This window comes from Podarcis pityusensis (assembly GCF_964106645.2).
Source record: "Podarcis pityusensis genome assembly, chromosome: 6".
Taxonomy (NCBI): domain Eukaryota; kingdom Metazoa; phylum Chordata; class Lepidosauria; order Squamata; family Lacertidae; genus Podarcis; species Podarcis pityusensis.
In genome coordinates this window covers 96,246,797-96,318,885 of record NC_138030.1, presented here as the reverse complement: position 1 = coordinate 96,318,885, position 72,089 = coordinate 96,246,797, and the positions used below count along the sequence as shown (strand labels likewise).

Here is a 72,089-nt window from a genome sequence, read left to right as displayed (position 1 = left end):
TCTTCTCTTTCCCTTTTTTTTGGGGGGGGGGGATGAGTTTGTGAAGTTGTTGTGTAAGTTCAATTCCGCCCACTTTGAAGATTTCAGCAGGTATCCCATCAGATCCACTGGATTTGTTGTTTTTCATTTGGTTAATAGCTGTACACAACTCTCCCAGATTTGGAGATACTGCAAGCTCATCTCTAATTTGTTCTTGCAGAATTTGTGAGAGGACCTCAGCAGCTATGGGGGAGTTGCGGTTAATTCCCAGCTACTGGTATTCAGAGACTCCCCAACAGTGGAGACCAAACTGAATAAATGCGGACTGCTATGTCTTAAGTACTGTCAACTATTGACTGCTACTGCATGCCAGCTACCACATATTTTCTGCTATGCAAAATCTCTGAATGTCAGGTGCTGGCTTTGATTACAAAACATTTGCACAATATTCACATCAAGGATAGACTTTAAGTAATCATCAAATTTTGCAGAAGAGAATTTTTGTGGGTATGGTAAATTTGTCCTGGCTTCTGCAGGCAGGAAGTTGAGAGGCTAAAATACAATCTTTCTGGAGACAAACTCTAGAATTGAATGCCCTCGTCTCCCTTCCCAAATCGCTAATCTTAGCTCTTATATAATCAGACTGATGGGCCCTGGAGGTCAATAGGGTGTCAGCTGCTGCTCCTACTAATTATATAGCTTCACGTAACAAACAGACTGCAAGGATTGGGGAGGGAGATCTAAATGAGAAATAGGACGTTGCCGTCTGGAACAATCTTTTGTTTTTCTTGGCTCTCTTGGGTATTCCCTGCATCTTCAGCCCCAATGGAGGTTTGCGCTGCTGATATGGGACATACCCACAAAAGCCACATGATGCACAACTTCAGTTCAAGCATGTTACTCTGTTGCCCCAAAAGCAGCAACGAGTCCTGTGGAATCAAAAAGCAGACAAAATTATTATGGCATAAATTTGTAGAACATCATATTTAATAATCCAACTTGGAGCAACCCGCGGAACAGAGGCAATCACACCCCAGCTGTTCTCTGCTAGGGAAGAATACTACATGTCAGTTGTCACAGATTTCTAGAGCTGCACAAGACTTTCCTGCAATAGCAAGAGTGGGGGGCGGGGAAGCTTGACAGCCCATGCTTTTGATGGGTAGCATCCTGGCTTTATTGCTGAATGATTGACAGCTGGGTTAACTATAGAGCCAACCTGGGTGTACGCCATATCCGTCACTTGTACATTGCAGGATGTGAACTAGTACTAGTTGCCCTTTGGAGCTAGTAAAGATTTCCTATTTTCTGGGCTACTGGAACTCCTGGAGAGAGGAGGAGACTGTAATTAGTTCCAGCAACTAATGTCACAGAGCAGGTTCCTCTGGTCCTGGGAATGAGATGGTCTCAGAGAAGAAATCCACGCTTCTGCCTGCTATAAAGCTCCAAGATCTGCTCTTGCACTCTCCGACTGGACAAATCCGACTGGATTGCTGCGCCCAGTGGGATCACCACCCAGCGGTCGTAAAAGACAATTGAACTGTTTCGTTTTTCTTTTCCGAGGCACTGCTGCTTTCAAGGACACCAGCTGCCCTCAGATTACCTTTCCCCCCATATATCTGTCCTGACTCTGCATTATTCCCCTTCACCTTTGCCATTTTTCTTGCAAACAGCTCTGGGCCAGAGTCCAGGAGCAGGTGAAATTTTATCTAACAAGACGAAAGCTCAACAGAATACTGATGTGCCAGCAGGGCAGGGAAGCATGAAAAAAGCAGGGACAGGACAGAGCCCTGGGCTATAGCCCCCTGCCCCCAAACAACATGGGGGGGGGGACCAGGATTGTGAAGTACCTTGTGAGGAAGGAATGTTGAAGTATGGCATGGCCTATAAGCTGCAAGAGCGTACCTGTAGGTACGCAGAGACCAGAGCCTCAGCTGCATTCTTCTAAAATGCTTTGCTTCAATTCAGCCTGAGCCGCAGCACAATGCAGATCCTTTGGCCGCACTCTGCATGGGTATTATCATGGGCCAGTTAGACACAGAGGAATGGTGGGAGGAACCAGCTGGCAACCAACAGGGGAAGAAGGCTCAGAGCCAGGGGAGTGGTGGTAGGACAACGATGAGTGGTCACAGGGAGCAGAGAGAGAAGACTGGGAAGAGGAGGTATTGGAAGCTGAAAGGGTAACAGGGCTTAGAGCTAGGAGAGTCTACGGCAGAGAGACGTCCAGAATCAGGACTCAGCTAGACTGGTAAAGAAAAAGCACTTTATATGTGTTGCATATATAACACTGTGACACCAGATGGTGCTGTGGAGTCCAGTCTTTCCCTATGGGATTTCCCTATATGAGTTTACAACATGCTTAACTGAATCGCTTCTTTGACATGTCTAGATGCAGCCTCAGAAGCAGAAGCTGAAGCAGGAGAGTGGGATGAAGAAGGCCAAGAGGCAGAGGTGAGTCAGCCTGGTGAAGTCATGGGTGTCTCCTGCTCCTCCTGCTGTGGCAAGCACCCCTCCACCCTGGTCTCCCAGAACTAGAAGAGGCATGAAAAGGACGGAGGTTAGATGCCTGCAGCTGCAGTTTCCGATTGCTTGGGAAAGCCCTGGAGAGAATGTAGGGACTTTCAGTCTCAGCAACTGATCCATGGGGGATGAGCACCACGAAAATATCCGCTTCACAAGCTGTGCAACAGAGCAGGGACCTCGAAGAAAAGGGGACAGCTTCTGCAGTGCAACCGAGAGTGCACCTGTTTGGCTCCATATATGCTCTTGTGAAATGCCCGGCAGCTTGGAACCATGGTGTTTTATGTCATGTATAATAAAGGCAAAAGAGTATACTTTACTGAAATAGTTCCCAAACATGTTAGCTTGGGGGAACCTTAGGGGGAATGTCATGTGTTTGTGTATTGCAGGCAGCAGGATTACAGTGGTACCTCAGGTTACATATGCTTCAGGTTACACACTCCGCTAACCCAGAAATAGTGCTTCAGGTTAAGAACTTTGCTTCAGGATAAGAACAGAAATCGGACTCTGGCGGCGCGGCAGCAGCAGGAGGCCCCATTAGCTAAAGTGGTACCTCAGGTTAAGAACAGTGTCAGGTTAAGCGTGGTACCTCAGGAACGAATTAAGTATTTAACCTGAGGTACCACTGTGCAGCCCTTTGCAGGTTTCTCAGAATCTGGCAGCAGGGTGACCAGGTAGGAAAAGAGCTCATGCCTCCTGCACCTGAATAGTTGTGAAGGCCAGAGCCGTGGGGTCACAGAGGCTTCCCATCCTTGCCCTGTCTAGTTCAGGATTCTTTCCCACAGTGACCAGCCAGATGCAGAACAAGAAGCCAACGAGCAAGACATCAGCACATCAGTACTTTTAAAATCTTCTTGGTCCGCAAGAGTGAAGAAGATCATATGAACACCATGCATTTAAAGCACAAGGCTCCCCCAAAGAATCCTGGGAACTGTAGTTTGTAAGAACACTCTGAGAATGATAGCTCTCTGGTGGGTAAATGACAGTTCCAAAGAGGGACTCTCACTGGGGTCAGAATTGGCATCTGTGGCTCCTTATAGAGCCTCTATGAAAATGAGCCTCCCCTCTTAGGAGTTTCAAGAATATTGGGGAAGTTTCTGTGGAACTCTGCAATGGTGCAGCTCATATATAACGATTAAATCATTTGAATTTAAATGTTTTCTTTTAGTGTCCAAAGAGCTTCAAATGCAGATGCAGCTCTAACAGAAGCATCTAGAAAGGGCAGCCAGGCCACATGAAGCTGGAACGGAGCAGCAAGACTCCAGAGCTGATCCAGCATTTGATTTGCACATTCATTCATTCATTCATTCATTTCATAATATCACCCCCTGCCATGTGGGAATCCCCTGCAGACAACCACAGTGTGTGAAGACAGACAATCATGTTGTGTATCCATAGCAGTGAGCAGAGGAGGAATGACCACTGGGAGGAGCGCAGAGAGAGGAAAAACACCACGGTGCATCGGCAGCAGCACAATCGAACACCTTCATCTGCCCCGGCTGCAACAAAACAAGTCTTTCCCCTATCAGTCTCTGCAGCCATAGCAGGCGCTTCCAACAGTTCAACTTCATCCCCAAAGGCACACTCCTCCATTGTCTCCCCAGACAGATGGATGCCAACAAAATATGAATGTGCAGGAAATAAGATGCAAAATTTGGCTGACCCTGTAGGTGGAGGTCCTCTCGTGAATAAGTTCATATATGTCTTCACCCCAACACCTTGTGCAGGTGTGGCCTGGGGGTTGCAGAAGCTGGAGAGAACCATCACTGGCGGAGGAAGAGGGAGGCAAGGGAGCACACCTCCCCTGGTACCACGATCCCGGTGGAGTGCCATTGTAGCTGCCCCCCCCCCCACTCTGGGCACCACGCCCCCACAGATGACGCGCCACACCCCTGGGACGCACGCCAGCCCCGCCCCTGCCTGCTCTCCACCACTGAGAACCATCTGTTAGGAAGTTCTAGGTCTGGGTTTTCTGTATCAAGCCAGAGGGTGGACCATATGGCCCCTTCCAACTCTATGGCTCTGTGACTTGAATGTAGACCATTCAGGCGGCGGCAGCAGCAGCATCAAGCAATTGACTGCAGATTCTCTGGGCTTTCTGTCTTGTTTCCAAATTCCTGCAGAGGAATTTGGAAACAAGGCGGGTCTTTTCCAAAGATGAGGGAACAGTGGAAAATTCCCACTTTTTTCACAGCTGAAGGTTCCTGCCAGAGGAAACAACTTAATATTTCTTTATTGGTATGCTGGTAAGTAAAAAGAAAAACAAAAAGGACAGCCCAGGCGTGGTGATGGTAAGTAAATAAATTGGACAGATCACACAAAGGCCTCATTTCTCTTTCTTGTTTCCCATTGTGATGGAGTTCAAAAGGATTGCCCCTCCCTGTGTCCAAAGCAGCAGGACATCAAACTGACCTTTGCAAAAATCAGTTTCCTTTGGAAGAAAGAGAACTGAAATTGTCTGGGCAGTGGGGAGCAATGTGAAACATGATTGGCAAAAAGCCGAGAAAGATTTACAGGAATACATCCAAAAATGTAATTTGGTCCAATACAGAGAAATGAAGGTGGTGGCTTCTGGGACATCTCGCACTTTTGCCTGACTTAAATGTGGGAAGCACGCAGGAGCCAAACCCTGGACTTGTGGGGTGAAATTCAACATCACACTCTCGCAATCGTTCCACCTGCACCAGCATTTCAGATGGAGCAACCCCCGCTCTCCCCATCACCTGCTGATCCCAGAGCCATTATGGGAGGTGCGCAGGGGAAGAAGGTAGAGAGCCGAATGGCACAAGTGGAAGTCCTTGTACAAGGCTTCTGCTGGCAAGGCTGGTTAGGTGAATCTCACCCATTGTTCTTGAAGGGTCTTAGGGAGTTTAAACCCACCAATCAGAGATGAGGTGTTGCGAAAGAAGCTTCTATCCCAAATAAAATGGAAGAGAATCTTTGTAAATAAATCATATATTCTGAAGACACCCCATTTCTGCTGTGCCTCATTTCCAAATGAAACATGAACCCTGAGTAAGTGCCTGGGACTCCCGGAATCTTAGACTGCTTGGAAATTGGGGCGGCTTGCAACAATATTTACAAGAACTTTCTGGATTCTTTTAGTCACCTTTGTGGGAGAAACAGTCTTAAGAGCCAAAGTGCACTGGGGTGCACTGAGAGAGAGAGAGAGATGTTTTTCAAAGCTCAAATGAATGGTGTGGACTAACACTAAAGAACATATGTTTTTATCTGGGTGGATAGCAAGGTCTTTTCTTTGAGCAAACCACAGCTCCCCTCTCCTGGTGCCGACATCATTTTATAAACGTCCTATTTTAAGGTGGCAAAAGATTATTTGATGTCTCTCCCCCTCTGCAGCCTCAGTGCTGGAATGCTCACTCTGCATGAAAAACAACAGCAACACAACCTGGCACCAGGGAATTCCCACTGTTTAACTATTTTGTGAATGTTTCATGTTGTTGCTATTTAAAGTACCTGAAGGCTGTGTTTCTCCTCTCCTACAACGCTGCACAGGAATACACAGGGGCGTCTTTACCGGGGGGGCGGGGTGAGGCCTCCGGGTGTTGAATTCTGGGGGGTGCCCAGCCCCCACCACTGAAGCCACCTAAGCTCTTAACTATCTACCTGTTATGAAATAATAAATAATTTTGATCAAGCTAGAAAAACAAAATACATATATACCTAGGTATTACCGAAACATACACCTATTGTTTCACTAAAGGACTTTCAACTTTGTGCGCTCATTTACCAAAGACTTGTCATTTTCAAGGCGGCATTTGTCAGACTTGGGGGGCGCTGGGCGGATCTTTGCACCCCGGTGGCACATATGCGAAAGACTCCCCTGGGAATACAATAACTTAAGAACTACCTAACTTGGTCAGACCACAGTTCATCCTCTCCAGCGTTCTGATTGTGGCAACAGACAAATGACTCTGGGCGTGACAACAGTGAAAGCCATCTGCCATTGTTGATCCTCAAGCACCTGGCTTTCAGAGGCCTACTGCCTCTGTACATGGAAGTTCTGTTTAGCTGTCACGGCTGATAGCTGTCAATGAATATAACATCTGTGAATTTGTCTAAGTCTTTTAAAAGGACATTGGCCATCGCCCAACTCCTGAGGCAGTGAATTCCATAAGTTAATTATCAGGGAGGGTGTGGAGTGCAAGGAAGAGACACAATGAATGAGTACATCTGATTTTCCCTGTAAAAAACCAATCAAACAAAAATTTATCCAGGGGCACCCTTAAGGGATTGTGTGATGAAGGGTGGAGCAGAAATTAGATTGATCCACATTTTAAAGCAAACCAACCTAAGCCACAGGCCCTGGATTTATATTTGGATGATTCAGATTATGCAGTTTTCCAAATATTGTGATGCAGCTGAGACTTTAAAAATGTGCACAGAATGCGTATTTTACAAGAATGCTTTGGGGGGGGGAATGCATAGGAAAGCAAACAAAAATGTGTATTTCATAGGAAGAATGCACACAAAATGCATACAATTTAAATGCAAATGTTTAGTGCATTAAAAAAATATCTGGGGGGAACCTAGGATGAAATGGACCTGTGTGACTGATCTATATGACAAAACTGACACAGGATGGAAAGAGGCTTCTCTGCCCATTCCTATTAGATGCCAGGCCCTCAAATACAGCTGACCCACCACCCAGCCCTGCTTTGCATTCATGGGCACAGAACAGGCAGCCTGAAAAGCCCCTGGCTTTTCATAAACAACCTATTTGCTGAAACATGTTGCAGCAGAGCTGACAAAAGCCAGCAAGACTTGGATGCATGAGGTGTACTTCATGTACCGCCAAGAAGTCTGTTTACAAATCAAATGCCTCACAAGATGCTTCTAATATACTATTTAAAAATGAAAGGGGGGGAGGACATACCGTACTTAAGGGCAGCATTGTGTAGCAACACCTATGGCCAGCTCAAAAGAGATCCATGCTGGGCTCTTCCTAACGCCCCAGGAAGAAAAGGTGTGCATTCCAGACTCCACCACAGTAGATGCATTCAGGAAAGTGAGCAGTTGCAAATTCTCTAGTTTGTGTTTTCAATGACTTTCGTCCACAACTGAGAATTTTATTCAACTTGCAATGCTTAAGGGCAGCCCAGATCACATTTCAAGCGGTATTGGCTTTTTCACTCTACCCAGGCTGAAGCGGAATGTATTGAACCAGATTTTGAGTGCTAAGATACTATTTTAAAGTCTACATACTTAGGCAGGGGTAATATCAAAATAGTATCAGTTTGGTTAACATATTACCATTGGCAAATAGGTCAGATTAACTGGCAAGCAATGGATTTGGCATTTACGAGAAACGAGCTGCAAGTGGCAAGCTTCACATTTATTTTCATTAATGAATTCATACAATTTTATTTTGCCTGGAATTTCAGCAGAGTATGTTTCCTTGCCATGGAAACTCCATGACTCAAGAATCCGCTGGAGAGGGAAAGAGGTTAGGTAATTTCAAGGGGAAACTAGTTTTGAAAAACTGATTTCAGAACTATTTTTAATTTGAGAGGGAGGGAGGGAGGGAGGGAGGGAGGGAGGGAGGGGGAGAAAAAGTAGTGACGATTTGGAATTTTAAAAAACATAATACAAATTGGACTAATTCCTGCATAGCACATTTTTGAGCCTAAAAGCCTTTCCCCCCCCCCCCCCTTCAAGCTGGTAGGATGTTGAAAGGCTTGTTTTAAGTTGTTTTTTTAATAAAAAGTTGAATAAACTCTTACACATTCAGGTTGACTGCTAGTGTGATCTCAGGCGTTCCAGGAAAAAGAGTCCAAACCATTTATTCAATTATGGTTTCCTTGGTTGTGCTCAAAGTAGATGGTGTCAGAAGTGTCATCACCGGAATGGCAAACAAAGCATTTGAGTCCGTCTCCAGAGCCGTTTGGTTTGGATCTCAGGGTATCCTTGAAAAGAAGAGAACAGAAGTCATGGAATTAGTGTGTACCAGATTTTATTTGTGTGGCACATACTGAGTGCCTAGTCTACTTCAGTCTCATCACATCTGGAGAACTGCAGTGCTGAGTCATCATAACATTTTCTCTTTCACAGGATGGAGTTCTTGTGGCTGACTAGCATCTCCTTTCCCTTCCTTTTGATGCAAAATTCCCAGGTGAAAGCAGCTCTTTATTGAACCAGCTTTTATTGAACCAGATGTAGAAGTATCACAACTTTCTCTTCTTCCAAGGATAGTTTTTCTGTTATTTTTTTCTGTTTTTTGTTCAGCGCAAAAAGAGTTATTTTATGGCCTATTTGTTATTCCTCCCAATATATTCCAGACATTTCAGAGCAGAGTTATTCTGAAATCTTGGATCTAGACGAATTAGCAGTGGAGGTTGCGACTGATGGAGAAGAAAGTCCCTTCAAAGCTTTGGTAGATTCCTCTCCTGCCTTTTAGCTTGTCACTCCATACACTCGCATCCTCTCGCTGGCTGGGTCTGACTGATGAACTGGCTCCCTTTGCTTAAATTCTTTAGCTTGACATAACTCCAAGATACTTGACCGACGCATACATAGAACTGGCTCTGGAAAGAAGGATGAGACCCAAGTAGATACTACATAACTTCTTTGCTGGCACACAACAAAAATGGAACGATCCAGAGGCTTGGGATGAATTTCAAATTGACTTCACAGCTGAGGACTGCGGTGTGGGGAGAGGAATGAAAGGGAATGAAGATGCAAAATGAGTGCGCTTAGATGCAGGAAGAGCCAAACCAACCCATTGCTTGCAGTTCCAGAGGCACAGCAGAGTTTCCCTCTAAGACCACATGAATCTGTAGATCTTGTTGTTGTTGGCATCCGTCTATCAAGAGACAATGGAGTGCACCTCCAGGGGTGAATCAAAGTGCTGCATTAGCAGCACTGAAATCCCTGGGATGCAGTGTGTATGGAGGTCCTGGGCTGGCCAGATGACAAGACTCCCTTCTTCATCTCGCTGATGTGGTCCAAAGGAAAGCAGAGCAATACGCTTGGCACCAGCTTGTCCACAGGAGTTGCCGGAAGAAGACATACAAAGCACCATCCAACTACCTTAGGGACTCCACTCTAGATTTGTGTAGGGTTTACTCCTAAGCCTTTTCTTCTCCCAGAGATATCCCACAAGGCAACAGAGGTTTAGGATCAGAGTTTTCCTAGATGGGCTATTTTCCCAGGTTGACGAGCCCCATCTGCCCCATACTTCTCTCTGCAGCACATGCAGAAACTGCCTTCTTGACCATTGGGCCCACTCTTGGTCTCATCTGTTCAATCTGCTGGAGCCTGTCTTTTCATGCAGGGGAAGCCCTGAACTTACTAAGAGTTTGAGACTCATCAGCTGCCCTCACCTGGTTTAGCCAGCCAGTCAAAGCCATTTCCGGTGTGTGGCCGCTGTCACATGCTGACATCTTCTAGCGGTAGGAGTCCCAGGTGAGAATTGACTGTGGAGTGGGGACCAAAGGTGGAAAAACTACCCCAAAAGGAGCACAATGTGTCCCCCACAAGAGGTACTATCCCACCCCATCCGCATACAGTGGTACCTTGGGTTACAGACGCTTCAGGTTATAGACTCCGCTAACCCAGAAATATTACCTTGGGTTAAGAACTTTGCTTCAGGATGAGAACAGAAATCATGCTCCGGCGGTGTGACGGCAGCAGGAGGCCCCATTAGCTAAAGTGGTGCTTCAGGTTAAGAACAGACCTCCAAAATGAATTAAGTTCTTAACCCGAGTTACCACTATATTATTTTATGACCAACAGTGTAATGTAATGAATGTCAAAAGGTGCCTATATTATTGTTTCCCACCCCCTGCAAATCACATGTCCCCAACTGCAATCTAATTTACCCCTTGAAAGAGCCAACCTCTGTTTCGACAGCTCCTGCTCCATTCTGGGTGGTGGACACACTAACATGCTGGGTATGTTTTGAAATTTCCATTGAAATGATTTGCTGTACATCCATCATTTGATGCCACTTAGAGTGGGAAGATGTGGTGCATCACTAATTGCCTCACCTGCCCTTCTATATATAGGCAGTGCCATCATCCCAAGGGAGGGGGGAGGGAGGGAGGGGGGGTGCACTGGGATTCCCCAGCATTGTCTATGCTGGGGGAGGTAGGAGAATATAGGAGGTGTGGCATAATCTGGGACCCACCTAATAATTGTCTGGCAAGTGCTGGCCTATACCTGATCCATGAAAAACAGGACCAAGAGGAAGGCAGAACACCAGGCAACAATGCTCTTGATAAATGCTCTTTTTGTAGCGCGGAATTTCATAGAACCATAGAACCATAGAGTTGGAAGAGACCACAAGGGCCATCGAGTCCAACCCCCTGCCAAGCAGGAAACACCATCAGAGCACTCCTGACATATGGTTGTCAAGCCTCTGCTTAAAGACCTCCAAAGAAGGAGACTCCACCACACTCCTTGGCAGCAAATTCCACTGTCGAACAGCTCTTACTGTCAGGAAGTTCTTCCTAATGTTTAGGTGGAATCTTCTTTCTTGTAGTTTGGATCCATTGCTCCGTGTCCGCTTCTCTGGAGCAGCAGAAAACAACCTTTCTCCCTCCTCTATGTGACATCCTTTTATATATTTGAACATGGCTATCATATCACCCCTTAACCTCCTCTTCTCCAGGCTAAACATGCCCAGCTCCCTTAGCCGTTCCTCATAAGGCATCGTTTCCAGGCCTTTGACCATTTTGGTTGCCCTCCTCTGGACACGTTCCAGTTTGTCAGTGTCCTTCTTGAACTGTGGTGCCCAGAACTGGACACAGTACTCCAGGTGAGGTCTGACCAGAGCAGAATACAGTGGCACTATTACTTCCCTTGATCTAGATGCTATACTCCTATTGATGAGGCCCAGAATTGCATTGGCTTTTTTAGCTGCCGCGTCACACTGTTGGCTCATGTCAAGTTTGTGGTCAACCAAGACTCCTAGATCCTTTTCACATGTACTGCTCTCAAGCCAGGTGTCACCCATCTTGTATTTGTGCCTCTCATTTTTTTTGCCCAAGTGTTAAAATTCATCTTGTTTGTTTTGGCCCAGTTCTCTAATCTGTCAAGGTCGTTTTGAAGTGTGATCCTGTCCTCTGGGGTGTTAGCCACCCCTCCCAGTTTGGTGTCATCTGCAAATTTGATCAGGATGCCCTTGAGTCCATCATCCAAGTCGTTGATAAAGATGTTGAATAAGACCGGGCCCAAGACAGAACCCTGTGGCACCCCACTAGTCACTCTTCTCCAGGATGAAGAGGAACCATTGATGAGCACCCTTTGGGTTCGGTCAGTCAGCCAGTTACAAATCCACTGAGTGGTAGCATAGTCAAGACCGCATTTTACCAGCTTCTTTACAAGAATATCATGGGGCACCTTGTCAAATGCCTTGCTGAAATCAAGGTAGGCTACATCCACTGCATTCCCTTCATCTACCAGGCTTGTAATTCTGTCAAAAAACGAGATCAGGTTAGTCTGACATGACTTCTTTTTCAGAAATCCATGCTGACTATTGGTGATCACAGCATTCCTTTCTAGGTGCTCACAGACTGTTTGCTTAATGATCTGCTCCAGAATCTTCCCTGGTATTGATGTCAGACTGACTGGGCGGTAATTATTTGGGTCCTCTCTTTTCCCCTTTTTGAAAATAGGGACAACATTTGCCCTCCTCCAGTCTGCCGGGACTTCGCCTGTTCTCCAGGAATTCTCAAAGATGACTGCCAGTGGTTCTGAGATCACATCTGCCAGTTCTTTTAATACTCTTGGATGCAGTTCATCTGGCCCTGGAGACTTGAATACATCTAAACTAGCCAAGTATTCTTGTACTATCTCCTTAGTTATTCTGGGCTGTGTTTCCTTTGCTGAATCATTTGCTCCAAATTCTTCAGGTCGGGCATTGTTTTCTTTATCGGAGAAGACTGAGGCAAAGAAGGCATTGAGGAGTTCAGCCCTTTCTGTGTCCCCTGTTTGAATTTCACCATCTTCTCCTCTGAGTGACCCCACTGTTTCTTTGTTCTTCCTTTTGCTACGAACATACCCATAAAAGCCTTTTTTGTTGCTTTTAACCTCTCTAGCAAGCCTGAGTTCATTCTGTGCTTTAGCTTTTCTGACTTTGTGTCTACACGTGCTGGCTATTTGTTTGAATTCCTCTTTGGTGGTTTCCCCCCTTTTCCATTTTTTGTACACATCCTTTTTTAATCTTAACTCAGTTAAAAGTTCTTTAGATAGTCACCCTGGCTTCTTTAGGCACCTTCCATGTTTCCGTCTCATTGGTATTGCCTGAAGTTGTGCTTTTACTATCTCCCTCTTAACAAACTCCCAGCCATCATGAACTCCCTTTCCTTTTAGTATTACTGTCCATGGGATCTCACCCAGCACTTCCCTAAGTTTTATGAAGTCGGCTTTCTTAAAGTCAAGAAATTGAGTCCTAGTATGCTTGGCTGCTCCTTTCCGCTGTATAGTAAACTTCAGGAGAGCATGATCACTCGCGCCTAATGATCCTTCCACTTCTACCCCACTAACCAGGTCATCAACATTGGTTAGGACCAGATCTAAAATGGCTGTTCCTCTTGTTGCTTCTCCCACTTTCTGGACAATGAAGTTGTCTGCAAGGCCAGTGAGGAATCTGTTTGACCTTATGCTCTTGGCTGAGTTTGACATCCAACAAATATCCGGGTAATTGAAGTCCGCCATTACTACTATCTCCCTTCCTTTTGCATGCTTGGCCATCTGTTCCAGGAAGGCATCATCTATGTCCTCCGTTTGGCTTGGGGATCTATAGTAAACTCCCACAGTGAGGTCACTGTTATTCTTCTCTCCCTTAATTTTGACCCAAATGCTCTCACTTTGGCTTTGAGGTTCTAAATCTTGGATCTCTTCACAGGTATACACATCCCTGACATATAACGCCACTCCTCCTCCTTTCTTGTCTGGTCTGTTTCTCTGAAATAGATTGTATCCCCCCATTATTACATTCCAATCGTGGGACTTCTCTCACCAGGTTTCAGTGATGCCTATTATGTCATATTTAGTTTGCTGTACCAAGAGCTCAAGCTCATCTTGTTTATTTCCCATGCTTTGCGCATGGATGGAATTTCTCCCATCCCTACACACTTTTTGCTTTAAAATAAAGCCGTGCCACATTTGAACTTCATAACAACCCCACGAGGTACAGTTACCACCTTCACACGCCCTATAGAACACATAAGAAAAGCCTTACGCTGATTATTTTACATCCTTGTGGGGTTTCTTTCTTTCAATATTGACATTTCAGTAAGCATATTTTTGTGCAAGCAGGTATATAATGCATGGCTTATATTATGCCAGGTTCCTTAGCAAAAGGGCAGGAAAGGCTCTTATAGGAAGGATCAGTAAGAAGGACTGCCTAACAGTCCTGGTGGATCACCTGTGGAAAATCTGTCCTGCTGAGCTGGAGAAAGACGTCCTGTGATTCAGAGCTGGGAGCGAAGCTGATGATTAAGAGACAAGCCAGAGGTTGCTGACTCAGGGTCAGAAGCAGCCTTGGAAGGAAGCTGATTCCAGGAACAGGGATGGATGGGTGGGTGTGATGCGTATGTGTACGCAAAAGAAACCACCTCCTCCCAAGGCTGCTTTTCAGTAAAAAATGAACAACACAATAAAACAATTGGGAGAAACTTATACAGATAAGCACTTAACATCTACTTTAACCCTTGACAGCCACCATTGCACTCCCAGTTCTGTAACAGTCTGGAGAAAGTTATATTTATCTGCATCAGATGTCAGGTTTAGCCCAGGCTTGAGCTGTAAACTATAGAAAACAAGTCTGTAATCTCTAACTCCATCCTCTGTTTCCATGAATGGTGAGCCGAGGATTGCCTGGTCTCCAGAATCTCCAGCCCTGAGATGCGGGGGGGGGGGGGGGGGGGAAGAGCCGAGGAGACAGAGATGAGGCCTGACAGGAGTTGAGAGGAGCCTTAGTGGAATGAGGCTGGAGCAGACCCTCCAAGTGTCCCTATTTTCTAGGGACGTCCCTAATTTTCTGATTTGATCCCGGAATGTCCTGCTTTTCCTTAGGATGTCCTTATTTTCACTGGAGGGTATGGAGTTATCCAACCCTTGAGCCATCTGAAGGCAATCCTCTATAGGGAAATTTTTAAAATACCGGCATGTTTACTGTTTTCTTATGTTTTAATATATGTTGGTAGCTGCCCTTAGTGGCTGGGCAACCCAGTAAGATGTGTGGGGTATAAATAGTAAAATTATCATTATGGAATGGGCTGCCCATTTCACTGGATAAATGTTGGAGGGTATGTTGGAGCTGAATGGTACCTGGTAGAGGCCAGGGGTAGTGCCTGGCGGATACTAACCTGCAGCCTTAGTGTGTCCCACAATTGACATGAGGGGATAGTGAATAGTAAAACCTCTCAGGTCAAGCAGAAAACAGCCTGCCCCCCAAGAACCCATCACTTGCTCCAGGGATTTTACTTCTTCCTCAGACCCTGACAAGCGGGCGGCATCCATTCCTGCCAAACTCTGAGACCGGCAACCCTGGATGTGCACAAACCCAAGGACAAACACCTGCAGTTATCTTTCCTGAGAAGCGATTGCAAATGTGAATGTTGACCCAGAGATACCTTATCTTCTTGGCAAGATTCCTTTATGACAGCTAAGGCATTATGGCAATTGCAAGTGTTGCAAAGATCAAGTCGCTTTCTCCCCTGCCTTGCCATATTATAGCAGCTCACAGGTGGCGTCTCCTAGAGCAGAAGAGAATTATTCACAAACAAGTTGAAATCTTTTGAATTTTCAAGTGTAAGCATTCCAGTGTTGAAGGCAAAGTGTGGCACATCTTTGTAAAATTTTGCTCCAAAATTTTGTGATTTGAATGCTCAATAACTTGATTTGGGCATGTGCCAGTTATTAGATTTTATAAACAGTCAAATACTAATATGCCATCTATAACAAAATAACAAATTATGAAATAAAATAGAATCAGATGTGTCATATACAGGTATCAAATTATCCACAAATATTTTAATAGTCTGAGAATATATGATGGCATCAAAATGTGCAGCAGTCGAGTCAAGGCAGTGTAGCTGCTAATCTGGAAGTGAGTCCTGAAGGACAATGAAGATTTGTATAAGAAACCCAGAACACTGATGCATCGGGAAAACATTACTTAGCCAAATTGCTCAAGGCCCAACATAATTTTGAACCCGTAGTGAAGCTTTTATTAGGTTTTATTAGGAAATCTGGGTCCACACAGAACCGGGCTCTGATTTCTGGAGGTTATCAGGATGAGTTTGGGGAAAAGGCCAGGAAGTAACAGGGTGAAAGAAAAAGCCCAAGAGAGTGAGACTGAAGACATGAGTTGAGTTTAATTGCAAAAGAGGGCAGACCTCCTGCACCTTTAGCAGTTGTGCAGGTGAGTGAATTTCAACAGGTATCATAGAAGACAGGTATCAATGTGGTGCCCGTGGTTCCTTTTGCATACATTTAAACCCCTTTGCCAGCGTGGTGTAGTGGTTAAGAGCGGTAGTCTCGTAATCTGGTGAACCGGGTTCGCGTCTCCGCTCCTCCACATGCAGCTGCTGGGTGACCTTGGGCCAGTCACACTTCTCTGAAGTCTCTCAGCCCCACTCACCTCACAGAGTGTTTGTTGTAGGGGAGGAAGGGAAAGGAGAATGTTAGACGCTTTGAGACTCCTCTGGGTAGTGATAAAGCGGGATATCAAATCCAAACTCTTCTTCTTCTTTTTCTTCTTTTAAATTTACTTTATCTGCTGCTGGCAACCCAGGTCTTCAGCAGCCGTTTACCCACTTCACTCACTTTCCTTTCCCCACATGGGACCCAGAGGCGTTCGAAGGAAGAGGAGAGGATGGAGCTGCCAGAGATCTCACCTGCTTTGCTCCTCCTGCCGTCGTACTGCTGCTACATCATGCAACTGAGCAAAGCCATGGCTGGGGTTAGCGTGTCATCCAAAGCCAGGTTTTGGGATAAACCATGGTTGCAGCTCATGACGTGTGTGGAGAGAACTAAGCCATGAACCTGGGTTCAGATGGCACACTGAGCCAAACCACAGCTTCATTCAGAAGTGCATCACAGCAGCAGAATGACTGGAGGAAGCGTTAGTGGACATGATGGCCTCTCTGGCAGCCCCCACATGTGAACAAGGACAGTGGGCCATCGTGCTGACATTTACCAGGTGCATCTTTTTCCCAGCTTCACATTAGGCAGGGATTAAAAGGCCTTGCTGTGCAGGAAAATAAAATAAAAAATGGTGGTAACCCATAAGAGCAGGAAATGGCAGCCTTGTTGCCTCTGTGTTGCTGTGCAGGGAGCTTTTCCCTTCTGAAGTGCAGCTACTGGAAATCACAGGCTGGCCGACAGGAGATGCTGGTGGTGCTCATCTGGAATTCCAAACACAATGCAGGCAGCAAAGGTGGGGGGTCTGAAATGAGGAGGGTGCTGCCATGGCAATGCTTCCTGCTCACATGAAAAGAAATGGCCTGTTTGCCAAAACCTAATTCTCTCCAGGGTTGCTGGCACTGGAAATGGGCAGGATCTCAGGGGTGGGGGTCCATCCCAAGGGCTGCCTGAACCAAAGGATGCCAGCCCATTCCAAGCTTCCCATCAGCTGAGAATCAAATCCTTTCCGCTCATTTATATACTGCATGATTCAGTCTTTTCCTGTGAATGAAACTGTGAAGCTTCCTCCGTTTAAGACTGTGTTGTTAACCCATCAACGTTGTTGATGTTGTTGTTGAATAGTCACCCTTTCAGGTCACATCCAAATTTGACCATTGTTGTTTTTCTGTAGCAAAGTTTCCATTGGACTAGGGCTTCTGCCACTGTGATGCTGGCAGAACGAAGTAGCAGGCAAGAGTCTTGCTACTGAAGCCCTGGGGCTGCCAAAAAAACAGTTGGAAAAATCACATGTGAGACTGAAAACAAGAGTAAAAAATACCAGGACTTAGGGCTGCCAGACTTCAAAAAGTATAAACCAGGACACCTGGGGAAATCTGGACGTATGGCAACCCTACAGGACTGGACAGACACTAGGGAGCAAGCCCATTCAAATCATGGGGCAGACATTGATCACAGCATTCAGAAATCTGCTGAACCAGGTATGAACCCAAGTGAAACTAGATGTCTCACTGACATTGGCCCATTGCCCCAAAAGTTAATTGCATTGCAACTGAGAAGGGGATATAAGGTGGACCTCTCATCTATGACCTTTTGCAGGAGCTCCTGCACTCTCTGTTTGGCAGAAGAATCGCCTGGGGTGAAGTCTGTGGTGCAGGACTTTGCACAAACGGGAAAACCGAGAATGCTGACACAAAACTTACTGAACCAATTCATCCCCCTGGGCCATCTCATTTCCTGGTGTGAAACAAACAGCTTACATAACCGTAACTTGCTTGGCCCCACCAGAGGCCAAGGAGGGAGGGGCCGGGGTTGACTTGCATTGTGGCATGGCTGAGGTTTGAGTAACAGATGGCACCCAAACCAGGGTCAGAGTGTGTGTGTGCGCGCACATGGCATATTGGCACAAGGCGGAACTTGCCTCATATTAGTCACTGTGGAAAAGGGATGAAAGGGAAAGCAAAGCAAAAAAAAAATCTTATAATTCTCCTGGTGAAACAAGGAATGTTGTGCACATGTGCAAACCATGCCCAAGCAGTGAGGCACATACAAACATACTGTCACAGATCTGGGGTGCAGAAATTAATAAACATTTAGTATTTAGATAATATTGAATATATGAGCTGCAGAGCTGTGCCAGGCAGGAAATTCCTGGATTAGTTTATGCAAACTATCCTGGCCAGGCTGGCTAAGTGCAGAGCCATTGAGAAACAATGGGGAGCCAAGTGCTGGCCATTTAGGACAACTGGCAATGCAAAAATGGCAATGCCATCCCAACCCCCCACCCCTATGAAGAACTGATAGAGACAGGAGATTTGAGAGGTTGCCAAGGAGAAGGGGGTGGGGGGTCACACAGGAAAAAAATGTCCCTTTTAAAACATAGAGGTTTGGAGAAGGTGGGGGAACTGCTTAGTAAACATTCTTGGGAAGGAGAAAGTGGAGGTGTAGAAGTCCAGGCAGCAGCCCCACCCAGCACCCAGAAATCACATCAAAGTTACAGACTGGTGACCCCCTCCCTTTTCCTTCTGCTCCCATGCCATTAATATTGCCAGCACCACCACTATCCTCCCCTGCCTCACCCCTCCATAGAGATCCCCCACTCCCATCCCCACCCCAATACCAACCCAGGCAACACCAACTCACACTCCCCACCCACCCCAACAACCCACACTCTCAGCTTCCTGCTTCAAGGACTCTACCCATAACACAAAAAGAACCACACCACACACAAAAACAGACTCCCCCAACCTCTCCATCTCCTCCTTCACCACACATAGGCAACAAACAAAATAAGCAGGTAAAAGAAATACTCAGTAGAGACCTGAACTTCAAGGTCACGACAGTCCTAAAGGACAAAAGAGGCAGATACATTTTCGCTAAAGGGACACTAGATGGCAAAACTAAACTGACCATTGGCTCCATATATGCCCCAAACTCAAAACAACTAGAGTTCATCCAGAAACCACTAAACAAGTTCCTCTCCTTCTCTGGAGGGGAAGCAATCCTGAGAGGTGACCTCAACCTAAGTATGAGAGGCATCTCCCTGAAAGACATCCACCATGGGCAACCTTCCTCCGATGACGGACTCTTACAAACTGCTAAAAATTCTAAAAAACAGAGGTCTCTCTGACATATGGGGTGAAGAAAACCTGGGAGACACTAGCCACATATTCCAGTCCAGGCTCCACAGCAGAGTGTCCGGACTAGATAGCATTCTGCTCACACAAGGTCTGATCCCCGTGGTTGAATCAACGAACATAGGTAGCAATTATTTGGGCAGGTTTGAATAATTTGGGGCAATTAAAATATTAAAAGTTAAATAAACCTTTTGGAGGGAGGAGTGTTAAGGTATATAGAATTGTACATATGGTTGATTGGAATATGTTATTATTGATTATGTATACCCAATGTATCAGCCGCCTGGGGGGTTTCACTGTTTGTTTCCACTGTTTGTTTTCTGGTTGTTGGTAAAATAAATAAATAAATAAATAAAACAACGAACATAGGTAGCATTAAAATCACAGACCACGCCCAAGTAGAAGCTACCCTTAAAATAGGAGAAGAAACACAAACCACCCCCTCATGGTCCTTCAGTCCCATCCTAAGCACAAATAAACTAATTAGAGAAAGTCTCACGAAAACTTCAAAGAAAACAATGTAGACAGTACAACAACCCCCCTCCTTTGGGGCGCAATGAAAGCAGTCACCAGAGGAGCTTGCAAAATGAGAAAGTATCCCTTGAAAAACAAACCTCCTCAAAAATTAGCAAAATAGAACAGGACATCACAGCACTCTCATCACACTACAAACGAACAGGAGCTGAAAAACTGCTTAAACCTATAGAACAAAAAAGGAAGGACCTAGACTCACTAGAAATCAACAAAACAATGATCAACATTCTATACTCAAAACAATGCTTCTACAAGTATGGAGGGAAAAACTCCAGACTATTAGCAATCAAGTATAGGAAAAAAATCATTCAAAACAATAATACACTGCATCTCCAAAAAAGACTGCAACATAACATTGTCCTCCAAAGAAATAACCTCAGAATTTGTGGGATTTTACTTCAACCTATATACCTCCCATAATCCGGCTGAGAAGGAAATCAGAAAACTTCTAACAGGACTGACCTTTCCAACCTTAACTGATGAGGACAGGAATTCATGGACAGCCCTATCACCCTGGAGGAAATAGATAGGGTCCTCAAAAACCTGAAACCACACAAAGCCCCAGGCCAAGACGGCTTCACAGCAGAATTCTATAAGAAATTCAAAGATGCCCCACATGACCCGCCTATTCAACGACATCATAAAAGGGGGCCCCATTCCTAAAACATGGACCTCCTCCAAGATAGTCTCTATCCGCAAACCACTCAAAGATAGCCTCAAAGTAGAATCATACTGCCCAATCTCATTAATAAACCAAGACTACTGGATATTCACAAATCTTAGCTAACTGCACACAAAAATTCCTACACAAATTAATAGCCCCAGAGCAGACTGGCTTCGTCCCTGGTCACAATATAACAGACCCCATCAGGAAACTACTAAATCTGATTGAACACAGCAAGGCAACAAAACTCCCACTGAAAATTATGTCCCTAGAACTCTTCAAAGCTTTTGATTGCTTAGAGTGGAAATACCTCTTAGTAGTATTAACTAACATGAAATTTGGTCCCAACTTCTTACAAACCCTCAAACAAATCTCCTCCCAAGCCTCAGCAAAATGCAGGACTAACAGTATGGACTCTAATACAATAGCAATCCAAAGAGGCACAAAACAAGGATGCCCACTGTCTCCCTTCCTATTCATCCTGGCTCTTGAACCCTCAGCAATCCAAATCCGAGCAGCCACAGACATCAAGGGAGTGGAAATAAAAGGCAGAAACCTATAAATTAGGGCACTTTGCAGACGACCTAATGGTCACAACACCAGACCCCATAAACAGCAATCTCCCTAACCAAAGAAGTCAACACATTTTCAAAGGTGTTGAGCCTACAAGTAAATATTGCAAAATCTGAGGCTATGTGTTTCAACACACACACACCTCATATCCGAAAAGAATTCACCAACATCACCAAGATAAAACTTTGCCGCACCAAGTTCAGATACCTAGCGGCACAGATAACCAGAATCCTCAACAAATTACACCTCCACAATTACAACCCCTTGTGGCAACAAATCAACAAATACTTGAGGAGATGGAACAACACCTACTTCACTCTCTCAGACAAAATAGCCCTGATCAAAAATACTTGTTTATCTTCTCTCACAAAAAACCAAGAATAAACCCCAAATTCCTACACCTCCCCTCCTCAGTAGGAGGGTGAGGAATCCCCAACATAGAACTATACTCCATCGCCAACCAAGTGAGCCACATAATCCCATACATTCTAGAAGACGAGACAAAACAATGGGTACACCTGGAGAGAGACATAATCAAAAATACCTCCACCACAGCATACCCATTCCTTCCAAACAAACTAAGGAAAATCCTCACAAACAGGTTCACACAGACCATGCTTAAAGCATGGAAGGAAGAAGCAGGTAAACTGTTCCCAACCCCATCCCCACTAAACCCCCTGGCACACCACCCACTATTCCACCATGCAGCACAAAACCTCCAGATAAAAACCTGGCAAGCCAAAGGCTTATACTGCCTAGCAGACGTACACAAATAATAAACCCACATCGACACAAGACATACAAGACAAACTAGGGGACACCCAAATGCCCTGGCTAACACACCACCAATTAATTACATGCCTTTTTAAACAATCCAGTAGCAAAATCAGAAGCAACTTTTCTTCCTAACCCTTTACCCCCCTAACCTAATGCTGCATGCAACACTAATGTCTCACAACAAATGGAACTGATCTGTAGAAAATGCAACTTGAAAAGGAGACAATGCACATATTTTTGTAAACTAAGGAATCTTTAATAAAAATTTTTTTTAAAAAAAAAAAAAAGCCTTACTGAAATCAATATACACTATGCCCACAACATTTCCCTGATCCACCAAGTTTGTAATTCCATCAAAAAAAGAAATCAGATTGGTCTGGCATGACTTACTTCTGAGAAACCCATGCTGGGTCTTAGTAATCACAGCATCCTTCTCTAAATGCTCACAAGCCAACTGTTGAATTATTGATTCTAGGACCTTCTCTGATATCGATGTCAAGCTCACTGGTCGGTAGTTTCCTGGGTCTTCCTTTCCCCCCTTTCTGAAGATGGGGACAACATTTGCCTGCCTCCAATCTGTAAGGACCTCACCTGTTCTTCAAGAATTCTCAAGGCTCTGAAATGACATCGACAAGCTCCTTAAGTACCCTTGGATGCAGCTCTGGACCCGGCTCTGGAGATTTGATTTATTTAAAGTAGCTAGGTGTTCCTTTACTGCCTCTTTTCCTATCTTGGGCTGCAGCTCCCTCCTTACACCATTTATTCTCTTATCACCAGGTTGGGCATCGCTTTCCCTTTGGGTAAAGACAGAAGCAAAGTAGGTGTGGAGGAGTTCTGCCTTTTCTCTGTCACCCAACAGCATTTCTTCGTGTTCCCCACACAGAGGACCTACCACTTGCTTGTTCTTCCTCTTCAGACATAGCCAAAGAAACCTTTTTTATTATTTTCAACCTCTCTTGCAAACCTGAACTCATTCAGAGCTTTAGCCAGCCTGACTTTCTCCCTGCACCTGTTGGCTACTTGTGTATACTCCTCCTTTGTGATTTCCCATTTCTTATACATGCCCTTCTTAACTCCCCGCTCATCTGTTAGCGCCTTATGCAGCCACACCGCTTTCCTTAGATGTCTCCCACTTTTCTTTCTTCTTGGTATTGTCGGCTCCAAAGCATCTTGGCAGGCTGGGGGAGAGTGGTGTGCAAGACGCCTGGGACTCCGCTGCTGCGCTGCTGCGGGAAACAAGCCCCTCTCAAGATGTAATGCTACAAACTCTCTTCCTCAACCGAGACCCAGGGGTATAGAGGTATAAAGTAAAGCATCTATCTTAAAACACTACAGTCTCTGATGTGACTGAATTTAAACCCCACTTAGTATCGCAAGATTGTCATGAGAGCACTTGGACTAAAATTGTCAACCAAAAGCTTTACTTTTCTGGTTAATCACCACAACGGTTATTAACACTGGGCTTTAGTAAAGCAAATAATTTAATTAGAAAGCACCTATACGATATCGAGCGACAGAATAATTTGGTCACAATAAGGAAATTTTGTCCATGGTATGATTCTTGAGAATTTCCCACCTAGTCATTTTGACACTTTGGCATCCTATTTGCAAAATGTAACAATTCCAAAATACAGACACACTTTCACTTTCACAAGATTGAATATACTACCATTGGCTGTACTTGAGGGACGGTTTCAAAAAATTCTGCTGGAAAAACAGTTATGTCCATGTGGAAATGGCCGTACTGAGTCAGCGGCTTGCACTCATTATAAAGATTTGAGGAGTGAGGCTATTACCCCTCTACCACTACCCATACCAGGTCGCTCAACCATTGCTAGTGTGCCCTTTCTTCTAGCAGATCAAGATGATCAGGTGACAGCAAAAACTGTAAGGTTTTTAGCGGGGGGCAATTAGAATAAGATCTATTATTTGATTATTGATGTAAACCTCCAAAATATATTTTGTATAGTTAGGTTTTTACCTCTATCTTCAGTACATTTTGTTTTGTTTTATTGCTATGGCTAGTGGCTGATGAAAATAAAGATTCTTCTGATCTGAGCTGAAGTTCAGTTTGTATTCAAACATTTTCCTCTGTAGACTATTAAAAACTTGAACAAGGCTTCTTGTTGCTGCTGGTCAACTGATTTGCAGGGGGCGACATCATGCTTTCGGAGGAGCTCAATTTCAGTGCCAATCAGCTGATCAACACTGACAGCAAGGGAGTATTCAATGAGTGCAGCCAATACTAGGGAGGCTCATGAGCAGCGGTGTGGCCAATGCACCATCAGGAGCAAACCTCGCATCTTTACCTTCCCATACCTGTCCTCATATGTGATGCCAGCTGTGGGAAATCTGGCTGTGGTTTTAGAGGGAGGCTTCACAGGCTAAATTAAGAGACCTGCAGATCCTAATCTGGCTTGTGGGTTGTTGGAGGCTCCCCACTGCCCCACTTCACAAATAACAAACAACACTGCTCAAGGTTTGCTCGCTGCATCTACAAACAGATGTTAAGTGCATGCCACTAACTTTGATGATCTGAAAACATTGCCTGGGCTCACACAGCGCTGGCACCAGAATGGATAAGGAAGACCAAGAGCTCAGCAAAGGCAGGGGAATAAAGAACACCAGGGCAGGCAGGAGGAAAGAGACTCTGGGGAAGATCTGGCCAGAAGTCGCTTTCCCCCTTCCTCCCTGTCACGATGATCAGGCATTTTTGCTGACTCGAGAAGAATCACAAACTAGACAAAGCAATTCCTCCAGCTAACGCAGTTCAGCTCCCTGATGAATTTTAAACAGGCATTGGGAGGGAAAGAAAGAAAGAAAGAAAGAAAGAAAGAAAGAAAGAAAGAAAGAAAGAGTTGTGTGAGAGACCTGAGGACTCATTTGCCTCACATGGGAAAGCAGCTGATTGGCTGGGGAGGGGGGGGCAAGAAACCACCACCAGGCAAATGGAGATAAACAAGTTGTTCCCTGAAACTTGATCGCTTCTCAGTGAGAACAGCCCAGCCTTATATAGCTTGGGACACCAAATGCTTGAAGTGATGGCTGTTTGCTGATTGGCTACTGGAGAGGAAGAGAGAGGCGTTTCAGCTTTCTTTTTCTTTTTTGCTGTTACTGGGCATATTTGGAAGAAGCTGGTGAAAGGGGGGGGGGTGTCAGGAGGAGAGGAGGAAGCTCTGCGGGAGGGGGAGTGAGCCTGCACCGAGAGAGGCTTGCTATGTGTGGCTGTGTTGAGAGCTTGCATCCTCCATTGTCCTGGGACAGGAATGGTGGACTTTGAGCTGCTAAAGGATGTGGTGGTGCTTTGGATCCATGCTTTGGATGGAGGAAGGAGGCCTGGCTGGCTGTAACAGAAAAAGAACAGCAAAAGTGAAGAGGCTCCACAAAAAATACGTGCTCCACAAAATCTGTGTGGCGTGGAGGGGGACCCACACTTCAAAACAACAAACAAACCCCAAAACCACAGCCTGTCAGTGGCACAGAAAGCACAAGAGGCAGGAGGCTGCCCTTGCCACCTTGTGGGCAAGCATGAGATCTGCACCACTGCTGCTTGTATCTCTTTTTGAACTGGAGTCAATATCCCTGAAGTACAAAAAAAGAAACCTCAAAAGGACAAAAAGCAAAATGTACCCCATTACTTCTCTGAGACTGCCATCTCTAAGACTCTGTGGAGTAAGACCCAAGTTCTTCCTGAGTTCAATGGGGCTTGCATTTAAGCAGGTGTGCATTGGAGTGTGCAGTGCATGTATTTTCCAGCCTCAATATATTTTTCCACAAAGCCATAAATAAAAATGGGGGGGGCACCTCCCCAATAACTGTACATAACCTGCTAAGATGATCAAGGTGAATCCTGTTTCAAATACATTCTGGTAGAGAGAAGCCTTTTTTCCCTTCAAATGATCTTCCATTTGTATGAAAAAGTGGTGTTTGATGCTAATGATTCAGATTTTTAAAGCCTATCTTTGATACCTTAAGGCATTAACATGGACAACATTCATAAACATATAGATAACACTTTTAAAACATTCTGAAGAGGGACAATTGAATTAGAGATAGTGTAACATCAAAAAAAATAAGATCATGGCCACTGGTCCCATCACCTCCTGGCAAATAGAAGGGGAAGAAATGGAGGCAGTGAGAGATTTTACTTTCTTGGGCTCCATGATCACTGCAGATGGTGACAGCAGTCACGAAATTAAAAGACGCCTGCTTCTTGGGAGAAAAGCAATGACAAACCTAGACAGCATCTTAAAAAGCAGAGACATCACCTTGCCAACAAAGGTCCGTATAGTGAAAGCTATGGTTTTCCCAGTAGTGATGTATGGAAGTGAGAGCTGGACCATAAAGAAGGCTGATCGCTGAAGAATTAATGCTTTTGAATTATGGTGCTGGAGGAGACTCTTGAGAGTCCCATGGACTGCAAGAAGATCAAACCTATCCATTCTGAAGGAAATCAGCCCTGAGTGCTCACTGGACGGACAGATCGTGAAGCTGAGGCTCCAAGACTTTGGCCACCTCATGAGAAGAGAAGACTCACTGGGAAAGACCCTGATGTTGGGAAAGATGGAAGGCACAAGGAGAAGGGGACGACAGAGGACAAGATGGTGGGACAGTGTTCTCGAAGCTACCAGCATGAGTTTGACCAAACTGCGGGAGGCAGTAGAAGACAGGAGTGCCTGGCGTGCTCTGGTCCATGGGGTCACAAAGAGTCGGACATGACTAAACAACTAAACAACAACAACAACACCTCTTTGAAAGGATTTAAATAGTCACAAATGTTGCTGTATTTTGCAATTAGCAATGTAATCCTGTGCATCACTGGTCAAAAGTAAGCCCCACTTTGGCCAATTGGGCTTAAATTCAGGTAAGTGTGCATAGGATTGCACCCTAAGCTAAGGCTTTCACCCTTCAAAACCAGCAAAAAATGGGCGCTATAATAGCAGCGTCAATGTATCATATGGCAAGATAAATATAACACATGTCCCATGTGTGCAAGTGACGCTTATCTGCCCCTGAATTTAGCACTGCATCATTAGGATAGTGCACAGGATAGAATCATTCTTTTCTCCAGCTTTAGAAATGTTTTTTCTCATTTAGGCTTATGCAGTGCTTGTTTCCCTAAAAAACAATAATGTTTAGGGGTACTCTCATTTTCCTACTCATATTGAAATACTGCCCCTCAATGAGGCCAAACTTAGATTCATGTACCCCTGCGTCGTCCCCCCCCCCCCCCAGCAAAAAAGCACTGGGCCTATGAGAAGATGGGACATGAACAATTTTCATTTCCACTGAATTCTGCAATACTCTATCATCTATCTATCTATCTATCTATCTATCTATCTATCTATCTTCTGTCTGTCTGTCTGTCTGTCTGTCTGTCTGTCTTTCTGTCCAACAACCTAAGTTAAGTGTGCAGAGTTGCAGGTTTATTCAGATTTAATCTCTGCCTTCTGAGATTTCACCACTCATTGCCCACACACCTTTGCAACTGTTACAGCAAGAAAGTTGCACATGAATTTTGCAAGCAGCACCACATTTTGTACTGCTCCTCTGCTTGCACAGCACATCGTCCTATCCTAGGTGGCTGGTTCTGTACAGCCCCGTTAAACAGGCATAAAAGCACTGGGTGAGATAGCCTGGCCATGTCTTTATCACTCATGACTCTTCACTGGGATATTAACAACTCATGGACTTCTCTCAAATATTTGATTGGCAGAAGTACAATAAACCCTCACTATCCGTTTGTAACCTTTGGCTTGATCACAGCAGAACAGACTGAACTGTTTCATGAATGCTTCAGCTGAGATTCCTGCACTGTAGGGGGTTGGACTAGATGACCCTTGGGGCCTTTCCAACTCTACAATTCTATTATTCTGTCTGACTGGGCATGCTCCAATTAAGAGTAAATAATGTTTGGGCCCCATTTATTTCAAAAGGGAAGATTATTTAACTCAAATGCTTAACTGTCTCCCATTGAAACCAATGTGAAACCTATAGGTGCTTGACTTTGGCCTGAATGCCATTGTCCTCTAACAACTTTGTGCTAGTATACAAATGGGATCATCCCAGGAGAATTTCTGCAGTCAGTTCCCCTAGACCTCATGTGAGAATAATGCCCTTTTATTTTCCCTTTCCTCCCTCCTGGTCCAGCATCTTGTCCGGTTTATTCCTTCATCTGGCCAGCACCAAATGGGATTAATTAAACTTCTATTGAAGCCAAAGAGGACATTTTGCATTAATTGCACAACGAACAGGCAGCCACTCAAATAAACCATTGTGTGTTTGGTTCGCGCACTTCCCCCAAAGTGAGGATCAAGGGACATTCACCCTGACCACAAGAGCATTCTTTCATCGCAGGGACAAGAAGATCCGCATTATGACTAATAGGAACAGTTGTGATAACAAACATTAGACACATCACTTTCTCTGCCCATTTACAGCTTCCACTTGCCATGTGAACTAGATTCAAAATCTACAGTCGCCATGTTCAGAGGGTCAGGTGTGGGGAGGTAAGGAATGCTTTTGGCCTCCATATCTGGTGCATCAAAAGGTTTCTCCCAGCAGTTTCCTCACCCTTACCCCATAGTGGAATAAGACATAAAGTGTTCTGCAGCAAAATGCATATGGTATCCATTTTACCTCCCTACAAACTTATATTTATATAATACAGGGATCAGTCTAATTCTGCCAGGATATTTCCTTTTATTCCATAGTTTTCTAAATATTCTTTAAAGATTCTCCAATCCTTATAGACTTTTTGTTTTGGTTGGCCTCTTACTCTTCCTTTCGCTTTCGCTAGCTGCAGATATTCTACCATTAGGATTTTCCAATCTTCCATGTTGGGTATTGTTGTGTTTTTCCAATTTCTTGCTACTAAAATTCTGGCCGCCGTTATTCCGTACATGAACTATATTCTTTTCCGTTTCCCTATTTCTTTTGGCACAATGCTTAATAAAAATATTTCTGGCCTCTTTTTGAATGTTAATTTAAATAATTTTTTAAGTTCTTCATATATATTATCATATATATATTAGACTGATCCCTGTATTGTATAAATATAAGTTTGTAGGGAGGTAAAAAGAAATTATATAAGAAATATGTAACTGTGCGGTATAAAGTAATGGATAGACAAAGTACTTTGAGATTAATTGGAAGTCAGTTTTAAATTTCTTTTCTATAAATTTTATAATTGTGTTCAATACCAGGAGTATAAAGGTAAAGGTAAAGGGACCCCTGACCATTAGGTCCAATCGTGGCCGACTCTGGGGTTGCAGCGCTCATCTCGCTTTACTGGCCGAGGAAGCCGGCATACAGCTTCCGGGTCATGTGGCCAGCATGACTAAGCCGCTTCTGGCGAACCAGAGCAGCGCATGGAAACACCGTTTACCTTCCCCCCGGAGCGGTACCTATTTATCTACTTGCACTTTGACATGCTTTTGAACTGCTAGGTTGGCAGGAGCAGGGACTGAGCAATGGGCGCTCACCCCATCACGGGGATTCGAACCGCCGACCTTCTGATCGGCAAGTCCTAGCTCTGTGGTTTAACCCACAGCGCCACCAGCATCCCTTCCAGGAGTATATATGACGATAATTATATTAATCTTCTTATATCTTATATTGTGGTGGTTTGTTTGATTTTTCTGTTATTTGTTTGTTTGGTTGTATGTTTGTTTACTTGTATGTACACCTGTTTTTCATAAATGTATTTATTTTAAATTAATAAAGATATATTTAAAAAAACAAAACAAAGTGGATGTGGTATCCCAGCCTTCACTACTTAGGTTCTCAAACTGGGGGTGGGGGGTAAGGCAGCGACCTCAGTGGGACCATCAGAGACTTGCTCAGGCATTAGGAATGCTGGGGCTGCTCTGCCTGTTGCTTCTGTAGCAACCTGCTGCTCAGTATTTCCTGTCCTTTGGATCTGCTGCAGACGGCTGGGCTCATCACGGGGGGCCATTCCTAGAAATAAACCTTGAGGCTCAGGGTCCCTGACGTCAGCAAGCAGATTCTATCCTTGCTCCCAAACTCCTGCTGTTCTGGATGTAGGCAATGAAATTATCTGGGCTCTCAAGACACAGAGGCCCAGGCCTGGCACAAAAAGCTTAGTTTTACCTCATCCTTAACAATGCTCAGAAAAAGAGTTAGGATTAAGAACTATGTTGCACTATATGGCGCAAAAAGTAATTAAATCAGAAAGTAATACAAATATGAAAATGGCATTTGGCCTTTAATGGGCCAGACACCCATTAGAACATGTAGAAATGCGTGCTCCCTTTGATAACCATTTGATCCATTGGTTATTGGTGCTTAATAGCCATTCAGCCCCTTGATGCTGTTTGACGAGGCCTGACTACATTACTGAACATTATCAAGTGTATTAAAAATCGTTGTTTCAAGCATCAAGGCTTCTGCTTAGAGTCAGGTCCATGTTTGGTCTAGAACAGATCTTGGAATGTGCCTTGCCTGAACTTGTTTCTCTTTTTCACCCAAAAATAAGGAAGTTTGTGCTCAGCACAAGAGTTAATCTGCAACAGGAGAAATTATTACAGCATTGTTTTGGCTCCTTAGAAGCACAAATTTTTTTTAACAAAATCCTAAATATCATTTATCATATATCTCATACCTAAACTTTCCTAACCACATCCAGAATGTATTTTTCTCCTCTTAAACAGACCAGTGTGTCCATATTCACTTCCTGGAACAAAAATCAAGCTTGGCAGCCTTGAATTGTGCAGTATAGCAAGCTGGCTCTGTGGGCAGACTTCCATTCCACACACACAGCTCACACAAATAAGTCTGCCAAATGACCTGTTTATTGAACATTCATCCTGATTTGCCTGCACAAAATTTGTGCAGAGGTTATATTGCATGGCTGTTTATTGAGTATTAATTCTGATTTGTTTCTGTAGCCATGCGACCTCTAATGCCACTATTATACCATACCCTCCAATATTTCTCCAATGAAAATAGGGACGTCCCATTCCATAATGATAATTTTACTATTTATATCCCACACATCTTACGGGGTTGCCCCAGCCACTCCAGGCAGCTATATAACATATATAAAAACATAAGAAAACATTAAACAGTAAAAAACCTTCCCTGCACAAGATTGCCTTCAGATGGCTCGGGTGTCAGATAACTCCATACCCTCCAACATTTCTCCAATGAAAATAGGGACATCCTAAGTAAAAGTGGGACATTCCGGGATCAAATCAGAAACCGGGATGGCTTCTCTAAATCAGGGACTTCCCTGGAAAATTGGGACACTTTCCAGTGCAATTTCCCTTCACTTTTCTCACCACACAAGTGCACCAAAAGCTCTTTAATTGAGCAACTTTCTTTTGCCACTATAACTAAACCACAGAGCCTAGGACTTGCTGATCAGGTCAGCGGTTCATATCCCCGCGACGGGGTGAGCTCCCGTTGCTCAGTCCCTGCTCCTGCCAACCTAGCAGTTTGAAAGCACGTCAATAAACAAGAGCTGTTTGAAGAATCGCTGTGTCGTCTGATATGTTCACCCACAACTTAACACTAGCGACGAAGGTGGGATTGATGGACATCAGAGCACAGCCAGATGTGGCCACCCTCTGAACTGAGCTGAATCACTGGGCTGAAACACCAAGTGAAATCACTGAACAGAACCAATTCAGAGCTGACCGTTCTGGCTAGAGCACTGTGTTGCATCCATCGCCCTCCACGTCGGCATCAGAACCATGGCTTCACTCATGCCTCTACTGCCATTTGCGCCAGCCTCTGAATCATGGGACTCCTACCTCGCTCGGTTCGACTGCTACCTCCAAGCCAACGAGCTGACGGAAGTGTCAGAGGAGAGTAAGCAGGGCCTATTCCTCTGCCTCTGTGGGCCCGAGGTGTTTGAGACGGCCCGAGCATTGGTTGCGCCTCTAGCAGTCCAGGCAGCGCTGTGGGACACGATTCAAGAGACGCTCCGCAACCACTATGCGCCAAAGCCATCCAAGATTGCTGCCTGCCATGTGTTCTACCACCAGAACCAGGCAGAGGGGGAGTCAATTAACAACTACACTGCCACCCTCCAACAGGCCGCAATGCACTGCGAGCTCCGAGACTTAGACGATGCACTGATGGATCAAATCGTCTGCGGGGTCTGGGACATCCATCTGCAACGGCGTCTCCTTGCCAAGCCAGACTTCACGCTGCAAAAAGCCACTGAGGCGGCCGCGGCCTCGGAAACCCAGGAGATCCGCAAGGCCAGCAGCCCGCGTCTTGCTAGGAAGCCAGTTCCAGTGCATCACAAAGAGGCCAGCCATGATGAGGCATCCTCCAGTGAAGACGATGACGTTCACCAGACAAAGCGGGAGCGCGGGGAGTTCAAACAGAAGTCCAAGGACCAATCAGAATGTGCCAGCTGCGGAGGCAACCATTCCCGTGCCAAGTGTTGATTCAGAGACGCCATCTGTCGGAAGTGTTCCAGAAGGGGCCACATCGCTAAGGTCTGCCGATCAGCTCCATCTGACACCCCCCCCCCACCGACTCGCAAGTCCAAGTCTTCACTTCAGTCCGCCAAGGAAAGCTGTTTCGCTCTCACCAACTGCCACCGCCCGTCTGGAACCACAATTGGCCAAACCGACTCGCCTACGCGATGCAAGCTGAACGTCGCTGTGCTCATTGAAGGAGCTCTGTGTGACATGGAGATCGACACCGGGTCTGCCCTGTCCATCATGTCTTGGAGCACCATCAAAAGACTGGTACCCAGAGTGTCCAAAAGGCAACTCGACTCTCGCCACAAACGACATTCCTGTGGTAGGCGTTGGCGGGTTCCAGATCGCCTTCAAGGATTTTTTTGAATATTTATTCCTGCCATATATTCTGATGTAACTCCTGACAAACATAAAAAATAATAAAATCCTTTTTTTAAAGCTCATTAGCACAGTAAACTACATTCAGATTATATTCATGCAGTGGAAATAATTTATTTGCATGAATAACAAAACGTGTAACCCACATTTTCCTCTCCCAATGGAGACATTCAAAGTGGGCAATAGAAACATGCAAAATAAATAAAACGCTCTCTCTCTCTCTCTACACACACACACACACACACACACACACACACACACTGTGGTGTGGGCCTTAAACTGGGGGGGGGGGGGTTAGAGCCAAAAAGTGATATAGAATTTTTTTCTAAACAAATAAATCCTTTCTTAGCCATGATGTTCAGAAGGTCAGTCACTGTTAGCTTGGTTTGCTTCAAAGAGCTCTTGTGAGGTAAGATAACCATCTTGGATGCTTTAGAGAATGGGCAGGAAACAAACTGGATCTATAAATGTCTCTAGTCACAAGTCAATCATAAGGCATATAAACCATTCCAAAAGCCTTTCTCTGGCTTGTGAATAGAAGGGGGGAAATTCTGTCCAGAATACAGCACAGAAAACAGATGACTACCTATTTCTTTCCAAGGGGATAAACAGCATTTCTGCCTCCTCACTTGCTCTGCTGAGACGTCAGAAATGCGAAATCAGCCCAGCCAGTGGAAGCTCCAGCTGTAAACTGGGGCAAAGTGGGATTTTGAATGCAGTACCAAAATCATTATCTATGGCTTCCCCTTCCTTTTTATTTAATTCAGAAGAGAGCAGCAGAAAGGGAAATGTTTTGGACTCTATTTTAAAATGCTGTATTTTTTTGCAGTGGTGCAGCTATGTAAGTTTAGACCCTTCAGTTGCAGAGTGTAGTAACGGGAGAAAGACAGGTTGTGTAGCCACAGAAGTGGCCAGAGGATGAATGACCGCTGGGAGAAGCGCCAAGAAAAGAAACGCCGCAGTGCATCTGCATGAGCACAAGCGAGTGCCTTCATCTGCCCCGGCTGCAACAAAACATGTCTCACCTGTATCAGTCTCTGCAGCCACAGCAGGCACTTCCAACAGTTTGACTTCATCCCCAAAGGCACACTCCTCCATTGTCTCCTGAGACAGATGGACACCAGCTACAACAAGCTAACATTTTTCTTCTCTTCCCCCACTCCATGTTTTATAACTGCTTCCATAGTCCTGATATTTTACAGCATATTCACCCCACCTCCCCACCAGCCAACAACAGTTTTCCAGTCATACTCTAAGGATCTGCCATTTTGCACTTAAAATCTCACTTAAAATCCTAGTGCCATCACAGCTCTAGGAGTAATGCGGGGTTTGCTTCTGCTGCCCTTATGCCAAACACATTCACTTGGGAATAAGGACCATTTTGTTGTAGAAAAGGGCAATACATTGTATAATAATAATAATAATAATAATAATAATAATAATAGCAGCATCTGCAACTGTGTACATGCCTAGCCTGCTGCATTCTGACAAGAAAACGTTTTCAAAAGTAAGAAATGACAGAGCAGTGATTAGCACTGACCCTGGCGGGTCCTGATGTGCCAAGTCTAGGTGCCAGACAGGTACTGAGGGGGTCTTCATCATCTGGCTCCATGGATGGTCATTTGGAGGCTTTCTGGACTTTGGACCCCAAAATCCAGCCCTAGCTACATCACTGACTTAAAAAAAATAATCCGATAGCCTAGAGATTCTTCAGCATGAGACTTCATGTTTGAAACAAGGCTTGTTTTCTGTTCCTTCCCTCCCGCTAAAAACATCAACAATAAGAGGAGTTCATGAGTGCAGGAATCCTGCGTTGCTGTCGTCTTCCTCCTCCCCTTCTATTCTCCAGGGGCATGAAAGTGGCTGAACAAACTCAGAAATCAGAGATTATTATACCCTGCTTCAGATCACTTTTTGTGTGTGTCATTAAAATACCCTCACAATAGTGTCTGTGTGTCTGAGAGCGTGTGCCCTTACTTTACCTGTACATCTATTATATGTGATAGCAGCAAACCTCTTACTTCACAGCAGTGTTGATGGAAATACATTTCAACCAGCCAGACAACAGCTACGAGACAACCTCTGCTGGCTTTGATAGGAAAAACAGCTTTTTTTGCCAAGACCTTGTGGTGTAAGTGAGGCAGAAACAGTAAAAGGCAGCATCCTTTGGACAAAGAGGGCGGGAGAGCCGTAAAGCAAATGGGAATGTTCTGCCTCTCACCTTTCCAACTCCTGAACAAAGGCCAGTTTTGACATCCCCTGATGCAGAACGGTTATTCTCTCCTTCTTGGCAAACAAAGTTGCTATCTAACAGAGCAAGCAATGACCATGGCTATCGCTGCCTCCCCTCCACCCCATCCCAATTCCACTGAACATGGGAAAGTATAAACTTCCCCTCCTTTGTCTAGCACAGGCTCCCCTGAGCCAGGAGCCAAGTTCTGAACAGAGCCGCGTCTCAAAGTGAGCAGCTCTTTCGTGGTGGTGGACCCTTGTTGGGACAGTCATTGTCTGTTTTTGGTAGGCAGTAATGGCTGCTTATGTAACTGCAACAGGAGAGTGGCTGAGAGAGGCAGAGGGAAAAGCCCATGGGGAAATCAGAGGAAGAACGACAGGGAAGATGAAGCTCTTCATTGTGCGTCGCACCAGAGGACCAGGCAGCTTGTACTTAGCTGTTGGAGTGCATTGGTCATCTTGCACTTGTTATGGAACATGGATTTCAAGGTAGTCTAATGCTTTCAGAGCAGGCCAGAATGGTTACGCCTCCTTCAAACCAACACCAGAAGTAAGTCTGTGATCGTCATCAGTACTATTTTTCTAGAAAAAGAGGTGCTGGAACTCAAAATTATCGCCTCCCTCATTGTCAAAGACACCCACCTGAGAGGTACCAAAACTGAGTTCTGGAGAGTTCTGCCTGGAAAAAAGCCCTGATTGTCATAATTAGCATTTAAGCACAAAATGTCTTTTTGTGTGTTCAACTAACAATGTTGAACTACAATTCCCAGAGTTCCCTGGGGAAAAGAATTGTTAAACCACTCTGTAGCTCTGAGGGGAACAGAGTTCCTCCTTAGATCTCTCATCACCCTTAACAAACTACAGTTCCCAGGACTCTTTGCGGGAAGCCATGTCTCTTTAGCGTGGTCTAATGATAGTGCTTTAAAGGGACCAGGGTGGCGCTGTGGTCTAAACCACAGAGCCTAGGCCGTGCCGATCAGAAGGTCGGCGGTTCGAATCCCTGCGATGTGGTGAGCTCCCGTTGCTCGGTCCCAGCTCCTGCCAACCTAGCAGTTCGAAAGCACGTCAAAGTGCAAGTAGATAAATAGGTACCGCTCCGTCGGGAAGGTAAATGGCATTTCCATGCGCTGCTCTGGTTCGCCAGAAGCGGCTTAGTCATGCTGCCCACATGACCTGGAAGCTGTCTGTGGACAAACACCAGCTCCCTCGGCCTATAGAGCGAGATGAGAGCGCAACCCCAGAGTTGGCCACGACTGGACCTAACGGTCAGGGGTACATTTACCTTGTAATGATAGTGCTTTAAAGTGTGGGTGTGAACTGTATCTTAGCCCTGCCAATCATCTGTGTGGTTTGGGAAACTGCTTACTCCTTCACGGGAGAAATGAGTTGTGAAGCAGCAGCGCCTTTCAAAGAGAGGTCTGTTTGTTCCTGTGGAAGTAGTGAATGATGGCAATGCACAGAAGAGGTAAAAGAGGAATCAAAGTAAGTAGTGTTTTTCACAACAATGATGAAAAAGAGAGACAGGCAGGAAGAGAAACAGCAGTAACTAAAACTGAAAAGCATGCAACCGGTTCTTGGGGAGCGGCTACAGAAGGACTTGTTCTCTGTCACTGAGCTATAGACCCTCTAACACAGGCCAAATTGTCAAAACCACAGTGCACATACACACGTCTTAAACAAATGAAGATTAAACTATAGGAGAATGACAAATGGTTGTACCTAGCTGTGTAGCACACATCCTCTTCAAAAGAAAATCTACCATATCGTTTATCTGCAACGATGGGAGTGGGTGGCACTGTGGTCTAAACCACTGAGCCCCTGGGGCTTGCTGCCTGGAAGGTTGGCAGTTTGAATCCACACAACGCAGTGAGCTCCCATTGCTCTGCCCCAGCTCCTGCCAGCCTAGCAGTTCAAAAGCCTACCAGTGTGCGTAGATAAATAGGTACTGCTGCAGTGGGAAGGTAAACAGCGTTTCCGTGCGCTCTGGCTTCCGTCATGGTGTCCTGTTGCGCCAGAAGCGGTTTAGTCATGCTGGCCACATGACCCGGAAAGCTGCCTGTGGACAAACGCTGGTTCCCTCAGCCTGAAAGCGAGATGAGCGCTGCACCCCATAGTCACCTCGGACTGGACTTAACCGTCCGGGAGTCCTTTACCTTTACCTTATTTGCAATAGCAGGCAAACTCATTCTCCAACAAAATTTCCACATTCAGAGCATATGCTTTGAATGTTTTAAGGAAAATAACCTCTTGCTGTGTGGTAAAGAAATGGTTTTGTACAACGTTGGAAAGGCTCAGTGCTACAAATGCAAAATTATACTGAAATGAATTAGCCTTCTACCTCTTCAGAATATTAATCACAGAGCTTGATTCTCACGAGCAAGCAGCTGCGTCTCATGAATATGCTGCTGAAATTCTTACAAAATAATTGCTACCCATCTTCTATATCTTTTCTGGATGAAGGGAGATTAGGCTCTTACAAAGAAAGAGATGAAGCATTTTAGTTCTGGAACAGCTTATTTTTTCTTCCAAAAGTTTAGAGTGAAAGAGATGATAAAACATGACTAATAGGATCAATGATCAGTTTGTCTATGTGCGAAGCAATTTCACGATAGCAAAGGAAAAGGAATCTGGTATTTTGGTGCAGAATTCAGCCCCTTGAGATTCATTTATTTAACTAATTTGTTAATCAATACAAAAAGGGGGGGGGGAATCTCTGACTTACAAAAAAAATAAAGAGCTGGAGACATAACATAAAAACAGGCAAGGCATTACAAGGAAACCATGACAAAACTGAACCAGCACATGACAGAAAACCTCAGCTGCAGAATCTCAACTTCCCTTCATTTTTTTTTAAAAGCAGTGTCTGGCTAGCCCTTGTGGCTGAGAACATATGCCTGAGGACCCCTGATGAAATATTGGAAGGCAAGACCAGTGGCTCAATAAGATGTCAGGGGCTGAGAGTGGGGGGCAGTGGGGGCCCTTCAGTTTCTTGCAAGGCTCCTTGCGCCCCCTTCCCCATGATTAGCATGGCCAGGATAAATTAAAATGAATAATACGCTTGCAGAGGTTTCCTTATTATAGCATAGAGTACATGTAAGGCTGGATACAGTAAGCCTGCAACGTACATGCATTCAGCTTTACGCACTTGGCAAAAAGATTTTTGAATAATTAAAGGGTGGGGCAGAAAAGGGGCAGGCATGGGGAAAAGACTTTGGCCATCCCACCCTCCATTTCACCCAATATGTTTTGACGGTATGTGATTTTGGTTTTAGGCGCGATCCCCGGAGCGTAACCCCCACTTAAGCTGAGGGCTAACTGTATGTACTAGAATGAAGCCCATAGCAGTCTATCCTTGTATCATTTGGTAGTCTGCAAAAAAAAAATTCTAGAATTTTAAAAGCAAATGTAAAGGCTACAGTGTATGGTACGGTGTGGTGGAAAGCAGCAGGTCACTAGTACAGCAAAAACCATTATCAGCTTGAAAACAGTTTTCAAGTTTGGGTGGCCAAAGTTAGGTAACAGGAAGGCATGCTTAGTAAAATTCCAAGGACACATACATATATATATATATATATATATATATATATATATATTCATCTGATCCTATCCCCCTCCTCTACTTCCAACTCAAACTGGTTGCTGCTGGGAGTATAAAGAATGGTGCCATCATCTTGGACTGTGTCCAAATGAGCAAGAGATCAGAGCTGACTCGCTGCTACTCTGAAGTGCTGACATCACAAAGAACAGACCAGGGAAATCCAGTTTGCAAGAAAACTATAAACTGGCTTGTCTCCAAGAAAGAAAGAAAAACTTCTCCCCCGCTCCAAAGGGCAGTGAACCAGTTTCTATCACCCACTATAAATGACTGGAATAAGACAGCTGGAAAAATAATCTAGTGCATTTTCTCCAGTTGAAAAGGCACCACTGCATGCAAGATTGGCAAGCAGAGGTCAGGACAGGGCCTTGAAGCCTGGACCAACCAAGAAACAGTTTGGCCTATCATCTCCCAACACCTCTACTCCCAAAAACTCCTGAACAGCAAGAGGGGGTTGCCATAACCTCTCACCACTGAAGCACCCCAAACGACAGCAGCCAAGCCCACAGACAGTGGGTACTATTATGTACTGAAGTTCTCACCCTGGGCCAGCAGGGGGATACTGTAGACAGTTCAGGTCCACATATGCAAATAAGGGATTGAAAGTGACGTTCATTGATTGGAGAGTTACAGAAAATGGTTACTGTTGCGTTATAGTGGAGCTCTATATAAGCAGGCTGGCTGAACCCTTCAGTTCTATTCTGTTCTGGCCTCTGAATAAACAAGAGCTGTTTGAAGAATCGCTGTGTCGTCTGATATGTTCACCCACAACTTAACAGATACCAATGGATCTATTGCAACAGGCCCATAACTCAGGCTGTGTGTACGTCACATGGCCAGTATTTCTGTAAAAAACACTCGTTGTACCTTAAACAACTGTTAGACCTGCAAAGATGTATGTGATTTATTTGCTTATTCGTTATCCTTGAATTGCAGAGTGTCTCCCCTAGAATCCTAGAACAGTGCCATGTTCACACCATACATTTAATGCACTACGACACCACTTTAAATAGTCCTGGCTTCCCCCAAATAATTCTGGGAACTGGAGTTTGTTAAGGGTGCTGAGCGTTGTTATGAGGTAGAACAGTCTCCCTTGGGAGGTGGTGGACTCTCCTTCCTTGGAGGTTTTCAAGCAGAGGTTGGGTGGCCCTCTGTCCCAGATGCTTTAGCTGAGATTTCTACCTTGCAGGGGGTTGGACTATGAGGCCCCCCGATTCCTCTCACAGAGCTACAATTCTCAGAGCTCCCTGTGAAGAGGAATTAGAATGATTGCTAAACCGCTCTGGGAACCGTAGCTCTCTGAGAACAGGGGTCTCCTCAGATCTCTCAGCACCCTTAACAAACCACAGCTTTCAGAATTCCTTGCTGGAAGCCATGGCTGTTTAAGTAAGCATGGTACTATTTTAAACAGCATAGATGGGGCTTTGATCCTAAGAGAGAAGCCTGTGAAGTACGCAGAGATTTGTGGTTGTTAGTTTTCCCAGTGATAAAATGAATTGCCATTGCTGACAAAGCACATTACTGGCCCAGCTGGATGGAGGTGTGTTTATCTGGGTGAAGGAAAGAGTGAGAAGATAAGAAGAGCTATAAACCTATTTGGTCACAGTATTTGCAGGGAAATCTTCAACACGCGCATACCCCTTCCTCCCTGACTCTCAGCTGAAGAATGCCACTGAAGAACAGCTGTGTCTTCCTCAAGTCTTCTCTTTCTTAATTCCATCAGCTCAGCAACATAGCCTGATAAAAGACACAATAGAACCATTACATAAAAGGTGTGGGCGGGTGGAGTAGGGGATCAGATAAAGGGATCCAAGCACACAAAGTCCTTCTGGACAACAGAGGCAGCAATTTTCCAAGTCAGCTCTTCATACACCTGCATTTAAAGTGGCCAGCTCTCCCAATGATCACTCAGGTCACCAGCCAGCCACAAGAGTAATATCTGCAAACTGGCAGAGACTGGCTGCAACCTGTGCACACTTTTCTGGGAGGAAGGCCCAATGAACACCGTGCAGCTTACTTCTTTGCACAGAGATACACATACAGGATTATGCTGCAAGTGCTGGGGTTGCTCCCCTAGCACTGCATGTGTGTGGCTGTACCTGCATCTTCTCCCTGCCCCTCCCCCAGTCCTCAAGGCTGTGTCTATACCATACCCAGAGCACAAAAAAACTATGGAATGTGTTGAAGGGCACAGGATTAACATTTCCCGGGAGATCTCAAGGTTTGCCTTAAAAAAAAATTAAAAGCAAGTTTCTAGCCCTTACAGAGTGCTACTTGCTTGAAAGTGTGCAGAAAATGCTTTCTGAAATCTTAGGTGCCAGATACTCAGTGGTTGAGGGTGCCCCTCCCTGTGACAAGAAGCACACTCCAAATTACACAGGAGGAGTAAAAAAAAATGCAAAACAAGGGAAATTGTTTTTAACGTACAGAACACACACAGCTGTGCTCTTTAGTCAAAGAGCTAGGTAACATGGTGGTTATATAAGCTGGTTAAGGAATATTTAGCTTGCAACAGACACAAATAATAATAGCACACCCCTCTTCTCTCCCTATGCCCCCCCCCCCCCCACATAGGCATTCAATGGCTGCTTTGCTCAAAAATACTGTATTGATCTGTGCCTAACAGTGAAGATTCTAGCCTGACTTCTTCAGGTAAAATCACCTTGGGTAGGTGAGATAAAGACTTCTGGCTGTTGATCCTGGCAACAGGCTGAGAATTCTGGACTAGACTGATGTTTATGGCATGACAAACCTTTAAATTATGACGGTGCATTGCTTTAGATGTAAAGTAGGAACTCGATGTCCATATAAACCAGGACCTTCTTTCTCTGGCCAGCCTGTGCAGATGTTGCTAAAGGAGGCACCGAGAAGAATGCACTACTAAGCTGGTTTGCATGGATGTGCCTGCAATGTGCCCATCTCACATGGATTCCTACTTTATTTTTATCCATTAGGATTTCTGGCCATTTGGTGTTACAACACTGCCACCTGCTGTTACTTTCTGAAACTGATAGAGATGGTGAAGAATTAGCATCTATTAGTGTGTTTATTTTAGGTTTAAAACAATTACATTATTCACTGCAAAAATGTGAGTTCTTTGTAAGTATAGTGTAAGTGTAGTTAAGGGTCCTGGAAGTTGTTAGGCTGACCCTGCTTGCTCCCCCCACAGAGCTACAATTCCCAAAAGGGTTTCACAATCAATCCCTCTTCTCAGGCAACTCTGAGAATTTGTAGCTCTGGGATAATAATAATAATAATAATAATAAAATTTATTTATATCCCGCCCTCCCCAGCCAAAGCCAGGCTCAGGGCGGCTAACAACAATCAAATAATCAAACAATCAAATAATCCAACATTCTAAAAGATTTCATTATAAAAATTAATTAAAATCAAATTAATGGCAACCGTTAAGCAAAGTTCTGTGCAGGTTGCCAGAGGAGGGAGTCAGGCTGGGCCCTGACCAAAGGCCTGGTGGAACAACTCTGTCTTGCAGGCCCTGTGGAAAGATGTCAGGTCCCGCAGGGCCCTAGTCTCTTGTGACAGAGCGTTCCACCAGATTGGAGCCGCAGCCGAGAAAGCCCTGGCTCTAGTTGAGGCCAGCCTAACCTCTCTGAGGCCTGGGACCTTCAGGATGTTTTTATTTGCAGACCATAGGTTCCTCTGTGGGGCATACCAGGAGAGGCGGTCCCGTAGGTACGAGGGTCCTAGGCCGTATAGGGCTTTAAAGGTTAAAACCAGCACCTTAAACCTGATCCTGTACTCCACCAGGAGCCAGTGCAGCTGGGTGAATGTATAGCACTGGGTGAATGTGATCCCGCGGCGAGGACCCCGTAAGGACTCTTGCCACGGCATTCTGCACCCGCTGGAGTTTCTGGGTCAGTCTCAAGGGCAGCCCCACGTAGAGCGAGTTACAATAATCCAGTCTGGAGGTGACCGTCGCGTGGATCACAGTGGCTAAGTCAGGGCGAGAGAGATAAGGGGCCAACTGCTTAGCTTGGCGGAGATGAAAAAATGCCGCCTTTGTTATAGCTGTAATCTGCGCCTCCATAGAGAGGGAGGTATCGAAGATTACACCCAAACTCTTAACGGACGGTGCTGGCACTAATTGCACCCCCACAAGAGATGGGAGTTGCCCCCCCAATCCCATATCGTCCCGTCCCAGCCAGAGGACCTCTGTCTTCGAAGGATTTAACTTCAACCGGCTTCCACATAACCATCCAGCCACAGCTTCCAAACATCTGGTCAGTGTGTCTGGGGCCGAGTCAGGATGGCCATCCATCAACAGATAGAGTTGGGTGTCATCGGCATACTGATGGCAACCCAGCCCAAAACTCCGGACAAGCTGGGCGAGGGGGCGCATAAAGATGTTAAAAAGCATCGGGGAGAGTATCGCACCCTGAGGCACTCCACACACCAAGGAGTGGAGCGATGACAATTCCCCCCCAAGCGCCACCCTCTGTCCCCGACCAGAGAGAAACGAGCGCAGCCATTGAAGGACTGTGCCCATTGAAGGACATCAAACTCCATTACAGATATCAAAAATGTTTTTGCCCACCTGCTGGAGAGTTTGTGGGGAAACTGGCACGTACTATCATTAACTGTAGCATTGTACATTCATTTAATAATTTCTGGAGTTTAATCTTGGCATAAATGATTGACATGTCTTTTACAAATGTACCAGAAAGTCGAGGACCAGTCCCTGGGCCAGCCTTTCTCACCCCTGGGACCGCAGATGTAATTCAACTACAACTCCCATCACCCCAATTACTGGCCAGGCTGGCTGACGATGATGGGAATTATAGTCCAACAACGTCTGGGGACCCGAGGTTGAAAAAAGCTGCCCTGGGGTTTATACTAACATATGGATTTCATGAAAACAATTTATAGAAATGACTGTCTTTCTTGTGTGGGAATTGCTATTATCACAAATGAGGGTATCTCCAGAGTGGGGAATTGTGGGTTTTTTGCTGTTGGTTATGTAACACAGCTGTAAAATGGGAATAAAAAGTTGAGGGTGGGGGAAGAAATGATTAACATTTATAAATAAATTATTAGCTGTTGCCCAAAACTAATGTTGCTGAATTTTTTTGATGACAAAAAATCTAACATATTATAAACAGAACTACTTTTTACTATGACTATAGCAGCTTGCCTGGTTATCATTAACTCACTGGAAAACATCCCAAGATCATACATTGGCTAGATGGCACAAATCTTTACAGACTGTAGCTGTAGTGGAGACAACTACCATGATTTGAAATATATACAAGGAACAGAACCACCAGACTCTTTCTATATGCCGTGGCATCCCTTTATTACACACACAGAGAGAGAGAGAGAGAGAGAGAGAGAGAGAGAGAGAGAGAACGTGCGCGCACTGTATTGTAAAAGCATATCACAGCAGCTTACAACAATATAAAAACATATTGGGTGGGGGTAGGTGCCACAGCTGGAGAGGGGAGCAATGAAAAAACCAGTAAAACCAGCATTTTCAATTCCTAGCAAACTTGGAATTATACTTGACTGACAATACCAATACCATTTTCATATTCTTCCAGATTAGAGCTCCAGATCTCTAGGCCAGGGGTCAGCAGACTTTTTCAGTAGGGGGCCGGTCCACTGTCCCTCAGACCTTGTGGGGTGCCGGACTATTTTTTTTGGGGGGGTGAACGAATTCCCATGCACCACAAATAACCCAGAGATGCATTTTAAATAAAAGCACACATTCTACTCCTGTAAAAACACGCTGATTCCCGGACCGTCTGTGAGCTGGATTGAGAAGGCGATTGGGCCAGATCCGGCCCCCGGGCCTTAGTTTGCCTACCCGTGCTGTAGGCAGTTAAAACAGTGATAAACTCAGCATGATGAATGCTTTGTTTGGACAACTTGATGAATCCGTTCATGCCTCTTCAAAGTTTCCGATTCTGCAAAGGACAGGCTGTAGTAGGGGCAAGAATAGGGTTTCCCCCCAGTATCCAGGGCCTTTGGCAGCATAGCCTGCCTGCTCAGGATGCCAGCTACTATCCAGACCACTGATTCCTTGTATCAGCACTTCCCAAAACAACACTGGAGCGCTTGATCTTGTGCAAGCTGTAGAAATGCCGCCAAACATCAGCAGTGCAGAAGAAGCCTTTACTGCATACTGGGCACTTTTGTGGCCTCTCTGTGGAATGGGTCAATCTATGCACTTGCAAGTTTAAAAGTAAAGGGACCCCTGACCATTAGGTCCAGTCGTGACCTCAGGTTGCGGCACTCATCTCACTTTATTGGCCGAGGGAGCCGGCGTACAGCTTCCGGGTCATGTGGCCAGCATGACTAAGCCGCTTCTGGTGAACCAGAGCAGTACATGGAAACGCCATTTATCTTCCCACCAGAGTGGTACCTATTTATCTACTTGCACTTTGAGGTGCTTTCAAACTGCTAGGTTGGCAGGAGCAGGGACCGAGCAATGGGAGCTCACCCCATCGCGGGGATTTGAACCGCTGACCTTCTGACCTTGCAAGTTAGCCACACGGAAAAACTTTTTGCCACAAAGGGGACATGAGTGTGAATTCCAAATTGCCTGTAGCTCCCTGGGTCCCGATTCCTAGTGAGATTTTGGAAAGATTTGCCACACTTCTTGGACTGGAAAGGCAAGGCTTTGCCTTGCTGGGGTAGCAGGTTCTCATCAAGACATGAGCCAACAAGGATGATGTTATGTACTGAGTTGAATAGGATCCAAACCTCAGCAGTCTGATTGGTCCTAGAACAATAGGATTCAGAATGCAGCAGTCTGATTGGTCCTAGAACAATGCAGCAGTATGACTGGTTGGCAGGAACCACCCAATCATTCTCCAGATAGAAGCGAATCCACAACCTGATTGGCTTACAGTTGAATTCCGGAATTAGCCCATCATGTGCAGCCCATTGTGTTAATAATGTATATAAAGCAGATACTTTGAGGGGACTTTCATTCATTCCTCCTCACTACTATGAGCTGAATAAAGAGCATGAAATCACTTTGTGACTCTGAGTATATTTCAGATGATGAAAGTCTCCTCTTCCTCACTTGGACCCTGAAGATTCTTTGAAGCTCAGAAATCTGGAGCACAAGACTCTTACCTTCATAATGCAGATTGTAGCTAGAACCAGCAAGAATGTAGACACCAGGAGCGACTAACTCCCGCTGTCAGCCGTAGGTTAACTCTTCTAAAGGTGCTGCCAAAGAACTTTCCACTTGTTCACCATGTGGTGCCAGAGGGAGAAGCGCCCTCTCTGAAAGCGCACCAGACCTGAGGGAGGCAAATAGTCTCACTCTGCTTCTAGCAGGGGGCTGGATTTATTATCATCCATCCAATTAGAAATACACCTGGAATCGCTGAAATTATCTTCTCTGAAGTTGCAGGCATCGTTTGCAGGCTCTGAATTCACTTGCATCTCCATCGTGTAAGCCTGACAGCCTTTGCCTGTTGTCTGCAGCTGTCCTCCCTATGGAAAAAGAGGGAAATCCAGCATTCATAACAGGTTAAATGAAGACGCCAGAATGTATGTTCCACACTGCGAGCAGGGCAAAATAATTCAAAGGTGATTTAAATTATTTTCACTGAATTGTATGGAACCATTACATCAAGGATAGTCAATGTGTTACCCTCCAGAAGTTGTTGGCTTACAACTCTCATAATCCCTGACTCAAAAACATCGGGCCAGGGGCACCATAATGCTCTTCCCAGCATTGTTATTGTTTACATTTGTTAATGGCTTTGTACAAAAAAGATAGAATACAGACACATAAAATCAATCAAAGCAATGTACAATACAAGATTCCTAAAATGTTCATCCAATGCCACAATAAGAAAGACAAATCCTACCCCACCCCATTTAAGTAGGAACACCACAGTAGAGGTCAATTTAACTACCAAAGGCCTGAGTAGCTAAAATCCCTGAGCCTGGTGCCCAAAACAATGATAGTGCCAGCTGCATTTTGATGGGGTGCTGCAAATTCCCACTGGAGATCCCCAAGGCCCTCTTCAGAAAAGTAAAATGCATAGGCTTCCCTAGAATAAAGTGGTATAATCACACACACATAGAAATACACATATAGACCTATTCATCTCAGTGGGATCTCATTCCTTAAAAGCATGTGTAGGTTAGCAATGCAAGCCTCAGAAATCAGCACAAGCAGTTACTTTATATTTATTGATGATGACTCAGGATCAAGAACTGATAGAGACTGTGAATGTAGACAATATCTTGGAATAAAGTAATAGAATCTAAGACCCAGTGAAAAGGTAAGGTAAAGGGACCCCTGACCGTTAGGTCCAGTAGTGACCGGCTCTGGGGTTGCGGCGCTCATCTCGCTTTATTGGCCGAGGGAGCCAGCGTCCAGCTTCCGGGTCATGTGGCCAGCATGACTAACCAGAGCATGGCGAACCAGAGCAGCGCACGGAAACGCCGTGAAAAGGTAGCAGAGGCTTAAATGCTTTAAGACCAGAAAAGCTAATTCATAATTGTATGCTAGCTTTGCTTCTAACTGAGTGGATCACAAACCCGTCTCCTGCTCCTGGGCCTCTTCCTTTGCCCCCAGGGACCTGGGCTGCTTCTTCTGCTCCATACCAGGTATATATTGCTATTTGCCTTTCTTTACCTTTTCCAGATCAGTTCCAGGAGATAAAGGGGTCCATTAAGCAGGCCCATTGGGAGGACTTAAAGAACCAAGTATAGAAAAAAGATCATGCTACTCATTCTGTTGCGCAGCAGACCCTCTTATGAATGCATCGTAATGCAACTTGCTTAGTGTTGCAGCAGCTGCTTGAAGTCAATAAAGGCCAGGAGCCATTCACACCTTCCCTCGCCTTTCTCCCAATCAGCACTGTCAGAAATAACACTTGCAATTTTATTAGCATCATTCCAGCAACTGAATTGTTTAATTAATATAATTCCAAGTGCTGTACAGCAATGAGCCAGGCTGCATATGCACCTGCAGCCCTTGCTCCACCCTATGTATTTATTTAATAAAATTTATACACCACTTGATTATAAAAAAACACACCCTCAAAGTGGTTCACAAGAGATAAAACAGTAAAGTCAATAAAAATTCGCACATATACTTGAAAAGATACAAAAGTTAACATACCAAAATAATTAAAATTACCTCAACTTTCTGTGCACCTGGGTAGGCTTGTCTAATCAGGAACGCTTTTAGCAGGCGCCGAAAAGAGGACGGTGAAGGTGCCTCTTTGATCTCAGTAGGCAGGGGCTCCAAAGCGTTGCCACACTCAACGATGGAGTCCTTACAAATGGGAAACGGGTCTGATGTGGCACTAATTAGTGGTGCTAATTCTGCTGATCGAAGTGGGCACTACACAGAATTCAAAGACACAACGACCCCCTGACTCCCTATGCACATTTTTAAATGAGAAGTGGGGAAATGATGGACAATGAAAACACAGAAAAATATATAAAGATAAAACCAAAATGTCAGTTAAGAATATGGATAATCAAGCCAAAAACAAATTAAGGGAAATTACTGGCTGGAAAATATAGAAGAATGTGAAGTACTTAGGAGTGTGGCTATCAGTAAATAATCGTAACATCTATAAAGATAACTACGGGAGAACATGGAAAGAAATCAATAAAGACATAGACATATGGGGCAGGATGCAATTATCATTACAGTCATACCTCGGCTCCCGAACGCCTTGGGAGTCGAACGTTCTGGCTCCCGAACGATCAAAAACCGGAAGCGAGTGTTTTGGTTTTTGAATGCTGTATGAAGAAGGACTTTCCTTTATCCATCCTGAATCCTTCGCTGGATGTGCGGGAGTTCTAGTGTTAGGAGACAGAGAGAAAAACACTTTTCTTTCCACTTTTTCCAAACTATCTTTCTTTTCTTCTTTCAAGTTTATTGCGGCCAAAGCCAGTGACACTAAACACCACAAGATCAGACAACAAGAAATCAGCAACAACTTCAGAAAAGAAAAAAGGTTACACAAGGGAACTTCGCAGTGTGCCATTCAACAGAAGAGATTTACGCTTCTTAATTACTAAAGTGCAAAATTTAGCCACCTCATATGATATTGAGCTTGAGGAATCTTCCAGGAGGTATTTTCGAAGAATTTCAGGGGAGGATTCCAAATAATATTGAAGGGGTATAAATTTTGATAGAAGCGGTAAAATAAGTTGAACTCGTTCTTCACTATAGAATTCGCAAGATAGAAGAATGTGTGTGACAGATTCTACCTTATTAGACATACAAGGGCAGAGACGCGCATGCATTGGAACCCGCGTGAATTTGCCGTACAGCACTGCTGAGGGCATTGTCTCAAAGCGGGCTCTAGAGAAAGCCCATCTATAGGCTTCGTTAGTGATGTTAGTTAAGTAAGGGGCAGCTGCAAAATTGGGCCAAGCTTTTAAACATCTATACGTCTCTGGGAGTAGGGCGCCTTCTTGTTGTAATTCGATATCATAAAGTCTCCGAGTGATAGTAGCTTTTGCCTTGTTCAGAGTTCCAATAAAAAGATTTTCAGGGTTTAGGCCAATTTGTTTGATCTTGTTAGTTATTTGCATAAGCCAAGGAGGATAGGGAACTGCGGCCAGGAAGCAAGGTAATAGACCCTTAGGATTGTAATGGATTTTCAGCCAGAGGGATATTGCTTGTTCCCAGACTTTTAATTCCACTCTGGGCAGTCCTGCCTCTTGCCTTAAGACTGCATTAGGTGTACACTTAGGGGTAGCAAATAATGATCTTAAGAATTTAGATTGTACTGTTTCAAGGGTCTTAAGGTTGGCAGAGGGGCTAATTTGAGAGCCATATAGAAGTTGGGCTAAAGATTTTGCCTGAAAGACTGTTAGGGCCATCGGGAGGAAGCCAGCTCCTTTCCTTCTGAATAATCTAAGGATAGCATTTGCACTTCTTTCTGCTGATATAGCTGATGTGGTCAAGTGTGTTGAGAATTTGGCATTATAAGAGAAAGTAATGCCTAAGTATTGGAAGGTCTTAGTCTGTTCAATGGCGTTTCCCTTTACGCTCCAATTATCCTTCCTGAAGGAGCGGTTAAAATGTACAATTTTGGTTTTGGCAAAGTTAATTGTTAACAGTTCAGTGTTACATTGGTCACTAAACTTTCCTAAGGCACGTTTCAGACCCACTGTGGTTTGAGAGAGAAGAACAGCGTCATCCGCATACATTAAAATTGGTACTTTTCTGCCATTAGAGAACACAGGGGGGTGGGTTTCAATTTCACGGCAGCATGTGACCAGGGAGTTAACATAGATGTTAAATAGGAATGGGGCTAATAGGCATCCTTGTCTAACTCCTCTTTGGACTGGGATTTCTCTAGAGAGTCTGCCGTCCTGTGCAAGTCTTATCTGGAGGGTATTGTTCTCATGAAGCTTAATCATCAGAAGTAATAACCTTCTGTTAATACCCATATTGGCCAATTTGGCCCAGAGCCTGCTCCTGGATACAGAATCAAATGCTGCCTTTAGGTCCACAAAGGCCGCATATAATGACTTTTTCCAATATTTCGCATACTTATAGACAAAGTAATCTAACACTAAGCAGTGATCAATGGTGGAACGTCCGGATGTAAACCCTGCTTGTTCAATTTCTAGCAAGTTATTATGATCTAACCATTCCCATAATTTTAGGCATAGATGTTTTGTATAAAGTTTACAGATCACATTCAGGAGACTAATTGGTCTATAATTAGATGGATCAGAGGGGTTGCCCTTTTTAAATATGGGAACAATTATAGCTAGTCCCCAATCTTTAGGGATTTCAGTTGTCTTATCTATATATGAAAATAGATTTGCAAGGACCGGGGCCCACCAGTTTATTTGCGCTTTCAGAAGTTCAGCGACAATGAAATCACTTCCTGGGGCTTTGCCAGATTTCATTTGTAGAATTAGCGAAGTGATTTCAGTTTCAGATGTTGGGGGCCATGGTGTATCATTATCTAAGGGGATGTTAAGCGGCGCAGAAGGACGATGTTCCCTAAACAGCACTTTATAGTGCTCTTCCCATGAATTTGCAGGGATTATTGTGCCCTCATTAGGAGCTTTGGTTTGACTGGAGATAATTTTCCAGAAGTTGGAATTGTCTTCTTCTATTGACGCTTTTATGAGGGCCTGCCAGATGAGAGAGTCTGCGGTTCTTTTTTTGGTTTTTAATAACTCTTTGTAGTTCTTTTTTTTAAGTTGTAACTCCAATTTAGTGATAGGGTTAGGATTTTGCTGGAAGACCTTAAAGCATTCCCTGAGTATAAGTTTTGCCTGAGTGCATTCATGGTCAAATTTCCAAACTATCCAATGTTCTCTAAACTAAAAAGTCCCAAATGCTGCAACCTTCCTTCATAAACCTCTCTTTTTTCAAACCCCCCCCCCCCATTAAAGAATGGTTTGCTACTTTTTAATTACTATTATTGTCCTTGAGTGTCTTCTAGTGGCTGCTTGCAGGAGTCACCTTGGGGCTCATCCAGAGTTTCCAAATGTAATTTGCCTGTGGTAGCCCTCTGCTTCTGATTTGTTAATGATTGACATAGCTCTAAGTTTAGCGATTAACGGGACTATACGTTTCCTATATTTTATAGTGCATTTTGTTTCACATACTGCATTTTGCTTAGCCCGCCCATGGGCAGCTTGTGGAGAGCCCCAGCACCCTGCAGAGCCGGACTTTGGTCTTTTAAATTTCAGCGGTGCCCTATGTGAACCCAAAATTTGGTGCCCTGAACTATGAGAAGGCTTTTATTTATTTTTTAAATTTATATACCACCCTTCATCCAAGGATCACAGGTCGGTTCACTGTATAAAAACACAAAAATACATAGTATAATAACAAACAAAACACTACCCCCCCAGCCAAAGATTGCTTAATTAGCCAAAGGGCGGGAGAATAGGAGCATTTTCACCTGGCACCGAAATATACGTTGTGAAAATGCGAGGCAAGCCTCCCTGGGGGGAGCATTTCACAAGCAGGAAGTCACCACAGAAAAGGCCCATTCCCATGTTGCCACCCTCAGGGGATGGTTGCAGGGTCTGCTTTGTTTCACTTAGTCCACTGCGGAGGCAAGACATTGGTCCAGCACAAAGGTTGTTTTCTGCTGCTCCAGAGAAGCGGACACGGAGCAATGGATCCAAACTACAAGAAAGAAGATTCCACCTAAACCTTAGGAACCTCTTACTGACAGTAAGAGCTGTTCGGCAGTGGAATTTGCTGCCAAGGAGTGTGGTGGAGTCTCCTTCTTTGGAGGTCTTTAAGCAGAGGCTTGACAACCATATGTCAGGAGTGCTCTGATGGTGTTTCCTGCTTGGCAGGGGGTTGGACTCAATGGCCCTTGTGGTCTCTTCCAACTCTATGATTCTATGATTCTATGATCCACTGCCACCCCGTCAGATGCAAAGAGTTGGGGCTGCGTGTCTTCAGCACATTGTTGACAAGGTACTCCACAACTCTGGATGACTGGAGTACTTTTCGGAGGTAATAGATCGTGTATCTGATTCCATTGGTCCCATTTAAGAGCTAGGTGAATTTGTTTCCAGACTTTGTTTTAGGATAATTTAAGTGCTGCTGCTAATGGGCTGACCTCCTTTTGTGGGGAGGAGAGGGAGTGGCAATTGGTAGTCCACAGGTCCATTCTGTTGCCTCCATGTGATTACCAGTTGAGCCAGGTGTTCTGGGTTAGTGCAGCATCTGTTATTGGAGAAGACTATTCTGCAACTGCCTACCTGCTGGATTCTGTACTCACATTTTTCTGGGTTAGGAACAGTAATACTTGCAGGTTGTGTGCAGGCAGATTGCTCAGTGATGAATCACAGGGTTTGTCCATGCCATTGCTTAATCCGTCTGGTTCCGCTCTGCATTAATGGAGGCAGCTCCCCCGACAGCAGGAGATTATTGGCGAAGGAAAAACAAGGATGATTGAGGGTAGTTATCTTTGCAAATTCCCCCCAAGGACAGGGGGGAATGACCTTCACTCACAGTCAGTCTCGGTACCTGGCTCTTGCTCCAGCTTGGAATGCGGGAGGCAGGGAGGCACTGAGTGCAAAAGCACTTCGCCTGCCGAAAACCCTCCAACGCCGCCATTAAGAAGCAGAGGTTCTCCTGTTACTTAGAGCATAATTTAAGGTTTGAACTTGAGAGAAGACTTCATGTGGTATAAAAGATGGTGTGGGAGAAGGGGGGGCCTATGGTTTCTTTATTTAAAGCTTTCTTCTCTACATTTATGATTTGGCAACCCTCCTCTGAATGCTACTTCAATTTATATTTGTACAAGCGAGGATGAAAGAAATTGGATTGTAGATATGGAATATAACGTTAAACAGAACCGTGTGTGTAAACAAAGGAGGGAAAGGAGGGAAGCTCTATTATGCAAAACATTTACAATGGAAACTTACAGCTGACTCTTCTCCATCCTTTATTATTTACTGAGTTAACTGAATAACGCTAAGAAGACTTGGAATTTAATTTAATTGGAAGTATAACTGCTCATTTATCTTCAGTTGGGCGGAAGGATGAAAGGAGTCTGTGAACTTGCCAAGGAACTGATAAGGTTCCTTACTGAGTCATCTGCAGTTCGACAGACCACTCTTCTTCCAAGGCTGAGAGGAAAAATGGTGAAAACAAATTATTTATTGGGACAGAGTGACTTTTGCAACTGTTGTTAAAGTTGCAAAACAATGAAGCACAGGACAGAGCGAAGGAGAAATTTCTGGAACAACAATGAGATATCAGCTCTGCCTAAGGCATGATGTGTAACAGCAACAACCGGGGGAAAGATAGACATAACATTTAACAAGGACAGAAGGAACACCACGGACAGAATAATTGCCACACACTGGAAGAACAAGGATATAGCCTGAGCATAGCTGTCAACTTACAGATTTGAAAATAAGGGACCAGCAGCCTTGAAAACAAGGGATCAGCAGCCAAAATAAGGGACCTGCAGCCTCACCTGTTCCAGGCTCTCCAGTCTTCCTGTCCTCCTGCAGTCTGGTCAAACTCATGCTGGTGGCTTCGAGAACACTGTCCAACCAACTTTGTAACCAGAGGTTCAACTGAATAGAATCTGAATCACATGCATCACAAGGCCTATGCAGCCTCAACTTAAGATGGCTCCCCGGCCTGGCTTTGCACTGCAAAGTTTGCAGCAGCACGTGCAACAAAATGGCATCCAGCATTCAAAACCCCCCTCAGCTTGCATGAACTAGCCACACACACACAGCCTCCCCCCCTCGCCACGAGATCACCAGTCACCCACCATTTTAGTCAACCAGCTCCTTTCTTTCCCCCCATAAGTCAATTGAAGAAGCCTCCAAAAGAAATTCTCCCCTCCCACGAGATCTCCTTTCCTTTTCCCCCCCACCATGTGCCCCCACTCCAGACAGACCTTTTCGCCAGCAAGGGTGAGTGGGCCGTCAATGACGTATCCATCCGATTCCGATCCGAGCACTCAGCACAGGTATGTTCAACTTCTGAGCCCCTCTGAGCCAAAGGCAGAAAGGCCAGCCAGCAGCCAAATGAAGCCTCAAGGAAAACCACGGTCATCTCTCCTCTGGGAAGCGCTGAGCAAAGGCGAGTCCCCAGGCAACGCGGCCGATTTGATCAGCACAAGGCATGCAAGCTCCACCCCCCAGTCATTCTTAGACTTCTTATCGGGTGAGCAACACAGCCAAGCAAGACAGTTGGAGCCTCCCTGGCCGGCAGGGAGGGAGAGGAGCTGCTTCCTTTGAAACCCGGGAAATTTAAGGGACATCATCAATAAGGGACAGCAGCGGGACATGATGCTGGAATAAGGGACTGTCCCTCCATATAAGGGACGCTTGGCAGCTATGAGCCCGAGTGCCTCACTTGTAGCTTTATAAAACATTTAATGTGTCAACATGAATAGAAGTTCTTAATATTGCAGTTGTTGTACAAGGGATTAATATTATGACTGGAATGCAATGGAAATTAATAAGATTTTGGAATGCAGAAATAAAGCAAGTAATCAAGCCATCAATTTTAGCACCTTATCTAAATTGTATAATGTGGTATTTGAATGATTGGTATTAATAATTGTATTATAAATTGGTATTGTTATAATGAGGCTATTATTGGATTGTAATTGAAAACCAATAAAAATTATTATAAAAAACAGAAAACAAATGCCTGTGATTCTGCTATAGAAATGAAAATGTTTCCCCAGTGATCTCATTTGTAATTTACAAGCAGCCCCCCATTTAAGTGGGGGTTACGTTCTGAGGCACCACACACAGTGGTGAAATCACATATAATCGAAACCCATTGAAAAAGCCTGCAAACCACCCCCCACCCCCACCCCTTTTAGTGATGTTTCTTCAGTGCTTTATGATGTTTCCAGGTTACTTCCGGGTTCTGCATGATGTGCGTATACACAGTCACACACATATTGAACACGTGTAAATGGGGAGCTGCCTCTACTTGTAGAGGAATAGAAAGGGCTGACTTTACTACAGTTAGTGCCTGCAGATATTTATTCTCAAACGAAGCTAGATTGGAGCATTCTAAACTATAACTATAAAGTGACATATGTATTTTTAATGAAATGATTTTAAAATGTTGTCTTATTTTATTGTTGTTAGCCGCCCTGACCCCAGCTTCGGCTGGGGAGGGTGGGATATAAATAAAAAATTATTATTATTATTATTATTATTATTATTATTATTATTATTTGTTATAGCTAAAATCTGCTGCTGTTTGAAAGAATTGAAGGCCAAGGAAGAAAAGATTGCATACTAACATCCCGTGATCTATCTGACCTGAGGAGAAGGTTGCAGAAGATCAAAGCTATATGGAGTGTCAGATAAACTGCTGTCTCCAAATTTGTTTCCTCATAGGTCAACAATATTACTGTGCCACATGGCCTATACAAAACAAACATTCCCGCTGCAATTCAAAAGCCCCACTTACTCATACAGTAAGTGGAATACAGTGAAACTCATTTCCCAGTAAACCAGTGGTCCCCAACCTTTTTTGGGGCCATGCCCCACCTAAGCATCTCTAAAATCCTGATGCCTCCCCCCCCCACTGTGACATATAATTCTTATTATTAAAAAAGTGAACTCCTATTCACATGGAGGCAGCCTAAAAGGCAATTCACTGTTAATTAAAAAAAAAAAGGTAAAGTACACCTAACAGTTAAGTCCAGTCACAAACGACTCTGGGGTTGCGGTGCTCATCTCACTTTACAGGCCGAGGGAGACGGCGTGTGTCCACAGGCAGTTTTTCCGGATCATGTGGCAAGCATGACTAAGCTGCTTCTGGCGCAATGGAACACCGAAACCAGAGCAGTGCACGGAAATGCCGTTTACCTTCCCGCCGGAGGTGGGATGTGCTTTCGAACTGCTAGGTGGGCAGGAGCAGGGACCGAGCAACGGGAGCTCACTCCATCGCAGGAATTTGAACCGCCGACCTTCTGATCGGCAAGCCCTAGGCTCAGTGGTTTAAACCACAGTGCCACCTGTGTCCTCTCACTGTTAATAACTCACTCTCAAATTGCCCCCCATAAAAATCAAATTGCCCCCCTGTGGGGTGTGTGCCCAGAGCTGTAGGTAGGTGATCTTGCACCCCTGGCAGAACCGTCCAGATTGTGCGCCCTAGCCACAGACAAATTAGCTCTTCTTTCCGCCTCTCCTTCAACCCCCCCCCCAATCAATTCACCCTCTATTTAAAACCATTTCTTATGAGGCAATAATCAATATTTATGGACATATTTTTAGCCTATTTTGCACACACACCCCATCGCCTGCGCCCCTGGCGGGGCCCCACCTCACCCCCCCCCCCAGCTACGGCCCTGCGTGGGCCCCACGTTGGGAACCATGGCAGTAAACTATTCTCTGACTACACTGTTACAACACAGAGATCACCCTCACAATTAAACAATAATTGGAAAATAAAGATGTCACATTTATCCAGTCAAACTACATGCTAAGTTTATAATATCATTTCCCCAAGCCTACAGGACCCACAAAATACAAGAGCAGCTCCAGTGTGTGTGCCTGACTCTCTGCACATGGCTGCTCTGGGTCATGAGTAATTTTTCAAGACTGGTGTGACCAGGCATTGTGAACAATGCTTAACCCACTAAACATGAAACGAATTTAATACACTCCATCCATTTCTTCTTGGTAGCCATGCAGGAGGTAGGTATTTAAGAATGATCAAGGCGGCCCCCAGAAATATGGGCAGGGCAAGGGCTTTAAGCCAGTGGGGAACTGTAGCAGGTTGGGGAGAGTCTTCTACAACCCGTGTCTTCAGGGGCTTTAGAACTCGGTCCCACTGGGTCAGGATTGCACCTCTGGCTTCCCTCCACTTTCCAGGTCCAGTCAGGCGGTACTGATAAGAAGTGCAGGGGCCAAAGAAAACCATCCAGGCTAGTTTGGGGTCTGATAGGAAAAGCAATGGCACATTGGGCTTCACACCTAGGCAAGCAGCAATTTCATCCATGTAGGAGACGAATCTCATCCTGGTTTTGTCTTTCTTGCTGGAAATATCAGTAATACCCCTAAAGTGGAAAAGAAATGGGAAGCGTGTCAAGCTTCTAAGGCCCAGTAAGCACAATTCACCTGTTTTGTAGCCCCACCTCCCCCCGCGGAAGTGACTGTAGTCCTCCACAGTCTGATCACACGAGCATTCAAGATACATAGGGGGCGGGGTGTGTGCATGGACCAGCTCCGCCCCCTTGTATCCTGCGCACCAGGTCGGCCCTCTCCTCTCCTCTGATGCTTGCTTGTTTAGTGTGGAGGCTGGAGACAGTTTGAAGCCTACTCAAAACTGGGAACTTGGGTAATGTAACACAAAGGCTTCTAACTATTTAGCCAAATGTGGTTAGAAGCCCCTTTTAGACTTTTGAGCCAAACACAGGAATGTTGGGGGCAGAAGAGGCAGGGCCCAGTGTCATGGGGGGCTGGAGGTGGGGGCAACATGCTGGAGAACCTTACTTGTCACTTTTTCTAGTAGTTAGGCTGAGAGGAGCAATTTGCCCATTGCCTTGATGGCTGAGGAAATGATTTGAACCCAGGTGCTCACCAACAAATTTCAACAGCCTAGCATTATGCCAAGTATTTTCCAACTTGACCTTTGTCTCAAAAATAGCAATTTTAGAAGGCTGTTTTTTTCAGCCTATGCTGTTGCTTCAGTGACTGCTATCTCTCTTTATCATTCCTTCTCTAGTTATCCTAGTCAATCAGAGACCACTGCTAAATGTAATCATGTTAGGATGCTATGGAGCTAATCAGACATGCTGCTGATATCATTGAATCAAAAAAGGATGAAAACACTGGCATCAAATGGAACCCAGAGGTCCACCAGTTTATTGAATTCTTTTCTAATTCAATGGGGTAAGTAAAGCCCATTAGAGTAGGGGCAATGCTGAAGCTCCTGGCTTTTGGTTTTGCAGTATTCCAGCTGCTCACCCAGGGAGCTTCCTGGCCTCTCAGGTCCAACACTCTAACCACTACAGCACACTGGCTCCCTACAGTGCTTCTGCTATGATGCAGCTATATAAATTAAGCAGGTAAATAAATGCGGGGAAAGCAAAATGTCCCTTGGAGAAGGATCTGAAAGATTTTCCTTGAAGCTTGAATTTGTTTTATTCTGGATTGTTTTGTTTGATGCTTTAATGTATTAAATGTGCATAAACTTTGAGATTTTTTCTTTAAAATATAAAGCGGTATAGAAATGAAATTATTATTATTAGTAATAGTAGTAGTGGTGGTAGTAGTAACCCTCCATGATAAGAAAACCAGGGGACGACGACGCTTTAAGTAAGTCAGAAATTAGATCATCATAACAAAAGAAAGAAATCTCTATGGAAAACCGTGTTTTAAAATTTTCTGCTCTCTGGTGCCATCTGGTGTTTATAGCACATTCAAATCGCTGTATCTTTACTAATGTAAGTGAGTCCCAGGTCACATAAGCAAGTACTTAGAATATTGCTCAGAAGTATACTGCGAAGGGCTGGGGCAGGTTTAACAGAGCTGCCCAGACTGTCCCAGTGGCCCAGTTTGTGAGGGTGCAGCTTGAATGCCTTTCTGATATATGTCTGAACAGCAAATGAACTTCTTCCTGTTTGATGCCAAATGTAGTTCACTGCATTAGGTTCAGCGTCTGGGTTCAGGTGAGAAGTCTGGTCACCTGTTTCTTGGAATGGAATAATGGAATTATGGATAATGCTGCCATTCCCCCATTTCTCACCCACAACATTTTAGCATAAAGGAATCAAAAAAGGAGAGGAGAGGAGAGGAGAGGAGAGGACGACCATTTGTACAATCTGCTTGTTTTTCTCATCTTGCTCCTGACAAAAAATTTACTGCTCCTTATGGCGAAATCCGGCACAAGGATGATAATGATGCCCATGTATTTTCTGCTCAGTGGTCAGACAAAGACTGGGAATTCAAGTGTGGTGGAAACTCTTCTTTAACCACACGATGGCACTATTTTCATGGATGAAAAACTTCTAGAGAGCAGCCAATCAGAGCAGGAGCAGCAAAAAGTGAAGGAGGTCTCTTTAACCACCTGAAGGTTTCTAAAAATTTAATCCATGTTGTATGGGACCTTAGCATGTTGTTTCTGAAAATGGGTAAATGGGGTAGCAGCAAATATCTGGGGAGGGAGGTGCCTGATATCCTTCACTACTCTTTGAAGTCATCTCTGAACCTCCCAAAAGCATGAGCAAAGCACTCCACAGGCTTATGGCATCTTCTTCTTTTCTGCCATTAAATTCTCAGTTCTGTATATTTCCCCCCACTCAGGGCTCTTCTAGAGTGCTGCTGTTTTTTTATTCAGACACATATCATTAAATTCAGGTGGTGCAATTAAAGTTGATTGGGAAACAAACAAGTCTCTCTCCACTCCCAAAATCAAGCCATTGTTTTAAGGTGTGCCATTCTTAGATTTTGTTAGATTTGCAAGTTAAAGTGTTCATTATGTGCATATTGCCTCTGATGGGTTATGGATCCAAAAAATGGACTATGACATTGAGAAACATGAACAGCTTAAGAACAACACAGCAGGCCATGGTTTTGTGCAATGGTAGGAATATCATTAAAAGGTAGAAAAACTAGTAATTGGATACAACAAAAATCAAAAGTTATAGATGTAGAGGCCAATGGAATAAAGCAATGTTAGTTTGGAGGCTCTACAATTTTAAAAGACCAAGGGGATGACCACTTTTGTGGTCCACTTGCCTTTCCTCCACTCTTTCCAGGCCTGCAAAAACCTGCTCTTTAAAGCTCAATTGGAGCTAACAGCAATCCATGGAAAACCCAGATTGACGTTTGCCCTGATTCAGCTTTAAAGAGCAGGTTTTCGGGGGGGGGGGAACGCTTGCACACAGAGCATTAAAGCATGGACCTTTGTGTGGAAAAAGCACAGCAAAAGGTAAGTGTGGATAAGCCCTGAATGATTACAGTCATACAACATGCACAATAATATATAGCATTTCATACTTTTTAAGGAGTGCGTTCTTCCTTTTAGCAACTTCACTGATCAGTCTGCTCATTGGAGGGAGCTCACTTGACCCTGAGTATGAGAAAGAAAATGACAAATATGAACTTCTGTATTTCAGGCAATAAAAGGAAAGTACACTTGCTGCTTTGATTCAAATTGCCTTTAGTGAGAGATGGCCTGTCAGGCTTGAGGAATCTAAAGTCCACACTGGGATGGTTGTGTAACTCTGAGATGAATCCTAATTAGATGTTGTGGTAGCAGAAAGTCCATATATGACATCATCCACACACATGCAAAAAAAATTGTCTGCAGCTCTGAGGGGAACCCAAGGTTTGCAGAAGTACAAACAAATTAGATGGGGGGTAGGATTCAAAATGCCTTTCTGGCCACCACAACTCCCAACCCCAGTCCAGCAAATTTTAGAAACTCTTCACAAGACTTTGAAGAAATTCTGTTCTATAGGAGGAATGCAACCTAACTTTTGAAAAACTGCTGAAGCCCTATATACTGTAACTTTTGATGACAGTGTTGTGCATGGAGATGAAAAGGACTGATCTATGCTCTACCCCTGTACCAGTTGCTGTTGCACCCAGGTCCTACCTGTGAGCTTCCCGTGGGCGGCTGGTTGGCCACTGTGGGAACAGGATGTTGGACCAGATGAGTCCTTAGTTCAACCCAGCAGGGCTCTTATTGGAGTTTTAGTTTTTAATCTCACACACATGAAACTATTTAAGGCCAAATTACTCAAATTAATCCTATGTCCACCCCATCCTTATGCAAAGCAGGAGTGGTGCCCGATCTGATGTTCGCATCAGCAGGTCACAGGGTGGGAGGAGTGCCAACCATTTCCTCTCCTTCATACCTTCTTACAATTGCTGTTTCATTGTTAAATGTTGTTGTGCTTCCCCTTGGTGTAAACTGGAAAATGACAATAAAATTATTCATTCATACCATTAAATACCCTTGTGATCCAACGTGCCTGAAGTTCCACTGCTGGCAGAATGGGTCCAGCTAGTGCTATAAAGCCAACGAAAGCCAACGTGGGCTTTTCTAGGTGAGGAGGAAAGATGTGCTTATACAGAGATGTGCTACTCCTGCAAGCATCACGCAGAGACTCTTCCAGGAAGGGAAATGTGGCAGAGTAGCCAGTTGTAAAGATGACCGTGTCTATATTCTCTTCTACTGTTTCATCTTCAAAGATGGCAGAGGTGTCCGTAAACCTCTTCACATTTGGCTTTACTGTCACAGTTCCACAAAGGATACAGCTAGGCAGCTCATCATTCAAAATTAAAGATGTCCATGAATTGCTAAATAGTGGAAAGTGGAAAGAAACACCATTAGTCCATATGTGACCACCAGCTGTCCCTCTTTACCAAGGACAATTCCTACTATGCCACTGAGATATCATAGGCATGCCTGTTAAATATGTTGTTGGTGTGTACAAGCATTCTTCTGGTTTCCTCCCTACCCCTGACCTCTACAAGTTGAAACTCTCATACCCTCCAACATTTATCCAAAAAAATAGGGACATCCTAAGGAAAAGTGTGACATTCTGGGACCCAATCAGAAACCAGGACGGCTTCTCTAAATCAGGGATGTCTCTGGGAAATATGGACACTTGGAGGGTCTGATCTCTGAGGAGGAAGGAGCAGATACATGGAATTTATTTATTTCTTTGTTAGAATTGCATATCACCCTTTATCTGAAGATCTCAGGGCGGCTCACAGCATAAAAATACAAAATGAGAATACAAAATATGTAATAAAACAAAATAAACCAATAGCGCCCCACAAAGACATTTGAAGACCAAGGCCTGTTTATGGGGAGCCAGAGGGACATTGCTGCTGCCGTGTGTATGGTGGAAAGACCTGCTCCCTGCTGCAAGGTCCATTTCCCCCTGGCCTGGAGGGCGGGGCCCACGCATATCCTGAACAGCTCAAAGAGGCTCCTGGGAAGCCAGAGGGACATTGCTGGAACAACTTGGGTTGGAGCAATTTGGCTAAAATGTTTTTAAATGTTTTAAACAGTTTTAATTTGGGGTCCTCTGTTTGGGTTGGCAGTTATTTTAATTTGGGCCTAACTGTAAACTGTTGTTGTTATTATTATTATAGATTAATGTTTTCACCTGCCGCCTCAAGATATATGATGAAGCCGCCAGGCAACTGGGTGGAAGAGGTGAATGCCCATCGTCGATAAGTTCTCCTAAAACCTGAATTGGTGGGAGCTCTCAGCAGCCAGCCAAGCTGAGGTCAGTGCCTTTTTGGGCTTTTGACAGCATCTTGTTCCATTGCTCAGCCTACTGAGATTTAAGTGTAAGTGTTTGTGTTAATTAGCTGTATAAGATAGTGTTTCTTGTTTTCTTACCTTCTGAGCCATTTTTATCTGTGTAATTATTTGAAGTTTTTCTCTCTTGTATAGTTTTGTTTTTGTAAAGTGTGTGTATGATTTTATGAAATTTGTTCTGGTCTGAGTTCCTGGACCCTTTAATTTTAGCCCCGCCTTTCGGAGCAAGGGTCATCCACCACAGCAGGTATCCCTATTTGGGATTTGGTGGTTCAGTAGAGGCAAGTGCTGCCAGACCGCCACCTTCCCCAGTTACCATAAATATTTTGATAGTAAAACTGCCTGACACTTTTTGTTAAATGCTGCTGCTTGGACCTGCTTTGTGAAGCACTTTACATTCTTCGACTCACCGTTGGACTTTCCTTGGAGTGATACTTGCTGGAAAGAAAGGACTGGTAAGCACTCTGTGGTACCTTCATGAGAACATGGAGGGGAAAGACTCATTCTAAGGGGTGGGAGGAAAGGCTGGGCCTGTGCCGGAGGCTGGGTCCTCTGCATGCCTTTGTCACGGCTTACAAGAAGCCAGTGCTCCTTTCGCACTGGCTCTAACGCTCATTCTTGTCATATGAAGCTTTGCTGGATTTTCGTGTCCAAGGCACTGAAGGGTACACGAAAATCCAGCAAAGCTTCGTATGACAAGAATCACACTCTAGCGTATAGATAGTTACTGTGCACTGTTGCAGCTACAGTGAGCTTTCAGCAAAATGATCTTCTTTGTAGAAGTAACTCATAGAAACAAGAGCTCCTTGACAATATGTATGTGCCTTGACAACTGTGAAGAAGAGAAATTTGCTCAAAATGCATTGGGAAATGAATCCCCCCTCCCAATAGATACTGTCCACCCATTGAGGTTAATTACTACTTAAGAATGCTAATCTCAGAAACTTCAGTTTCTGTAAGCAGGCCATTCTTGTTTGCACATTCTTAATTCAGAAGATTACCTTTTAACAGGGATCAAGCCATAGTTCTCATGGTTAAACCATCGATTTATCTTCTTTGCCATTAGCTTGTATGCGGTGCCTTCTGGAAGCAGCTTTTCAATTAACGTATAAAAGCGAGTTGTCCAGGCCATGTCAACGGGCCAGCCAGCTTCTGAAATGCGACTTATCACCCATGCTCCGCTTCTGGTGCTGAGGAAGACCTGAAGAGGATTCAAAGTGAAGAAGCATATCCTTAGGGTGCTGCCGACTGCCTGGCAGATGATTTGAGAGCATGTGAGAACTGGTCTGATGGAGTGACAAAGAGACCAAGGCCCAAAAGCTGGCCAGCTCCTTTTGATATTGCTCACACAATATCATTATCTTAATAGCAAAAGTAACTCCTCAGGAAATAGCCATGAGATGATGAAGCAGGAGACCAAGATCATACCAAGAGCCATGCCATATGTCCTTTTCATTGTGCATTCATGAGTCCTTGTGCTCCTGATAGTATGGGGCAGTTATATGTCATCCTGCTTTCAATACTGTTTGTTCCTGAAGAAGTTTCAGGGTGGAAAACCACATTTCCAATCAGTGCATGTCCCGTAATTTCCTGCTGAAATCCTTCAACTTTTTATACCACAAATGTTGAAATGCAAATGCCCCTCTAGAGGGCAATAATGCAGCAACATTGGGACTAAAAGTGGAAGGGTGTGCAGACTAGGGAATGCAACAAATGGGCTCTCTACAGACCCCTTAAAGTGGCAGAAGCACCAGAGAGCTGGGGAGAGGCTCAGAGACCACCTTTCTCCTCTTAGCTACCCCACCAACAAAAATCGAGCCAAGAGCACCTTCCATCTGGCCTCTGTGAGGAGAAGCATCACATCTGGTGCTTCCTGACATGATACTTAAGGACAGTGGTGGAAGCAGTACCAGAGTGCAGAAAATCATGTCCCACCACCAAGAACCTTTCAGAGTTTTGTATGAATTGCATACTCTGCTGTAAGCTGATCAACATCCCATACCCTTTTAAAATGTGGATCTTTTGGGGGAGGTATTATTGGGTTATTGTTTTTATTTTATATGCTGTGATATTTTTATGTGAACTGCCCTGATACCTTTGGTTATAGGGCAGTATATAATTTCTAACAACAACAACAAGCTGCCTTGAATATCATTTAGATCAGCCATCCCCAACCTGGTGACCTCCAGCCAACATTTGCACCATACAAGAAAAGCACATGGCTCCCCACAAAGGATCCTGGGAACTGTAGCTTACTCCTCACAGAGCTATGATTCCCATCACCCTTAACAAACAAGCTGTGGTGTGGACATGGCCACTGGTCATAGTGGCTGGGCTGAAGGGAGGTGTAGTCCATAATACCTGGAAGGCACTAAGCTGGGGGAGGCTGATCGAGATCAAAACACAGAGTGTAAGGGCCAAGCAAAACTCCATTTCCTTATGTGAACACTATTAACAAGTACTTTTAAAAAGGATGTAAATAACTCTAGGCTTGGGTTGGAAGTTTGAGATGGACCACAGGGAATGGGGAGGGAGAGATTAATCCTCCCCTCCCCCATGCTATGTTCCAAATGAAAATTACCCTCCCCAACTTCTATCTACATCAGCTGAGAGGTAAAAAAGTTAAAGATTAAGTGCTGTCATCCCATCACACAGATCTGAACTGGCAAGCTCAAGAGGCTTGGTGATTTAGACTACAGCGCCACCTGCATCTTATCAGCTGAGAAGCTTCCACTGGCACCAATGCAGACTTCCTTCCCAATGCAGTTTCTGGGTGGGGACAGGATGGGACAAATATTTCTCAATGGGAAAGGGCTGAATTTGCCATAATCATAACAAGCCTTGGCCCCGAGTGGTAGTGATGACTAAAATTTGAAGTATATGCACATTCTGGACAACGCACACCATGGTTGGCTGTGAAGCACAGTGGCTAAGAGATGGGAACCGTCATGAATCAAGGAGTCCCTAGTTAAAATCTTGCCTTTACCACGAACCCACTAAGTAGACTTAAGCAAGCTGCTTCTTTCAACCTCAACACACCTATTCCCATTTGGAACATGGGAATAATAATAATAATAAGGCTCTACCTTACAAGGCTGTTAGTTAGTCCCCCCCCCCATAAAATTTCTACAGCACTTGATTGTAAAAACAACTACCACCACCACCACCCTCAAAGCAGTTTACAAAAACACAAAAACAACAAAATTATTGGTAAAAATTATTAAAAACCACCTTAAAAGGGCTGTTGTAAGGGCTAAACTTGAAAGCACTCTATAAATATGTTATTCTTGTTATTGCTCCAGGGTGATGATGTGATTTATCTCCCACTCAAGACTGAAATAAGCTCAGCACTTATTTGTCCATAAAGGATGGTGGTACCTTTGCAGCTGTGCGGCTGATCTCCACCGCAAGGTCCCCTCCAGTGTTGCCAGCACCAACTACAAGGACTTTTTGCCCTTCAAACCCTTTTTGATCTCTGTATTCCCAGCTATGGAAGTAGCGACCTTTGAAGTTTTCAATCCCTGAGGGGGGAAAGAAGGAAATGATTTTATACCCTTATATAGCAAGAGATTTCCCACTGGATAATAGGTCCCCCCCCCCCTTCTCCTTAGCTGCTGCTCTGCACAGTGCCGGAGGTATACTGCCATCTTATTATATCCATGTATCAAAGGCTAAGGGGAAACTCCAAGGCAAAATACCTCTGAGTACCATCTGAATTCAACTATCCAGATTCTTGGGCTGATGGAACAAGGAGACTCTCAAGTTCTCATAGAGGATTAAAAAAAACCAATCCACGGTCTGTCAATAGCTATTGTCCATAAAAGCTAAATGGAACCTTCATGTTCAGATGCAGTATATCTCGGACTACTGCATGCTGGGGATAAAAAAAGGGTTAGGAAATCCCTTAAGCTCATGCCCTGTTTGTGAGTTTTTCAGAGACTGTTGGAAACAATAGAAACATTTTCAAATTTACCAGCAAAAACATCAATTATTCTCAAATGTAAAGGGGAGTCTTAATTCAAACGGCAACTTTCTCCTTGCAACTGCAATGACCAGCTGTTTGTGATTATTTCATTAGGGCTTGTATGGGAGAACGTCCCTGTGGATTGTGCCCTGTGGGTCAGGGGTGCCTTCTGTTCTGCCACCCTTCGTGGCCTTCAAATTCCACTGCCTGATGACAGGCCAACCACTGGTACCAATCAGACATGGCAACTCTGGTCTATCAGTGATTTCATGGCACGGTTAATTCCTTTGACTGAAGGTACCAGATATTCTGAGATTTTAGTACACATCTCTTTTGCCTGAGGAGAGAGGGAACACAATCATGCTAGCTTATGTGCTGTTTCAGGTAATGCATTCAAAACGCACCTGGGAAAGAATCCAGTGGAAGATTGATCTCTGCATAGTGGCCACTGCAAACCATTACGCCATCAAAGATTTCTGATGTCTGCTCCCCATTAGTCTCAGTGTCAACCACCCATTGTCCAGTGGCTGTGAAGTGGGGGTGTTTTCTGATGCTGCATACAGTGGTCTTGTAAAAGCAAAACAACAACAACACACAACAGAATAAAGCAACTCAAATGATGCTCGCTAGGCTTGTCCACACTTTTGCCTGTTCTGTGCCTAGAAAGCACGGGTCAAAGTGGTTTTCCTCTTGAACTGTGGTGTTGTGAGAGCTTGCATGGCATTAAATCACTAAGAGATAATTACATATGAAGGAAGGAGGGAGGGAGCAGTCAATGATTTAAAGTTCTATATTTGTTGTGCAATTCTATCTATGTGATAATTCTTGTAAAATGAGAAAATTTAAAAGAAAATTTAAAAAGAAAACAGGGTGCAAAAACAATCTGTTTTATGTAAGCACAGAATCAAGATTAGAACTGTAGAGTTGGAAGGGTTAAATGCGATATATAGAAACCAAAAAGCTAAAATCATACTAAATAATGAGTTATCCGAAATGTTTATTATTTCTAAAGGCACCAGGCAAGGATGTCCGCTATCACCGCTTCTATTTATTACAATACTGGAAACATTATTAAAAGCAACTACAGAGGAGTCAAAAATAAAAGGAATTACAGTAGGTTGGGCAGCAGATCTTACAAATTAAAAGCTTTTGCTGATGATTTCATCATAATGACAGAAAACCCAACAGAAAGTATAATAGAAGCATTGGTAAAATTAAACAAATTTGGTCAGGTCTCAGGTTTTAAATTAAAGATAAAACCAAATTATTAGTGAAAAACATGACAGAACAAGAAAGACTAGAGTTAGAAAAGACGACAGGGTGAAAAATAACAAACAAAGCAAAATATCTAGGAATCTGGATTACAGCAAATAATATAAACTTATACAACAATAATTATACCAAATCATGGAAGGAAATAAAAAAAGAATTAGAAATTTGGGGGAGGCTAAATTTGTCCTTATGGGGAAGAATAGCCACAATTAAGATGACCATGATGCCGAAAATGTTGTACCTCTTTCAAACAATATCAATAATAAATGGGTTAAATTGTTTGAAAGATTGGCAGAAAGATCTGGCAAGATTTATCTGGCAGGGTAAAAAGCTGAGGATTAAAAGTTTAAATTGTTAACGGAAGTAAAAGATAGAGGAGGGTTCACTCTGCCAGACCTTAAATTATATTACGTGGCTGCATGTCTAGTATGGCTCTAAGTATGGATAATATTAAAAACTGCCAATATACTAGACATTGAAAACTGGGACAATAGGTACGGCTGGCATGGTTATTTAGGATACGATAAAGTCAAAATGCATAGAGGACTCCTTAACCATATAATAAGGAGATCGCTTTTTACAGTATGGGAAAGAAATAAACTATTAGAACCAAAAACCCATTGGTGGGTGTCTCTGTTAGAGGCAATCGCAGTGAAAAAGAAAAATATGGAAACTAATTGGCCTCTCTATAAAGAAATAATAGAAGAAGAAAATAACCGATTAAAACTTTTACCACCTAAATGAAATAATTAAATCTGATTAAAAAATAAACGGATTGGATACAAAGATAACAGATCTAGAAACAGAATTAATATTAAATAATATAAAGACACTATCAAAAACATATTGAGTATTATCATATTGGAATCTGAAAGATGAAGAAGTAAAGGAAGTGATGGTGAAATGGGCTCAATATTTTGGCTACCCAACTGAAATAGAAAAATGGGCAGAATTATGGCAAAAAGATTTAAAATTTACAGCGTGCGTTCTGATTAAAGAGAACTTTATGAAAGTGACCTACAGATGGTACCTGACCCCATCCAAATTAGATAATCAATAAAAATAATAACAAGTGTTGGAAGTGTAAACAAAATATAGGAACCTTCTTCCACATGTGGTGAACTTGTCCTCAAATAAAACAATTTTGGGACATGATATATGAAGAACTAAAAAAAAAAATGCTAAAATGCACATTTCTAAAGAAACCGGAACCATTTTTATTAGGCATTTTAACGGTAAACATTCCAAAAGAAAATAAAAGAGTGTTTCTTTATGCAACAACAGTGGCCAGAATATTAATAGCTAAATATTGGAAAAATGAGTCAATATCAACTAAAAACGAAGGGCAAATGAAGCTGTGGAATTGGCCAAGATGACAGACTTAATAAGAAACCACTTGGGAGATAAGGTCAAAAAAGAATGGGACTGTTTTAAAAATTATCTAACAAAACATGGTTCGAACAACACTTGGTTGTCCCTTGATTAAATTCACAGATAAAAGTTCTGTTCACTAATTAAATACAGATTACTTAAAAGTCAGTGCAGTATAAAAACCGCAAAGAGCTAGAGGGAAGTCAAAAGAAAGCAAATAAGGGACACAATAGAGGAACAGGAAAAAATGTGAAGTGTAGAAATATGAAGGCAAATTCTGTCCAGGAACTTTCTGTATAGATTATATAAAATATGGTTTGTAGTCCAGGAATGATTTTGTGTAATGGAAAAATATTTGTTGTTTGTGTTTTTTCTTTATTTCTTTTCTTTTTTTTCTCTTTTCTCTTTTTTTCCTTTCCTTCTTTGTCATTTTTTTGTGGAGCTTATATTTTTATTTTCCATTATTTATATTTGTTTTGATTATGGATTTTTTTTATTTGTAAAATGAATAAAGCAATTTAAATTAAAAAAAGAAAAGGAAGGGGCCCTGCGGGTCATCTAGTCCAACCCCCTGCAACGCAGGAGGAGAGCCTTAGAACAGATGGAGCACTCTCTGGCCCTGTTCCTTGCAAAGTATCTGCCTGTTAGTTTCCCCCTCACCTGGAAGCGAATGTAGTCAAGAAGGCAGAAATGCTTGGCATACGCCCTGAGGTACTCCAGGAGTGCAGAGTGGCGCAGGTAGTTGGGGCAGTCCTCGGGGAACGGAAAATCACTGAAGCAGGTCATTTCCTTGGAGGTGTTGGTCATAACCGATCTATAAACACCAATTCTTCCCTTTTGAGGCGTATCCTGTGTGGCAGTAGCAGTTACACAGTAAGTAAGATGCCAGAGTAAATCATTTACACTGCAAAATTACACTGGTTTCAACACTAACTTTACAAGGGGAAGGGTCAGAGAATAGTGGCCGTCTGCTTTGCCTACAGAAGGCCTGACATCTGAGAACTGCTGCCAATCACTGCAGAAAATAGTGAGATAGATGGACTAAGGTTCTCACTTTGTATAAAGCAGCTTCCTAGGCTCTTAGTATCAACCAAAAAAAACACACACCACCTTCTGTGGGTGAGAGTTTTGACAGGGTGTTGATAACTTTCTGTTAGCAATCCTTGGCCATAAGGTGGGTCAGTGATGCCACCAGATTACGATACAATACGATAGGATACAATATCTTTATTGTCATTGTCCCATGCAGAACAATGAAATTGAAAAACTACATAAAACATTCAAAAAACCCTAAAAACTCTGAAACCCCATTTTAAAATACACTATACTATAGAGAGGGACGCGGGTGGCACTGTGGGTTAAACCACAGAGCCTAGGACTTGCCGATCAGAAGGTCGGCAGTTCGAATCCCCGTGACGGGGTGAGCTCCTGTTGTTCGGTCCCTGCTCCTGCCAACCTAGCAGTTCGAAAGCACATCAGAGTGCAAGTAGATAAATAGGTACCGCTCCGGCGGGAAGGTAAATGGCGTTTCCGTGTGCTGCTCTGGTTCGCCAGAAGCATCTTAGTCATGCTGGCCACAGGACCCGGAAGCTGTACGCCGGCTCCCTTGGCCAATAAAGCGAGATGAGCGCCGCAACCCCAGAGTCGGCCACGACTGGACCTAATGGTCAGGGGTCCCTTTACCCTTTACCTTTATACTATAGAGACCCCTTATGCTGCATTTAGAACCAGAATTGCATTTGCGTAGAAACTGTTTCTCAGGTGGCTAGTCCTGGCCTTTGTAACCCTATACCGTCTTCCAGAAGGCAGAAGCTGAAAGAGATCATTTCCGGGGTGCGTACTGTCCTGCGCTATCTCTGCCACTTTCTTATGGCACCTGGCAGCATAGATTTGATCTAAGGTGGGAAGAGTGCACCCAATTATTCTCTCTGCAGTCTTTACAACCCTGGATAGCATTGTTTTTTCCCTGACCCTGCAACTCCCAAACCACACACAGAGACCATAAGTTAATATGCTCTCCACAGTGCAATGGTAAAATGCCATCAACAGGTCCTTTGAGAGATTGTTTTTCCAGAGGATTCTCAGAAAATATAACCTCTATTTCAACTTGTTAGGACTTTGTAAAGCCAGGGTCTGCTGAAAGGACGCACAAAACAGGATTCCTCTGATTCTGGTGGAGAACAAAAGATTGTACATGCATTTTCATGCATTCAAAATGTATAGCTGAATGAAGCTTGGGTGGGGGAGGAAGCAGGGTTATTCAGACTGCTCTTGCCCCTAATTTATACATTCAGGGTGTCAATAGAACTTACGCAAGTACAACTATTCTTTTACAGAGTTCCCAGCTGCGTGGAAAGTAACTTACCAGCACTCTCTGTTCTGACCTTCAGATGAATGCATTTAAATGAAAGGTGGGAACTGTGCGTGCAGTTCAGTTTCCCCACATGGTCAGTCTACACAGGTGGAGAGTATGAAAAGTCAAAACAAAATGTGGAAACATGCTTCCACAGCAGGTTTACCACACTAGTGATGCACACCTGTACCCACTTTGAAGCAAGGCCACTGTCTCTTGCCTGGCTTTGGGCATACATTCCAGCAGCAGAATGCCATCACTTTCTTTAAAGCTCTAAATTGAGTTTATGCCACTTACTGTGAATTGCCACAGTCCTCCGATGCCATCGCTCTTCTCAAAGCAGGTTGGCTCCAGCCCTTCATCCAGGCAGCATTTGATGGAGGCCAGTCCACTCACACCTGCTCCAACAATTGCCACTCTTCGCACCATGGCTCACTCTGGTGCCTGGAAAGAATCTTCTCGGCACACTTACTTCTACAGGAGGAAGTTAGCTAAAAAGTTATTTCTTCCGCATACAAGGAAAGCGCAAAGGTCATGCTTCCTGTAAATCACAGGAATGTTGCATAAACTGGTATTTCCCAATCCCAGTAACTGTTCCCAGATGTTTGTATTTGTCGATCCTGGTAGTGAAGTTAACAAAGCAGCAGTATTCACTTTGGTGTGTTTGAGTGCTGTGTATTTCCCATTGCTACCAAGCATTCTGACTCTTCCCTTCCCTCAGAATGTTCACACTACTCACTGTGACCGAGCAACACACTTCCATAAATTATGAGACAGAAGCATAACCAATATTCAGCAAAATATATCAAGTAGTTAAAATAAGCACAAGCAAATAACATTCATGTCCCAAAGTATGCTTTTCTATGCCTGGCTCTTCTATGCCTACCAAAGGGGAAGACAAAAAAAGAGGCTTTTTGTTAAGTTGTGGGTGAACATATCAGATA

General features: G+C 44.2%; 1 protein-coding gene and 1 long non-coding RNA gene across 2 annotated transcripts; both read right to left on the bottom strand.

Moving 5' to 3' along the window:
- Positions 1-32,564: 32,564 nt before the first annotated feature.
- On the bottom strand, positions 32,565-41,694 carry LOC308479188. The gene is made up of 3 exons (XR_013987539.1): positions 41,210-41,694; positions 40,096-40,194; positions 32,565-32,652 (listed from the first exon to the last, which is right to left on the bottom strand). It is a non-coding gene; the product is annotated as an uncharacterized lncRNA (long non-coding RNA).
- A 14,665-nt stretch (positions 41,695-56,359) lies between these two features.
- LOC308479775 (dimethylaniline monooxygenase [N-oxide-forming] 4-like) lies at positions 56,360-71,651 on the bottom strand. The gene is made up of 8 exons (XM_081010629.1): positions 71,443-71,651; positions 69,453-69,641; positions 66,554-66,716; positions 65,564-65,706; positions 63,187-63,386; positions 60,854-61,209; positions 59,902-59,974; positions 56,360-56,957 (listed from the first exon to the last, which is right to left on the bottom strand). The coding sequence occupies exons 1-8, from the start codon at positions 71,572-71,574 to the stop codon at positions 56,537-56,539; spliced, it is 1,677 nt and encodes a 558-aa protein (XP_080866755.1). The 5' UTR covers positions 71,575-71,651; the 3' UTR covers positions 56,360-56,536.
- Positions 71,652-72,089: the final 438 nt, after the last annotated feature.

Bases quoted from the DNA above. Each gene is read 5' to 3' on its own strand.
- LOC308479775 (XM_081010629.1), bottom strand. From the start codon at position 71,574: ATGGTGCGAAGAGTGGCAATTGTTGGAGCAGGTGTGAGTGGACTGGCC. The intron at 61,210-63,186 runs GTAATCTTCTGA...TCCACTATTTAG, and splicing joins GGCTTGATCCCTGTTAAAAG to CAATTCATGGACATCTTTAA. The intron at 56,958-59,901 runs GTATGAAATGCT...TTTCCACTTTAG, and splicing joins AAGAACGCACTCCTTAAAAA to GGGTATTACTGATATTTCCA.